Source organism: Stegodyphus dumicola, chromosome 6 (assembly GCF_044657685.1).
Source record: "Stegodyphus dumicola isolate Sdum_Otavi_A_Nest chromosome 6, ASM4465768v1".
NCBI classification, from domain to species: domain Eukaryota; kingdom Metazoa; phylum Arthropoda; class Arachnida; order Araneae; family Eresidae; genus Stegodyphus; species Stegodyphus dumicola.
This window is the reverse complement of record NC_140773.1, coordinates 40,439,224-40,511,312: the sequence shown is the minus strand read 5'-3', so window position 1 is coordinate 40,511,312 and position 72,089 is coordinate 40,439,224. Positions and strand designations below refer to the sequence as shown.

General features: G+C 33.3%; 1 protein-coding gene and 1 long non-coding RNA gene across 2 annotated transcripts; one reads left to right on the top strand and one right to left on the bottom strand.

Moving 5' to 3' along the window:
- Window positions 1–14,656: 14,656 nt before the first annotated feature.
- On the bottom strand, window positions 14,657–45,109 carry LOC118189944 (RNA-binding protein MEX3B-like). Its single transcript, XM_035360668.2, has 2 exons — window positions 44,624–45,109; window positions 14,657–22,385 (listed from the first exon to the last, which is right to left on the bottom strand). Exons 1-2 carry the CDS (start codon window positions 44,856–44,858, stop codon window positions 21,052–21,054), a joined length of 1,569 nt encoding a protein of 522 aa, XP_035216559.1. The 5' UTR covers window positions 44,859–45,109; the 3' UTR covers window positions 14,657–21,051.
- A 643-nt stretch (window positions 45,110–45,752) lies between these two features.
- On the top strand, window positions 45,753–69,666 carry LOC118189942 (uncharacterized). Its single transcript, XR_004758341.2, has 3 exons — window positions 45,753–45,917; window positions 49,099–49,139; window positions 69,286–69,666. It is a non-coding gene; the product is annotated as an uncharacterized LOC118189942 (long non-coding RNA).
- The last annotated feature ends 2,423 nt before the right edge of the window (window positions 69,667–72,089 follow it).

Genomic DNA, 72,089 nt, shown 5'->3' with positions numbered 1-72,089 from the left:
CGTTCGCGAATAAAAACAAGAAAATAAATTCGTTTTTTATATCATTCATCAGATCAAAGAGTGGGGCGGCTGGGATGAATGTGGGATTTTAATGTCCGATGACGAATTTTTTAGTTCCTTAATAGTCATGTTCTTTCCCTAAGCGAGCACTAATTCGGATTAAATAAAGAATAATAACAAGGAAATTACAGAGGAAAAACTAAATTTTTTATTGCTTACAGACTATTTGTGATGTTAAGAATTTGGTTTCGTGGCAGAATTGAGTGTAAGAACAGTTAAACTTGTATTTGAAGTCTCGAGTTGTGTTGTATTAACCGAAAGTTAATGTTCTGGTCACTTTTTAAATATAAAGTTAAGCATTTAATTGCTGATATTTTTCATTTTTTAAGAACATTCAATTTATTGAATTTTAGCACATTCTCTTACAACTATACCATTTGCTGGCAAGTTTTCGTATTCAGAGTTCAATTATTATTATTATTATAGTCACCGAAGTAATATCAGAAATTCATATAATTTCTGTCTAAATTAATTTCATTTTCACTATACCTGTTTCTGAAATAATATTACTAATATATGTAAGCACTTACATTAGCTTTGCCCTTTTAACTGTTGTTCATTTCTCGAAAATGAATATTTAACTTGTACATTCAGGAATAGAGACGAAAGTTTTCGAACCCAAATGATCCTTCCTTAACGTCAAGTGTAACAAGGCTTCAAAATTTCTATGAAACTCATAATCAGGTCAGGAGATATAAAATAAAAATAATCTACGATAGCGATATAAAAAATAAGATGACAGCCTTCAGTGACTGTGACTATCAAAAGGCAAATTAAGAACTGCAATTTAATATTCCCCACTGAGTTTATCTGGCGATTTATTCTCCGTGGAGCCTACTGATAACTTCGTTTGCTATGGCGAAGAACAAAGACATAATATGTATTTTGACCTTCAATTCGTAATACGCAGCAGCTATTTTTGAGATATCCATTAAGTAAGTTACACACCATCTTTCTCTTTCTCATATTCCAATACATAAGCTGATTTCAGTAGTATCAATATTTTTTTCCATTTTTCGGTTGTAGATATTTTTTTAATTATCATCCGGATTTCTTTCTTTCTTCTTTTCATGCAGCTGAATTTTAGCATTAAATAAAAGGATTCTTAGTAATGAATGCGAAAATATAACAAATTTTATTTATATTTCAAAAATGAGTTAATTAATGAATCGAAGTATATTTGTTTGCAAAAGTAAAAGAATTATGAAAAAAAAGCCGTTTTAGACTTTTAAATAACAAAATAGACACATTAAGTTTTCTTCCAATATAGATAACAAAATAATATGTTTAACTTTGGATTCTTTAATTTTTTTTTTTTTTTTATTTTTAATGACTGACGAAAAATTTATATAAAATTAAGTGAGAAAATAAAAACATTTTTTTTTCTAATATGAGATATGTTCATCACCATATGTATATACTTGGTATCCCTTTCCAAGCTGTCAATTAGACTGCCAAGCATTTTAATTGGGGGGGGGGGGTAAAAGTCATATACATTTCAAATTCTGCCTCAACTCATTGGAAGGGAAAGCGACCCCTGTTTGGTACCACGCAATTCGATAAGATTCCAATGACTGAAGTCCGATTAGTGAGTCCGGTGGCTGAGATGACGTCTTTAGCGCGTGGAATATTATAATTAGCAAGGCATAAGCTGAGTAGGAATCATCGTCTGTTAAAAGTTAAGAATTAACTCTTCTCAAGGGTCTGATACACTGATCAGGATTCTCTTAGATACTTTTTAGCGTTCAGAGATTAATCAATAAACATTATGAAGGCAAATGTAACGGCCTAAAAAGATTCTTGCCTTTCGTAAGTTACCCTTTCGTGAATGTTGGACTAGTTAAAACGTATTCTTTACGCTCAGCAAATTATGAGCTCGCATAGACTCATCTTTGAGTAATGCTGAGCTTTTCTGTTGCCCAAATTAATTGAGTTCGATTCTTAAAACGATGAATGGAACTGAATACCTCACACTTCTGGTCAAACGCTTTTGCATAAGAAAAATCTCTTCAACAGAAGAACTTTGTTTTCCATCATCCGCAAAATGCTCGGCAAGAAGTTGAGGTACAGTTATATTTCTTTTTTTTCTAACCGGAGGTATGAAAATGGTCTACATATGTCTACCTTTAAACGAATTAGAAGTCTCAGAAGTTGGAGATTTTCTCAAATGTTGATTCCAAAACCTACGCTTAAACTGTTACAAATATTTAGAGATTCTTTGCCTTGGTTTGGTCCGTTTATATCTAATCAAACAGGGAATCAGAGAATCAGTTTCTCTAAGGTATCATTCAGAGTATTTAAAGAACAAGGTTTCTGGTAAGGATCTTCAGAAATTGCTTATTTACGCAACTGGAAATTATCAGGGTAATTGGATATTTTAAAGTTAGATAAAAGTCATCATTAGGCTTGGCTGATAGAAAACTATCAATTTCGAAAAAGGCTAAGGAGTAAAGTATCTCTTTTTCAAGAAGCAAAACTATTCAGCTGAACATTCAAATAAATAAGAGAAATGAATTGAACAAATGTATGTCAATTAATTAATGTCGTAATTAATTTATGTCATTATCTAAATTAAACAGATTTTTGTGAAGGAGGAAGTCGTCAAGGAAATCTAGATCACAAAGAGAAGAAACATTCTGAATTATTTTAGCTGAACTAAAGTCAAAAACATGATTCACGGGCAAAGCAAAAGCACATACCTTGGAAGCTCAAATAAAATAAGTGTTACGTAATGTACGCCTCCACCAACTTGTCTATATATACCCTCTAGCGACAAGAATGAGTCTGCATCTGCTCAAGGCAGAAAGCTCTAGCAACAAGTGAAATTTATTAAGTAAACAAAATTCCTCGCTGTTAACTTTAATTTTCAATTATAGTCCACTGTGCGCATTTCTTAATAATCATACACTACTCTACAGTTAGTCTTAGTGACCCAGAGACTTACTAGTACATTTAATTAAACAGTTTCAATCTTGAGAACAATGACTACAAAATCCGTCATTGCATCGCATAACCGCAAACGTGGCAACATAAAGGGACAATTGAAGAATATTACTATATGTGAGGATAACAAGAATATCGCCGAACTGCATGTTCGGATGAATGTGATTTCGAAACTTCAAGAAAAATTCGAAGTTCTGAAGGAAAACTATTACAGAGTTGTTAGGAAAAACGATTTTGAAGAAACTGAAAAAAATTATCGCAGTTAGATGAAAAGTTGCAAAATTCAGAGGTAACGTTAATTAATAAGCGCATCTTGCGATACTACCGGTCAACCTAAGTTGAGAATACTGGGTATAATAGAAAGTATATCCATGCGCCGTAGAATATAGTTCTACCATTTTCGGGTTGCCATATAGAAAAATTATGCTCTGAAATATGAATATTGTTGAAGAAAGAGAACGGAATGAAAAATTATGTGAAACGAAAGATTACGTTGCATCCATTTTTTTATTTAAAAATTTGCTTATATCATGTCTTGGCATTATCGGCGAAACTGTAGACTCCAGCAACCACAACTTCTTCCCCCTTTCGATGCGAAAAGCAATTAAAGCATTCATTCATTAGCTTACCGGAAGAAGAAGAAAGCAATTGTTATGGCAACATATGTGTACAATTTCAAAACTTAATAAAGCTTTAAAACCACTACGCATTTCCATTAAGATTACCGTAATGAACGCTTTTTGTTAAATTTCGAGGCCTTTTTCCTAATAAATCCGGTAAGAAAATTGTTACTTTTTGCTGCTGATTTAATTGGCGTTTCTGTGGCAAGCATAAATCGCATGAAATCCGACCTGATACTTTGATACTTTTAATATGGTTTCAGCAGGAATTATATCCCGCTATTACAGGCACCTCAAATAACCCCGGTTAGAGGAGACATAACATACAGTGCTTCGCAGGAATACCTTGATAAGGGACTGCAGGAAGATTGTGTAGATGTGGCCCAAGCCAGTGTAAATGAAGAAGTTATACTTTGAAACTTCAAAATTGGCTGGCAGAAGTTAAGAGTATTCATGGGGGATTCCGATAGATGTGGGTTGCATAGGGCCTTAAATTGATGTCAATTTCTAGGAGCTCGTACTTAAAATTGTCAGAATAATTTACCTCCGCGTTTGGTGATGGCTTTCTTGAAAAAATTATTATTTAATTTATTGATGAATAACGCCAGATTTCAGAGTTTAAGGTCTCTGTGTAGCTGTTCATTGCGAACGAACCAGGGGGCTCCTGTGATTTTTCGTAAGTAGTTGTTTTGGAAAACCTGCAATTTATTTAGTACGGAAGGGGGAACAGAGCACCATGCAGGGTAGGCATATGTAAGGATGGGTCTTAATACTGATGTGTAAATGTGCTTCTTGCGAGCAAGATCCAGTGGTGAGGAGGCGTCAAGAAAGTTTCGGAGCTTCCTAGAGACTCCTATGGCTTTCCCGATGGTCATGGAAATGTGAGGACCCCATGTAAGCGAGCCGTTAAAACGAACTCCCAAGTATATAGCCTCTCTGACTTTGGGCACCGTTTCATTAAAGAGGGTCAGATCTGCATCAGTGTTTTTTCTTCTATGCCGTCCTATCAGTAATAATTTAGATTTTGTGGCATTAATGGACGTCCTCCATTTGCGACGCCATTCCTCTATCTCGTGTGTGTGGTTTTGTATTCTGATCATGGCATATCGTGGATTAAGTGAACTAGAAAGAATGGCGGTGTCGTTCGCGTAGCAGGCGGTGATGCAGTTTGTATTTTCAATCATAGGGAAGTCCTTAACATATATAGGATAGAGAATAGGCCCAAGGATGCTTCCCTGGGTGACGCCGGCTTTAATTAATGTGTTTTCAGAATAAACATCACCCTGCCTGACATAGAAGGATCGATTACTTAGAAAGGAGTGAAGAATCAAAATCGTTTCCCTGGGGAGATCAAGGGAAGTAAGCTTGTAGATAAGTCCGTTATGCCAGACGCGGTCAAAGGCTTTTGCCACGTCCAGCATAAGGAAAGCAGTTGTCTGGTGCTTATGAATAGCTGCGCTTAAAAATTCAACGATTCTGCCAAGCTGCATTGTAGTAGATAACCCTTTACGGAAACCAAACTGCTGGTTTGGAAGCGCGTTTAGGGCTGGCTGTAGTCTTCTGCAGATAATCCTCTCTAGGATCTTTCCCAGTGTAGGAAGCAAGCTGATTGGGCGAAACCCATCCACTCTTGTATTATATTTTCCGGATTTGGGAATTAAGATGACCTCAGCTGGGAAATACCATAGGTACAGGCAGGCGTTGTAAATGCTACAGAGTTACCAGGCAGGCAGATGCTTAATCATTGAATTAGAGATTTTGTCCTTCCCAGGTGCTTTTCTATTATGAAGTTTAGCTATAATAGAGCTAACTTCTGTGGGAGAGGTAAAAACAGGGAGATTTTTGACACTGGGCTGGTTAATCCAATTATCGACAAACATGTTAATGTGATTAATGAAATTTCGGTCTGAAGGGGTTTCATTTGGAGTGAACTGCTTGGCGAAGTGGGTGGCAAAGGCTTTAGCTTTGTCTTCGTTGCTGTATTTGAATCCAGTGTCGTCCTGTAGAGGTTTGTTGCTTGTTTTTGTCGACTTCATTAAACGGAGGGACTTCCAGAATTCTCCGTCTTCCGCATTTAATTTTTCAATTTTGTTATTCCAAAGTTTAGTCTGGTGGGAGTCAACCTTTTAATATTGCGATTAAGTTTATTAATTTGCGATTTAATCGCTGAGTCACGTGAGTGGGCGAAGATCTTGCGGAGTCTATTTCGTGTTTAGCTAATTAATTTAATTTCTTGCGGAAGTTTGAAGTGATGTTTTTTATTAATAATTTCTGTAGTAGAATTTTGCAATGCCGTATCAATGCAGGTGGTGATGCTTGTGATAACCTGGTCGATATCATGCGTATTTTTAAGTTGCTCTGTTTTGTGGAAGTGATTGTTAATTTCAGATTTGAATTTGTTCCAATCAGTAATTTTGTAAGTGGTGTTGGCCTTCAGGCCTGCCAATATCAAGGTGTGCCAGAACTGGCACGTGATCTGAAGAAAGATCATTGATCACTTCCGTAGTGATCGGTAAGTTATCAGATGTGAGGAAAAGATCCAGTATGTCTGGATACTGTCTTGGGTGAGTAGGCCGGAAAGTAAAATCTTCTGGAGGGTAAATGTAGTATGGGTAATTGAACAGGAAGTTTTGAAGGATACCACCGTTTTTATTTGTTTTGCGGCACCCCCAGCTAACATGTTTAGCATTAAGATCACCTCCGATTACGGTGGGAAAGGGGTTATTTAGCAAATTCTGTAAACGTTGATCTTGCAGCCTGAGATCTAGAGTGTTATAAAGGGCGCAGACAAGCATATTTCCCAAATTAGGGATCCGAACGACTACTCTAACTTCTTCAAACCCGTGAGAATTGTCAGAAGTGTAGAAGCAGGAATCCAAACTCCGCTTAACATAGATTACGGCACCTCCGCCTCTATGTCTGATCCTATCGCAGCGATAACTGCGATAGTTAGCAATACTCAGGGAGTGCGCTGGCGTAGCGTGTGTCTCAGTGATTAGTGCAATGTCGATGTTGTAGTGTGTGAGAAAGTCCTGCAGTTCGCTAATTTTGGTGATAATGTTCTGCGCATTCCATGTCATGATCGTCACTGGGGTCATTTTTACTAAGGACCTACTATCCATAATTTATCTTAGCATCGGGCCTCACTGTAGTTTCCTTTTCTGCCGTGGCAGTTGTATTGTGTAGAAGCGCTATAAGATCAGCGAAGTTCTTCATGACCTGCTGAGCGTCCGCTACAGCTTTCTGAATTTTCCCCGCGAAAATATCAGATTGAACAGCCTGGGCGTAGGATTTATTGACAATGACCCTTTCATCAAACGTGGGGGCATTGGGTTTCTGCTTAAGGAAGGCCTCACTACCCCTCCAGTTGCTGGTATGCTCCCCGAGACAGTTACAGCATTTCGGCTCAGAATCTTTAGATTCCGGGCAATTCCGGCTTTCATGAGGGCCTGCACACTTACAGCAGCGAGGCGGGTGGTGACACACCGCCTGCGCGTGATGGTACCTTTGACATCGAAAGCATTGTGTCGGCACGCGCCGACCACGATATCTTTCGACTTTAATGTACAAGTACATTAGATATTTCACATGATATATCTCATTGTTCCTAGAGTTCTTAGAAAGAGTGACCAGAAATAGGGGCATTTTAGCCCTACCTTTTCCTCTGCCCTTCATCAGTTGTTCCACTTTGAGCGCAGTGAAATCTTTTTCACGGAGTTTCTCCTGAATGTCCGTGGGTTTAGCATCAATGGGAAGATTTCTTATCACAACTTTTGAAGTTCTTCTCCTCAGGGAGAAGGAACGAGTGATAAGTTCTGAGTTCTTTTTTGTCGAAAAGGGCAGTCATGCTTCGGAAGGTATCCGAATTTTTTGTGTGTATCTCATAGTTGCCTTCACCTTTCTTTTTCGCGGTGAAATCGGTCAGTTGTTCCTTTTCAAGCAGTTCAGTGAAAGATTTCCAGTTGTACTTGCATTCTCGAATGCAAATCGGTGGCATTTTCAGGTGCAGGAAAGTGAACTGACCCTCGATTCGGGTTGCTCCAGTCTGAGTTTCACGAGCATCACTATCCATTGGCCCAGCCGGGCACGTGACCTCATCCAAGATGTTGATTGGCCGAGCCAAAGACATACTCGAGTGAGCTGACTTTTCAGTAGCCTTAATAGATGGCGCCACATTATCATGACTACTGGCAGCAACCTCGTGTGCTCGAATGTTAGGGCCATCCACACTGATTCGTTGATGAAAGGCAGTGTCGATCACGGCAGACGAATCGCGTGGTTCTTCTTCCTGAGCGGCAGGATTCAGAAGTTTCTCTTCCTGAGGAACATGATTCACAGATTTTTCTTTACCTTTTGGGTTTATAGCCGGGGTACGGCGTTTCCCGTGCGTTCGCCTAGTTTTCCGGACAGATTTCTTAATTTCTGTGTAATTTCCATTATCCGAACTGTCCATGTCCAGTGGAGTTTCTTCTTCAGCAAAGGAAAATCTGTTAGCTACTGGAATATTGAATTCAATGGTGGGACTGAGCGGGCGTTTACTGCTAGTCCGAGTCTCATCCACTATCATAGATTCCGCAGCCAAGTTTCATAGATTGCCCAGGTTCCGGTTGGTTCCTAGCAGGTATATTTTCCTTAACGTCAGTGTTTTCAAATCCTTGGAGAGTCATTTTGTGGAGTGTGGCTCTGAGACCGCGAAGTACTCGTAGTTCCATACTCTCCTTATCAGTGAGTGGCTTGTCATCAGGTCTCACTTCGTACTCCGTGATTAGCTTTCCGAGAAAGTCAAAGAGCTTTTCAATCATTGTTCAATAGGTAAAGAGCAGAGGTCGTAGAAACAACAGACATGTGGCCGTGCTGTTAGGCCTTTTTACGGTGCTCGCAGGCGGGGCCAAAGCACCAACCTACTATTAACCCCTAACAGCAAAAGGAAGTACGCAAAATCAAGTGCAGGGAAAATCAGAGCGGGGAGCTGAAGCTCCTTAACGCTCCGAGTTGAACTCAGAATCACGCCCAAGGTCGTTCTTCCAGCAGTGAGGAGAAAAGCGTCCGTCTAACTCGAAAGTCAGGGGTGATGCAATCCGACCTGAGAAAAAATGATGGGTTCTGGATTCTGGGGAAAAACACCCGTGATATTCGGTATACGCAAAAGCGAAGCAAAAGACATGACGAGCTAACTTTAGCAACAACACGAAGAAACGTTCACGGTTTCCTTTTCCCGAATGAGCCGTGAAATGGTCCTTCTAGCCTTGCACGCATTCTCTTGGATTGGAACTTTGATGGTACAGTTGGCATATATCTAATTCTAGCTTTCAGCAGTAAATAATCCTGGAATTCTGCCGTAAGGTAATGATAACATGTAAAATAACGAGCTCTCCGCCAGTGAGGCAAGGAATGGACCTTGGATCTTGTATGGATCAAGTGGCATACAGCTAATTCTAAGCTTTCACCAATAATCTTGGGGTTTTATTGTTAAGGCCATGGTAACATGTAAAATAACGAGCTCTACGCGCTCCGCCGATGAGACAAGGAATACTGTGCTTGTATCTTCATCTGATAACATGAAACATAAGCTTTCTTCGGCATCATAGGAGAATAAGCTGTTTAATTGGCGGAGAATTTGAATGACACGGGAAACTGAGATGCAGTTTTCATGAAGTTATGGAGATGCAGTTTATCAACCAAAGTGGAATGCACTTTGCAATTATTGCAGATAACTGAAGATAAAATACAAGGTTGAAGATATAGGATAATGATGAACTATTTACAGTAAAAGATGACAAAGTCTATAAGTGCTGCTATGTCAAGCACTGTACAGGAAAGTCTGCATCGTGCTTTTCCAGGCATGTTAAACACAGAAAAATATAGTTTCGGATATACAAAGTCTCTTATTCTGCTTTGCCAGAAATAAGTAAAGTCAATACCTGCTTTACCAGGTGAACTGATAAAACTATGTAGATGAGTAACACATACAGAATAACACTAATAAGGTAAAACAGAGTACACAACTTGTTATTTTTTATTTTGCATATCTACCATTTTGGATCATGATGAATTAATCTGGATCTTTTTGCAGCATTTTCTAAAGTTGGACCGTAATCTACAAGTTTTCTTATTGCAAATACTCTGAATTTCGCATCTTTTTTAAATTGTGATTTGTTGTCAGGGTTTGGTCACGGGGCGTTGATAATCATTTGCAACAGTTTGTTTTGAAACACATAAAGTTTTGTACGTTAGGTTTTGCATACTGTTACCCAGGCTGTTAACGTATAAAGCAAAGCTGGCCGGATGAGGGTTAGACAGATCTTAGTTTTGATGTATAATTTTGAATTCTTGCTAAGTATCGGCATTAAGGCAATTTTTGCAGCATTTGCTTTTTGTAATGCATCGTCTGTTTATACTTTAAACAGCAGTTGTGGATCAAAATATATTCTGAGATATTTTAAACTTCAGGGAAAGGAATATCATTATCTTTATGTCGATGGAAACCGGAGTATTTTTTTTTTATGCCACTGAAACAGCATAATATCGCATTTACTTGGATTTAATTTAGTTCGCCTCGTTTTGAATCATAGGAAGATGCCATTTCCATATCTAAGTAGCATCCGGAAATGGTATTTTTCTTAGTGAAAGCTTCAGCCATGAATTCAGTAACATTAATTATCTGATGAACTGTACTTGACCTGGTCGGAATCCATATTGCTCACAGTTGAGTAACTTATGTTTTTCAGTATGGCTGACAAGACATTTTTGAAACACTATTTCGAAACCTTTTGCCCATGTAAGGTAGTAAGCTGATAGGGGTTGGTAGGATAAAACATCTTTAGGGTTTTTTCCATGATCCATCCATTTAGAAAAGTAATTATTGTTGGGATAGTAATTAAGTCTAAGAGAGTTAGTGACTAAAACAACATATCTCCAAGGTAGTTCTTTAATAAGCTTTATTTGAGATGTGATCAAAGCCTTGTGGTTTTTCTATATTCAGGTTTTTGATGATTTTTTGCACTTCTAATGTCCCCATCAAGTGGGTAGGTCGATTACACCATTAGGTGGGAGAAACATAATTAATCCCAATGCATTCCGAAAGCTGAGCAAGGAATTCTTCGACTTATTTTTCTCTGTCAGGATCGAAACTGGGGCTTGCTTGAAATGTGTTTTCTACTGTGCCATAACTTTTTCTGCATAGACAGTATCTGTAGAAGTATTTAATGGTTCTATACTGGGAAGATTTGGGTTCCAGAGGGATTTTGCAATTTTCTATGTAAGATGTGGAATGTATTCTATGCTATCCAATAAATGATCCCGCTTGTCGGATCATTTATTAGATAGCATGGAATACATTCCACATAAATTCCATTAATCTGTCAAAAGTTGATTAATTTCTCTGATTTTTCTTTTTAGAATTCTTTTATCAGAAGGGTTCTCCAAGTTTTTGCTGCTCTATCTTTTTCTTTAATTTTGTTAAATATATAAATTGGCAAAGTATTGCGGGAATCATATGACTTTAATATTGTGGCATTATTAATAGCATTTCTGATAATAGTATTCCTTTTGTCAACTTCACCTTCAATTTCTATTATTCAGAGAGCCGATGATAGGCGTCAAGTTTCTAAATTAATTTCAAATTTACCCCAATTAATAATTTTACTTGAATCCGTGTACTGTAAATTTTACAGGTAGGTGATCTAAATTAAGTTCATCTAAAACTTCAAGATATGGGATTTGAAGTACACTTTTTGTAATAACTATGTCCAGTACTTCTGAGTACGAAGAAAAGTTCACGGTTTCTTTTTACGCAATGAGCCGCGAAAAGGTCGTTGAGAATACCGTACAGCCTTGTACGGTATTCTCAGGTTAGATTGTCATGAAGTGTGGCACGATGGAGAAGGTAGCATTGCAAGAATATTCTGCGCTGGCGACTTTACTCTTACAGAAGGTCAAGTAAAAGCAAACCGTAGATCTACACATTTTTTGCTTTTTACGATATTTTTTGTTTAATTTGGTCGAATATCCTGGTTCAATTAGTTATGAAGCATTTACAATATTTCGCGGCACCCCTGTGAAGAGGCCGTGACGCACAGTTTGGGAACCACTGTCCTAGGGTATGTTTATTTTGTGTTCTAGTTTTTCAAAAATTGGCTGCTACACCTGCATTGTATAGCCTTTGTTTAGAACACAAAGAAAGGTAGGGGTCAAGAAAAAAGAACAGTAAAATAAAGGCATTTTTCGTTATCCTAATCTAGACATGGATAAATTTAACGCTTAGTAATTTTTTAATTCAAAATCGCAGAAATTCTGGATAAACATTTGCAAAACACGAAAACATTTCAGTAGAAGATATCTACACAGTTCGTTATATCCGATTTTTATACATCTGGAGGTTCGCTATGGCTGTATAAAATAACATTACACATATAGGAAATTGGACAGGACCAAAAAGTTTATTTGTTATAACTGGGTTTGACTATATATATTATATAAATGTTTCTTAGCTAAATACTGTTAGTCACTGAAACACAATTTTAATTCCCCTAAATATATTTTAAGTATATCTTCAAACAGTAAACTTCCACTCTCACAGAAATCGTTTTACAATAGTGAACGCTATTGATTCCCATCCAATTTTAAATAAAACTTTTAAAAATTCAGATCTAGTTTTTGATTTCTATTTGTTCATTTTGAATGATGGCCCTTTGGCAGTGCAGAATACTTTTGGTTCTTTATGAAAAAAAATCGTATCGCTGCACTCTTTCAAAACCAATACTTTTCTATAAAACCAGTCACAATTTAGAACTGTTAGATTTAACATTGGCATGTATCTACTGAATATGATTTCATTTTGTACTGCAACACTAAGTGTTCACACACACTTTCAAGAAAAACGGAACATCATTGGAAAGCATCCTAAAATAAAGAACGTGAAAGAGATCATGCAAACAATGACAGGGTAGTTACTCTGTCGCTTGAATTTGTAGATCATGTTTATTATATATATTTAAGGAAGGAAAACATATATGAAAAGAATAGGAAGTTTATTCCAACTATTCAACAAGCTGTGACTTGACATAACTTAGCTTTAGGTGAAGGTATTTAATAATGTAATTTATGCTAGAAAGCTAAAACAATTAGTACAAAGTCCGAGATCCGGACGCATCGGGACTTCGATCATCAGTTTAAGTCTAGTAAGATGGCATGTAGAAATTATAAAATTAAAAATATGAAATCGTGATTTATGAAATAATGAAACATTTATGATCGAAAGGGTATCAAAATTTACAAAAATAAAAAAGTGCTTAGTACTTATTTGTTTACTTTATTAAACATTTCTTTCAATGCAAATTATTTCATTTTTTGTGCTAATACTTTATTTTTAATTTTATAGACAGACATAATTTCTTGTTCAGTTGCAAAGTTCCATTGTTAGATTTCTGTAATTGGTGTGTCGAGAATTTAGACTAACTTACTTGTCAACCGAAATTTTTCCGTTTTCAATAACCTCCCTTCCATTTTCTTCACTATTGATAGCGGTATTTTCTGGATCTACAGATTTCACTATCCGTTGATTGATTGAAGGCTGGGGCATTATCAGTGCAATGAAAAACTTCTGTTACCTCATCTTCCTTTATTACCGCTTCTCTTCATTTCTTTATAAATCCATTATTTGGAACATTTCACCTTTGGTTTGCAATATCCGAAAACCTTCAAATTCGTGGCTATCATCTTCATCATGGCCATAAATTATGACAAGCATTTTTAAAGTACCTGGAGACACATCCTCCCACGAGCTTGCAATGCTCCACACAGCAGATTTTATGTTAAAATATTTTTTAAATTCTTCAATAGTTCTGGCATTATGCATAGCTGTATGAGTCATTACTCAAGTTCTCATGTGTTGATAAACATGCGGTGATGAAAGAAAAATATAATGCACAATAAGTAATTTGCCAGGTTGGCTTAAGAGATATAAAATATTAGTAGGCATAAAATCAACGATGTTTCTATGCAGAGTGTTTCAGTTTGAGATGTATGCAACTAGATACGCAATCAAATTATTGATCACACAAATTTATGCTAAAACGGTTGTTTCTTCAATAATGAGGTATTTTATTATTTATTTAAAGCGTGGGAAAAAAAAAAAAAAAAAAATTTGGTGGCTTTAAAGTCCGGATTTTAGATCATTACTGATTATAGATGTCCAGATCTCGGACTTTGTACTGTATTTCTCAAAATGGAAAAAACTGTCCTCTGGATTAGATTAAAAGTAGCAACATTAATTATTATAGAATAAACAAAATTATAGCTAATTCATCTATTTCGCCCACCAGCGGCCGAGCGGTTGATTATTATACAGGTCGCTGAACACTGGTAGTTCGGTCCGAGGTTCGAATCCCGCGAACGGGCTGGCTGCATGGGCGTTTTTGTGGTTTTCCCCATGTGTAACGTGTATAGGAGCCACTTTCCCTTAGAAAGTCCTCCACGAAGGCATCCTTCTCCTTAGGCAGATAGCCCTAGTGTGCTTTGCCATAATTAACTACACCAACACCAACTAACAATTTCACGTTACTATATACAGGAAAAAATTGCATTTTGGACTTTCTTCTCTCAAATATCATATCTAGTAGTAAGAGATTGTAGCGTTAAATGGGTGGGGGGAGTTACAAATTGTTAAAGTATACAGTAATTATGATTTCGTTAATTTTTCATCCTAACATTAATGAGCCATTAAAGTTTTACTGCATAAATTATTTCCATTAATTAATACATCATTGTTGCTATTGTAATACAATAAACTCTAAAGTGATCTTTACAACTGGTCTCCTTTTTGTCTGTGCACATATAATTATGGTTTCTGCAGTTGTCAGTACACATGGAGCATCAGGTCACCTTATCCGTGACTGTAATGTTAATATACAATACCCATTGAATATGAAGACTGAATTATCTATTTATTTATTATTTACATAAATTTGCCATTAATTAGCATGTTAGCTGATACTTCTAAATATGTGCTGCTATTGAGAAAAAGAAAGAGACAATTTGAAGTGTGAAAAAGTAACATTTTATTTAAGTACACAAGTTTCACACCAAGATGTATAATTTATTTGAACTTCAAAATACATTTGTTCAGGGATATTTAAAATTTGAATAATAAAATATATGGGTATAGTTTAGCATGGAACTCTGCACTCACTTTGGGAAAACTTCTGACATAGGGAAAACCAATCATACAGTTCCTATCTTACGCAACAAATTTGAGCTTGTATATACATTTTACTACGTGTTTAGAATATCTGCTGTACATTCGATAACTTTCCATAACATTTTATATTGTTACATTTACATATTATGGCATTGAGACTGAACTCGAAGTATAATTGAAAACAATTGGCCACATAGATATCATTCCTGTTAAGGCAACAGTATATAAGCATCTTCATAAAATTATTCTTAACAGCACATCTACAACTTCCACACAATACTGTGAGCAAATTAAAACTGTGCCCTGCTAAACCGCATCAAAACTGAAAGGCCTAAAATTACTACATTTTATTTATTTAATCTTGCTATGAAAATAATTATTATAATCCTTTCAGAATGTGCATTTGCAGTGCATGCTCACATTTACTTATGTCATTATATGACAATGCATACGATAAGAATGAAGGCATGAGGTGCATAGAATGAAGTTATTGCAATATTTTTAATGATTTGAACCAAATAAAATTCCAGATTTAGGGTAAAACATTGCATTGCATTTAAGTTATACTAGGAGAGGAAATTACTTTCAGAAAAGCGTTCATCCATATTTTTATGTAGATTTATTAAACATGCCTAATTAGAAATTCTTAGCAAAAATGATAATAAATATGAATTCCATTAATATGAATCAATTCACCTCTAGCAATTAAATCACAAATGAAAGCATGATAAGGGCCTTTTCTGGTACATTATAAAAAAACTAAGATATTTTACTTAAAGTGCAGCATTGCAAGTGTCACATTCAATTTATATTTTAAGTAAAAGATTTTTAAGAATTTGCATTAACAATGACTGTTTCCACATGAATAAATTATACTACTACTGTGGCCAATAATTCATAAAAAATAGTAACATATGACAGCAGATTGTGAGTGCACTGCAAAATATAGTTATCCTAGAAGAAATAATCAGTCAAAAAATAAAAGATATAAATATTAAATAATATAGCTTAGTAACAGAAATTAAACATTTAAAATAGATTTTAAAAGAATACATGCCCAATAACTTATGGCTTTTAGCCCTATAGCAATAATATATAATACTAATACTACAAAATAATAATGCAAAGTAAATACTTGAAAGCACAGTATTTCCTTGATGTATTGTAAAAGAGCTAAGATAACATTTAAGATAAACTATTACAGTTTTGAAAGACTTAGTGGAAATATATAAAAAGGCCTATAAAAAATAAAAACTTTAAAATTAAGCAAAATTGAATATTCCACATTTTTCACCAATCCTTGTGTAACAGAAAAGGTGCACAATGCTCTTTTACAAAACCTCAAAGCTGGTTATATTTTTACCTAAAAACAACTTTACAGAATCACCTTTAAGGATAAAATAAATAAAAAATATAAATAAAAACTCAAATTTCAGTTAACAAAACAAACAAATATTAAAACAAGCTGCATAACTCACACTGTCAACAAATAAGGTCTTTTATAAAGAAAAAAGAAAAGACATTAAAAAACTGAAGAAAAATAAATTAAGGTCTATACCTTATTTTATGCCATAAGAGGAAATAACAATTAAAAAATCATACAATAAAGTATCAATAAAGGCAGTGCCAACCCATTACTTTATAAAGAATATATCTATCTCTATTTACACTTAAATTAAGAGAAATACTTTAAAAATTCTTATCTCATATAATGCATAGCCAGATACGATAACATATTCAATTAATGATATATATATATATATATCTGTTTTCTATTATTTATAATTGCAAATACTGATTGAATAGATATCATTGAATATGCTTCACTAATACATTTTGTATTAACATGAGATTCATATTAGAAAAAGTTATGGATCCGGTCGATGCACCTGAACCACACATTTCATTTTCTATGCAAGGAAGATAAACAAATGCTGGAAAATAATTCATGAATAAATTTTGATATGCTTAGTTAAATTTTTTATATTTGTTTAAATATCTTGAAAAACAAAACCAAATTACTTAATCTAATGACTCAAGGTCTACAAATCAAAGTAAATTAAAGCTACACTTCTTAAAATACATTTTACTTTTGTGTTTATTTCATATAAAAATGTTCCACCTCTAATATATGTTAAACTTTTTGTTAACAAAAATTATATGTAACAAGTGGTTACTTTAGATGCATCATAAAAGGAAGGATGTACACTAAAATTACAACATTTCACCTGTGATATGCAAAATTTATGTACTATAGAAGCATAAAAATTGATATCTGCTGCATGTGACTGTTTACAAATATCAACAGAAAATTTTATTTTATGCAAAATGCAAGCTTTAATAAATCAATTACTTCACAGTTGCATATGACAATTACACATATCATTTATCTAGCTAATCCAAATCTATTTAGTAGAAATAAAGGCAAGAGGAAAATTGTAACACAAAATTTAAATCATAAGTATTTCTCATTACAGAGGTGGAATATTTTACACATTTTGCAATTTTAAAAAATCCCATCAACTCTTAAAAAACATAATAGACATGTGTTGTTCATTCTCAGATTATATATTATCTGATACAAAAATAATAATATGAAAACACCACAAAATACTCTACCATTAAAATATCAAATGACTATATGCAGTTGCCAGCAATCTTTTCATACTTTTCTTTTTCAATTCTGAGTAATTAACTTTTAAATGCAAAAAGATTATAATACAAGCTTTTTAAAATTATTCAACTTATTACAACAGACTTGGATTAGCACACAGATGTACACTTCTCAAGCAATTTCAATGGCAAGTTATAACTAAGTGATCTTACAGAAACAACAGTTTCATCAGGACAAGTAACAATAACTATATTTTCATACTATTACAGAAGAACATGAAATACTGAACTTACATAAAACATCAGAATAACACTAAAACTGTTCAGTTATATAAAACATTGCCATAACAACATTAATGTTATGATTTAGTTCAAGTAAACAAATAATATATATATATGTATATATATATTTGCTGTCTTTGTTACATAAATAATTTTAAAGATTTTAAAAGCAGTAACATATGCTGATTTCTACAAGTACAGGAGACAACAGATATCAAATCTGGAGTACGGTTATATATTTCAAGGGTGGTGCTTCACCATTTGGTGTTGTAAAAATATAAGTAAACCAAAATATAAGTTCATGCAATTATTATTTATATGAAAACATTACCAATGTGAGCTTAAAATCTACCTTGTGAAAAGTGACAAGCAAAAAATATACGTGAAGGATGCCATTAATTTTGTATTACGATACGAGAGGTTAATGTTTTAGGAAGAGTATTTTAAAAATAGGCTCTGTTAAACATCAGATGTTCGCTCGTTGTAATGAAGTCGTATTATAAGAATAAAAATATCAAGAATATCAGATAGCATAGAAACATTAGAAATTACTTTGAAAGAAAGTTTACAAGTGTTTATATTGTGAGCCTAAAAAGTGAAAAATCCACTGAAACGTTTACTTTGACAATCTGGCCAGCAATAAATGATAATCTTATTTTTTAAGGGCAGTGATGTCAAAAAGAATAGCTCTCATTAAATTAAATGAATTTCAAATTCAACAAAGAAATATGCACTTAAATTTACTTGGAACTCCCCCCCCCCAATTACAAACATATTAATTTAAGCGCGAAGGAATAAATTACTTACTTCTTAGAAACTATTATGTTAAGTTATTACAATACATATGAATTAAACTGTTTAAAACTAATCACAGTAAGAATTTAAGCTGATCTTTTCCAATGCACTTTGTCAAGCATAATCCAACTACAGATCACAAATTAATAATTGCACTATTTCTTGTATTCTGTAACCATAATGAAAGAAAACATTACATTTTTTTTTGTCATGATATCGGTATGATATGCAAAGAATATAATAATATATATATATATATAATATAATTTAATATTATTTTAGAATATAATTTTACAGATTTATCAAAAATTAATATTAATTCAGATATATTGCAGTTTGCATGATATAAATGTAATACAGTTTAGTAGTAGAAAATTCTAAAGCATTGAAAATTACTCTCAGAAGAGAAAATTTTATATATGATGTAGTTAATTTGAAAATATGTTTTAATTTTATTTTTGACATCACTGACCATATAAATTAATTATCATCGATTACAACAGGACTACAAGGCCAGAGTTAACGAAATCAGCTTCAATATATTTTATATGAGTAAACCAAGAAGTATTTCTGCAAGTCACAAAAGCCTTTAACTGTGTATGTCTAAAGCAATTGGGCAGTGTATATATGCTACTGCTCACAGTTCAAGCCAAACATGAGCTCCTATACAGTCTCTAACAAATGTTTAAGTCATAACAACTACTGTAAAATTTCTTCAAGCAGTCACTGAGCATCATAGTTCATACATCAATCTAGCATCCAGACAGCACGTGGATGGGAGAATTGCATATAGTTACTAATAATAGTCCACCACATGTAATGGCAAGCTACTTATTGCAAACATTTAAGGGACACACAATGTAGATGCAATGATGAATATGTAGATCATATACACCACAGAATGATTGCTTATGTTCAGGTATATAAATCACAATGAGAAAGTACCTTTGTCAACAGCTAACAAGCAAAAATCACAATATACAAATCAAGTAAGCAAAGCATGCTTTCTGATTTTGCCTCAGAGTATGATCAAAACTTTCACATGGAAGAACGGTTTAAATATTTGTGATGCTATACTCTCACACAATTTACAGTTCACATCTATAATCAAGTCTATAATCATGAATATTTTAATATAACAGAAAACCACTACTCTGTTGATGATGTACACTTAAACATTAGCTTTATAAATTTTAATAATTTGTTTCACAATAAAACGAAAAGTATTACATATTAAAAAAAGGGGGAGATAAATTTGAACTCAGAAAATATAAATGTTATAACTAATCTCATACATAAAATAAATTTTAAATGTTTTCAAGGAGTTGAAAATACAGTACAATTATTCTCTCTGTGTAAAGCTTCTAACTGCAAATTTTTATTACAGATATTTTTTTCTGATAATTACTTATTTTACACTTTTGTATTTTCCCCTTTAGCCATAAGGATATGTGATGAATTTTAAAAAAATGGTTTCATTTCAAAAATAGCTCACATGAAGTTATTGTGAAAGATATGATTATACTCATGCAGCTTTTGAAAGCACTTAAAATATATATCAGAGCATACTTTTTCTAGTAACAACATTTTATTAACGTTGCAATTTATTACTTTCTAGAATAATAAAATTCATAATACCACAGAGATCTGATGACGAAGCAAATAAAAAATGTAAGCTATAACAAAATATAAATTTAAGAAAAGCTCTTTGTGCAAACAAATGGAAGACTTAAACATAAAAATATATAGTTCACACAAATAACATTACATTTAAAACTATAATGCATAAAATAAATTGATAATATCTTTAGACCTAATATTTATCATTTCAGAATTAACCTATACTAACTAAAACTAAATCAATAAAATTTATGTTAGATACATTTCAAAACAGCAAAACATGAAAAATAGGAATAACTGTATGATGCCTAAAGAACAATCAGCATTTCATACAGATCACGAATTGAATATGCCATTAGAGAAAACACTATAAACGTCTAATATATATATATAATATATATGTATGTATATATATAGATGTTTCTAAAAAAACATTTTCAAGACTAAACACATATTCATATATTTATGGAACAAAGTGTGCGGTTTATTTAATCAAACTATAATAAATTCTGTACACTTTTTATGACAGGATAATGCATAGCCAGTTGGTAACATTTCCTTTGAAATTCTAAATACAAATTTTATGTCAAAGAATAAAATATGTATATTTTAATACTATTTCACACAATATATCAGGTGAGCAGAGATTCTACATATTTAAGTAGTGTGTTTTCCAGCCGCTCATTCTTGAAAGAAGCAAAAGAGAAATCGGTGGGCAAGGATGAGAAAGAAAAGTCTAGATAAAATTAAAAGTGCCAAGTGCTATCAGAATGTTTATGCTTTTTTTTTTTTTTTTCCCTCATTTCCTAACTTTATCGTAAACTAATTTGTACGTTGAACAGATCTTATATCAGCACTAGGCTCAGTCATTTCACATTAATTCCCCCACCCACGACTACACAAGCTCCAAAAGCTTTAATTTTAGGAGTAGATGCGAATTGCTTGGTGAGCCTGCTGCCTGCAGATGGGACACTCTGGCTCTGCCTTCTCGCATATGCGATTGGCACATTCTAAGCAAAACATATTATGCCCACATGGTACAAGTGCAGCTACAATTTCACTTTCAAAACAAACAGCACAGTCTCTTTTGGATTTCCTCAATGAAGAAGAAATAGAATCTGTCGGGCTTGTAGCTGAATTAGAAGTACCAGTACAAGATGTAGCGGTAAAGCAATTGGCAATAGTGGAAACTGTGCTAACGGCAGTAATAGGTGGAAAATTGGCCAAAGTGTCCACCAGAGGGTCACTTCGAATTCGCCTTGCAGGTGGATGATCTAAAAGAAGAGGATCGGAAATTCCTGAATCAGCACTTCCTAAGCTGTTGCTCCTTCGAGGTACAGCCGATGGTGCTGTAGAAGTTGTAGTCGTTCCAAAAAGAGGTGACATTGTGCTTTGAACAGGACCAAAATCAGACCATACATTACTTGTACTAGGAAAAACTGCTTGCTCAAATGTTGGAGAATCTCCTAGACCCTCATCAACATCATACAGCCCAAAACTAGTAGAGAAACCATTTGGAAAACCAGGAGTACAAGAATATATATCAGTCATTTTAGGGGAGCCACCATCAGCAGAAATGGCATGGGATGGAAAAGTAAATATGTCCTGTGTACGAGAAGTTAAAATATTATTGCTGTCACGGGATAATGATGCATTTGCATTGCCAAAATCAGACTTATACAGAGAATTAACATAATTTGTAGTTGCCACAGTAGCTGCAGTAAAAACTCTTTCTATACCATTAACATGGAAGTCATCATCTTCTGAAGCTGAATTATTTCCAGAACTACCACCATTTGTTGTTGATGAATCTGGTAATCCTCCAGTTCTCATTGCAATGTGAGCTTCAATTTCTTTTCGAGCAGTTTCCACATTATCAGGAAGACCCGTAACTTCAAACACTGGTTCTTTTTCTCTGCTCGGTGTAACAATGTAAGTGTTAGTTTGCTGCTGAATTCGTTTTATGGTGGCTCCTTTGGGTCCAACAACAAGGCCTACAACTCGATATGGTACCCTTACTTGAATAGTTGTCTGACCTGGAATGCTAGAATTTGGTCCGGGAGCTAAAGATCCATTCATGTTATTTTTACGTTGGGCCCTAATCTGACTAAAATGTTCAGCAGCAGATAAAATTTCCCTTTTCGCTGCGCTTACATCTTCTTTTCTTCCAGTCACAACGAACACCGGTTCTTCACCCCGAACAGGAGTTTTGATATAAGTATTAGTTTTAGCTCGTAAAGCCTTAATCTTGCATCCTAAAAGAAAAGAAAGAAAAAATTATTTAACTATAAAACATTAAATTAAAAATTTATGATGGGAGGGAAAAAAGGGGGGAAGGAAAAAAATTAAATTTGCTTTATTTTTTGTAATGTCTTACTGTTAAAAAAAAAAGTTCACTTTAATCTCAATTTTGAACACAGAAAACATAATTCCTTTTTTCTCTAGAACTTTGCCAGTAATTTCAATAGTTCATTTAACATACTAGTCACGAACAGATACAGAAATCCTACCATATTGTATTTTTTTGTGCATGAGTGTTGTTTTGTTGTTTTTTGTATGAGAGTGCACATAGTTCTGTGTTTTTATAATTGTAATTTTAAATATATCGTAGCATATAAAGTGTTTCAGAATATCAACTAAATGAGATTTACTAAGACATCTATCAAATGAAAACAAAAAGATTTTATCAAGAGCAATGAAAACGTAAATAACAGAAAAATTACAGGAATGACCCTGAAATATTTTTATGTGATGACAACCTTCATAATGGTGACAGGATAACTGCTGCATGAGAACATTCGATCTTCTAAAGTCGGAGGAGGAAAGGCTATAAAAAACTAAACAGAATCTAAACCAAGTACAATGCATTTCTGATAGAAGTCAAATCTTTCTGAAAATAACTTACAGTCATATGATTAATGAAGCTGCAAAATATGCTAATAAATATGCCACACATTCATTAAGATTAAAGCTACTGCTTACTTATGCAAAACATGTATTAAATTAATGTTAATTAAATTTCATAAAATTCAACTTAAATTCAGATGTTATTTTTATTAAAAAAATGTATCAAAAGTAATTTTAGTCCTTTTGCAACAGAATACAATTTTACACAAAAAGGACTATTACAAAATTAATTACTTACATTTAAAAATGAACAATAAATTTGACTAAAATGTCTTACATGATGAATACACACTTTTGTATATATTATGAAAGATATAAACATTAGTATTCATGCAACAAAACTAACTTAATTCACAGCACACTAAATTTATTCATGACTAATATGAATTATTATTCTTAACAAAATAGGTTTTATATCATAGCTTTCCAATGTGAGCACTGAGAAAATTTAGACGGCATCCAGAAAATATAAATGAACAATAAATATATGCTTGAAAAATCTGGCCTTCTCTCAATGTATTTAAAATCCACTTAGTAACACAAGTCAGTCTAAAATCATGACCACAAATCCACATTTGCAATGATATCTGGTACACAGAAGTAACATTTTCTTTCAATATTAATTAAGCATATTGGGTCTGAAATTTGTAGGAGTTATGTCAGTTCATTGCTATAAATACACTGGTTCTCATTAAGGAAAAATTACAAAAATGACGGTTACTCAAAAAATTAGATGTAGAATTTAATGAAACTGAACCACAATATACAACACATAGTAACATATAAAGTAACATAAACAGAAATTACCACATAATTACGATGTTACAGAAATTAACATATGCATAAAATGAACAAATTGGATGTATCAAGTCTGGTACAGGACAATTATCTTCAAAATGAAGTTTGATCCCCCCTAGAAGCACATAGAGCGATGTTAATTATGTGATCTATCAGTTCCGTATGAAGTGAGAGCAGCTATATACCTTCCTAAAGATGCTCAACAGGATTCAAGTTTGGTGATCGAGTTGGCCACTCCATGCATGGAATTGTTTGCTGCTGAAGGTAATCAATCATGCACTAACTTTGTGTGGCCTAGCACTGTTGTCCTGTAGCAGAAAATCACCACCTATTGCCCTGGCATAAAGGTGTTAAGGTTGTCATCTGTATAGGCCTGATTCATGGTTGTATGTGGAAAGACATGGAGATGCTAACACATTCCATGTTCTCTCCAAATCAAATAACACCTACTACTGTTTTGGAGGCTAACATCGACTCATTCATAAAGAAAACAGCCCCCCCTCTGATCAGCCCTCCATTGGATCTGTTGACATGCTCACCTCAAATGTTCTGTTCTGTGGCCATGACGTGAGTGGCACACAAATGGTTGGTTGCATCACGTACAGACCTCCTTTGTGAAGCCACGTATGCACAGATGGCATTGACACTAACCTTCTGGTGGCTGCAGCAAGGGAGGATCTGAGCTGAGATGCAGTTCTATTCCTTTGTGTGCATAACAAAGATCAATCGTCAGTGCTTAACATAGCAGTTAGTCAACCTTGGCTGAACCTCTTCTTTGCCAAGTCTGTGGTTAGATATTGTTGTTGAAGTTCTATAAATCACAAGAGGGCACACAATTAGCCATCTGTCCACTCTGTCCACACCTAGTCTCCCAATAGCTAGCTCTCCATCGCAGTTCTTTGGGCATATGATGCCTGGAGATCATTGTTACAAATTGGCTATCCCAGATTTCTTACCTCAGTTTCACAATGAAATTTACAGTTTTTCTCTCAAACATGCAATTTTATGCTTCTTGCAGATGATGCATTCCGACTGCAACACTGCTACTTTGCATACTGCAGTTTTACTCAGCAACTTTTATTTAACATATTCATATTTCATATGGACTGGCTTATTTTTGGATAGGTTATTGCTATTTTTGTGATTTTCCCTTAATTTTTGGAAACCAATGTATTTTAAGAAGTAATTTAATCATTACTGTTTATTTCTACATTATATCATGAATTTCAATATGACATGCAAATGCAACAAATATTAAAAAATTAATATGTTTTCCACCAGTGATACAAATCACATTCAAAAAGCATATAATAAAGAATTGCTGTCACAATAGCACAGGCACTCAGCAGGAAAACGAAAAAGTGAGGTAGCGAGCAAAAGAAGCTGGGAAACAATTGTGCTATGTGAAAGAAATAAAACAATACATTATTAGTCAAATATTCTATAAGCAAGTAAGTTAAACCAGTACTAATTACATTGCTTAGTAAAAATCATAATGTTATGATTATTAAAGTTTTATATTTTGAGCTTTACAATAATATTATTTCTTAACTTGTTACTCATATGTATAATCTCTAACCCTCAATAAATTACATCAAAACCGGAGTAATATGGCCAAAAACTGCACTGATAATAGCCTAACACATATGCCCCAGGTGAATTTACGATGGAGTAATAAATCATTGCTGTGAAGACTACAAAGTTTAAAATTAAAATAATAATACAATGTATGGCAGTGCTTGACTGATTATATATTTTTAATAAAAGACATGCCATTTCAGTTGTCATCACAAGACAGGGTTCATACATATTTCTGCACATAAAAATTCAGTACTTTTAAGAACCAACAACAACAACAACAAAAAAAAAAAAAAAAAATAATAATAATAAAAACCTATCAGCAAATAGAAAAATGAATTAATCAAAGCAATTATCAATGCTCAAATTTCACTTGTGCAATATTATGTAATCAATATCTTCCTTAATAAATTTTCTTTCCTTTTTCATATTTTCAAATTTAATTATAGATTTCTGTTAATCTAAAGAACTGCATGTATTTAGAATGCATAGAAGAGACAGCACTATGAAATGATATATGTCAGGGCCAGTGCCAGCATTGTAGAATTTTCAGAATTTAGAGAAACACCAAGCAAAAAAAATTTTAGGGATGGTAACATTTTTAGAACTTGGGGCACACAGAGATTGCACAAAGTGGTAAAAAGTCTACTGCTAGATCTGTGTATACTGCAGCGGTCCTCAATCTTTTGACTAACGCGTACCATCTAAACAAAAATTCAAAAGCTTCATTACCACCACTACAAAGTATTACTACCACCACAACTCTTGAACAAAACTCAGATCGCAAAAATTTACAATCTGAGTGTTAGAGAAAAACCTCACTCAAGACGCTGGGGTTTTTGAATTTAATAGTTAAAAATACTTTGCTTCTTTGTGTACCACCTATTTTTTTCCTGCATACCACCAGTTGAGAATCCCTGGTATACTGAAACATATAAGATGAATCTTTTAAACTGCCAATTCTCAATTTCTGTATTAATAGAAAAATTCCTTTCTACAGATAGGTACATGTGGCAAGATTAGAAACATTTTAAGAGACAACTTCCAGGATCAAAAGCAGAAAATGCAAATAATTTTGTTTTCACTGTTCTAAAAATTCTCAAAAAGAATAAAAAATTCAACAGAAACTTCCTGTAAAACATAACCACATGTTAGTACCATAAAGACATTTTGCATTTAGAATTTTTTAGATTGTAAATCATGCCTTCAGATTTAAACTTTCAGAGAGCCAAGGAATACGATTTGAAAGGAATATTATCTCTACCAACTCCATAAAAACAAAAAGCCAGAAGACTTTTGAAGAAAAATTCAGTGTGAGTGTAAAGTGACTTTTACGGCACAGACCAATACACATTTGAATATTTTGATATAATTACACATTAAAAAAAGCTCTTCATCATGAAAAAATATAAAGAAAACAAATCAAATTCTTTTTTAAATAATCAAAGTAGCTTTTTTGCTTTCACTAAGAAAAGAATATACATTTAAAAAAAAAAAAAAAAACACTAAATCATGAAAAAATATAACAGACAAATCAAATTAATTTTTAAATAATTACAGTAGCTTTTTTGCTTTCACAAAGAAAAGAAAGAAGAGTTTCGGAAACTGTGCTTTACAGCATTTATTATCTTGTTTATTTTTCAGAATCAAATTATTCCTCAGCTGGCAAAATTGAAAGTAATTAACCCTTTGCACTATAGCTTAGTGACTTAGTACACCAGCAACTCCAGCAATAATTAGTAATAAGTGTACACTGCAAAAAAAAAGAGGGGGAGAGGGGCAGTTCTGTATCTCCCGTTCTACTGGGCCAATTGACGAAATTCAAATTGTGTTTTCCATGTCATGCAAGTGCAACTTAGGATATATATTAGATTTATATATAGCTTTGTTCTAACATAGGTATTTTGACACAAAATCAGACTTTTTCTGAAATGACATAACATTTTCCCCCATATTTCAATTCTACGATTCAAATTATGCCTAGATATTAAATTCTGTAATTTTTGGTGAGAAATTTAAAAATTTATCTGCAAATTTTTTCAGTTTGTGCCAAGAATAATTCACTTTGCAAACTTTTTAATTTATAGTAACCTATTTTGCTCTCCTTTTTCTTCATTGTCCATGAACAGAAAAAAAGTTATCGTTCATACTTTCAAATAATTTTAACAAAGTGGGTAAACACATTTTCATTATTATCACTTATAATAAACACACCAAATTTCAAAAGGCACCCAAATGTAAATTCATGTATATCTTAGGAAATTTTGAATAAAAAACTCTTTAATACATCTACTTTGATGGCAAAACTTTATAGGTTATAATTCAAAATGTTTTTTGAAAATTTATAAAAATTATTAAAAAATACAAATTATGAAAAATAAATCATAAATTGACAAATTTTAATTGGAATGAAAATAAATTTTGAAATATGAAAGGAAGAATCAAATAAGTTTAATAAAAAAAAGAGCTATTAATAAATACAGTACAAAGTCCGTAATCCGGACTCGTCGGATTCTGGATTATAGATCATCAATTTAAATCTGGTAAGATGGCATGCAGAAATTATACAATTAAAAATATGAAACTGTAATTTATGAAAAAAAGAGCAATTATGATTTAAAAAATATCAAAATTTACACACACACAAAAAAAAAAAACTTAACATTTATTTGTTTACTTTATTAAACTTTTCTTTCAATGCAAGTTGTTTAAGCTGCTTCGTTTTTTTGTGCTAATACTTTCTCTTTTAATTCTATATAAACAGACATAATTTCTTGTTCAGTTACAAAGTTCCAATGTTCAAGTCCTGTAATTGCTGAATAATAATTGCTTGAGAATACCAACTAACTTGTCAATTGGAATTCTTTCGTTTTTCAATAACCTCTCTGTCACATTCTTCAGATCGGAAGCGTGCATGTTAAACGCTTTACTGGCTTTACACGCATGCATAGCGGACGCGCACATCAAACGCACACGCACAACACTTTTTGTGCATGCATAAGTTTGTGGCTTTGAGGTTCGGATTACAGACTTTGTACTGTATATATCAAATTCAATTAACATTAAGGAGCTAAAATTTTGATAGTTAATTTTTTAAAAACTACTTGTGCGATTTTTACAAAACTTGACAGTTTGGCATAATCTGAGTCATAGAATTGAAATATGGAAAAAATTGGCATGTCATTTCAGAAAAAGTCTAATTTTGTGTCAAAATACTTATATTAGAACAATGCTATATGTAAATCTAATACATATCCTAAGTGGTACTTTGGAAACATGAAAAACTTGAATTTTGTCAATCAGCCCAGTAGAATGGGAGATATATAACTGTTCCCCCCTTTTTGTGCATAGTGTGCACATGTATTATAAAATAATCCAGTTACTTGCAATAAAACAAATATTTAGTCCTTAGATACATTACATAAAACAAGTTAAAATTATGAATCTTCAACAAAATTAAATCTTATGTTTTGTAATTTATTACTTTTATGTCTTGCACAATGTAACAATCAGCTGTACGCATGCAGGTTTTCTGGGACAACTGTCGCAAAAATTCACACCTTTTTCTTTTTTCCTGTCTGTTAAAGCATACAACAAAGCACTCAAGTAAGTAAAATAAGCATGTTGCCGCATCGACAGTGAATATAAAGTTCATATTTTAAATGCTGTATTATTTATTGGCGACAAAGGACTGCAAAGGGTTAAAATATGACAGGTAATAAAAATGTTTTACTTTAATATTATTTCTTAAGTATAATAAATATTATGAATTTTGCATGATGTAACATGAAAAGTCTGAAGAGTGAAGTTCTACTGTAAAAATAAGATTACAAGGGAAAGTCTATTTAATATTGAGGTAAATGGCTATCTCATTAAATTGACGAGATATCGAAAAGCTGGCAATAGTTCTGATTAATTTTTATCACTGAATTTGATAAAAAATCGCCAAACTTGGTGTGCATCTGGCCTGGTCCTTCTATAACTATAATTTATCCCAATAGGTACCCAGCTCTTACATGTAACTTTAATTGTATATTCCTTTCAAGTAATTTCAAGAAATGCAAGGTATTACTCAGTTAAGAGAAAATTACATAGACTAAGAGCATCAGCTTTCAGTTTTTTCCATTTCAGAGTAGACCTTTGGAGTACTGAGAGATCTCTACTCTTTACCATGCTAAGAAGAGGTGTACAAGTGCTTTGGTGGAAAGTTCCAGAAGTGCTTCTTTCAGAAAAATAAATCTCATCAAGCTGTCATTGATTCTGTGTGCATTTAATCCATTACATACCCATATGCACTTAACAATAATTTTAAAATATTATCATTATTTTAATATTTTTCAAAGTTATGGTTAACAAAAAAGGCAAAAAATTCACTCAAATAAAAAAATTAACATAAAAACTGGTCTTAAAAATCACCAAATTTAGTGCCACATAACTAGAGAGTTCATTTTCAAAAAAAGAAAAGTTATTTTTGATGAATATTTTATGAACTTTTCATTCATTGAAAAGAAATAATTTCAAAATATTTATGCAGGACTCAAGTATCGCATCTTCTATATTAGAAGTAGGGACAAATTTGAATGAGAACTCAAATATTTACATGTCATTGAATCCTCAAAAAATACTTCTCTCAAATGTTAGTTCACGTTTAGTGGCTGCAAAAAATATGAGATGAGTAAAATTAAGGACGTTTGGCCAATTTGGCTGAAATTAAAGACCTTTGATAATGACCACACAAATCCTGTATCATAATGAGGAATAAATATGTTAGTAATAACCCTGCATCATAATGAGGCCTCATTTCTTTAAAGGGGGGTTACAATGACGTTTTACAATGTAGCTCAGGCTCAACAGCCTCTCTAGCAGTATCCAACCCATGTAGCAGCTCAAAAACTGATTTTGATCCAACACAGGTACCCTAAAATATAGTTAAACCAAATTATTTGCTTCTTGATTATACAGTGCTCTACCTTTTATCTCATCACTGCACCTCATATTACACACGAAAAGTTTTTCTGATATCTTGTGCTTGCATGTTAACACTACTTAATATTGTTTTCAGGACCAGGCTCCAAACATACAGAACACAGGCAGTTGCCTAAGGGGCCAACCTTTTGGAAAGCACCCTCACAAGTGGTACCTAAATATATTCTGCTTTGAATTATCAGTAAGTTTAATTCATATGGGACACCAGTTGCTGACTGCAGAGGCCACAGTGCTAGCTGGAGCCAGGCCTGACTGTTTATGGACAACAATATATATTTATCTGAATTTTGCATTCACTTCAATAGGAATGTATGATCATATCTACTTTCATGTTCTTTCATTAATACAATAAATATTAAAAAATAAAGAATTTGCACAAAAATATTTCTCAAATTCATACCTGCAGGTTGTCAAAATTCAATTGGCAATCCTAATAACTGCAAATTCCATAAACTCTCAATTTCTTAAAAACATGCCTTGGCTTTGTTTAGAGCAGTAGCAAATATTAAGAACAAGAGAGGCAATTAACAAATTTCAAATTACTGAAAATTATGCTGCAGTTTGGGAATAGAAATTGTTGCAATATCTATGCAGTGTGAAACGTGTTAAATAAGTAAATATTACTTGCTCAGAGACAGCAATGAATTTTATTATGGTGGCACCTAAAAGGTAGCCATCGTTACCTCCTATGGAAGGCACAGACTACAATGCCTTCTCTGTGATTTAAACTTGGGTCCGTCAGTACAGCAGATGGAATCACTAACACGTTGGTTGTTCAATCAAAATTGTGAAATTTCTTTAAACTTCATTAGACATATAAAAATATATATATCTGGTCAGATCAGATCTTTTGGATGGGAACAGACTGGCCACCCACAGTACATAGATGATGAGGTCAAAGAAGCAGTTCAAGATTGGCCGCAGATATCTAGTAGAATGTTATGACAAATGTTTAAACAAATATAAAAACAATGTAGAAAAATACAGAAACATGTAAGGAATTAAATACAAAAAGCTTTTAGAAAAAAAAAAATCTGTGATGGTTTATGTTTTATAAGAAATTAGACCTTATTTCTTGAAATAACCTACGTAACCATAAAGATAATGAAATGAACAAATATGAGTTCAAATCCTTAAAACTTTCAGAAGAGACAGAGCACATCTAGCCAATGGGAAACCACACAAAATGCACAGTCGGAAATGCTTTCTTAGCACGGTAGTGACAACTCAAAAATCAAGAAAGAAAGGACATGTACAGGGTAAGAAAACATGTTTATTATTTGGAGTAAAAGGAAAAAAAAAAATAAAAATAAATAAATAATAAACAACATGATGAGACAGCAATCATCATCAAAGAAGGTGTTCAAAATTACAGCCGGACTGTGATGCAGAAACCATGCCTCATGCATCTTCCATTCGTGATGCAGATCTTCCATGCACAAGAGAGGTGAGGGTGCATCACAGTCCAGAGTCATAATTTTGAACACCTTCTTTAATGACAATCATTGTTTGCTTTCGTTCTTATTTGCAAGTTTCTGCTGTACTCAACATAATAAAGCATATTTTGTATCACTGTTTGTGTCCTTCCTTTTTTGCGTGTTATGTCGTCACTATCGCACCAGGAAAGCATTTCTGACCATGCATTGTTATATGATTTCCGACCGTCTAGGTGTACTCGATCTCCTGAAAGTTTGTTACCGCTGTACTGATACACCCTGTATACAGTACAAAGTCTGACATCCAGACTCGCCGGGACTTTGCCAATTCCAGATTTTCAAGGATATTCGATCATCAGTATAAATCTAGTAAGATGGCATGTATAAATTAAAAATATGAAATCGTGATTTATGAAATAATGAAGCATTTATGATCAAAAGGGTATCAAAATTTAACAAAAAAAATTTATTTACTTAATAAACATTTCTTTCAATGTAAGTTAAGTTGCTTCATTTTTTGTGCTAATATTTTATCTTTAATTCTACAGACAGACATAATTTCTTGTTCAGCTGCAAGGTTCTGTTGTTCAATTCCTGTAATTGGTGTGTCAAGAATTTAGACTAACTTGTCAATCGAATTTTTTTCATTTTTAATAACCTCTCTCCCATTTTCTTCACTATTGATAGCGGTATTTTCTGGATCTAGAACCACACTACATATTTCGCTGTTCGTTAATTGATTGATGATAGAAGCATTGCCATCGCAATGAAAATCTTCTGTTATATCATCTTCATTTATTACCGCTTCTCCTCATTTTTTTACAAAATCCAACCTTTGAATTAACAGTTATCATCTTCATCATACTCACCATGAAATATGGTAGCTGGCAATAAATTATGCCAAGAATTTTTTGAAGTATCTGGAGACACATCCTCTCACAATTATGTGATGCTCCACACAGCAGATTTTATGTTAAAATATTTCAAAAATTCTTGAATAGTCTTATCGTTATTTAAGACATTGAACACGGATTTTAAAAATGCTACTTTATATTTGCATTTCGGCGTGTGCACTATACCGATATCCATACGCTGAATTATGGACCTACAATCTGGAGAAAATCTTTCACTAAAACTTTAAATGAAGTATAAGCTGACCAGGTGTCTACAAGAAGGACAATTTCTGTATCATCAGGTAAACCAAACGAATTCAAATTTAAATTTGACCGAGCCTCAAGTATGAAATGATTTTCAAATAAATTATTCATTAACATGTTGACATCCATGCTTTTTTATTTTGTGGGAAAATCTTTATTCATTTTAATGCTCAAGGTCGTGTATTTTTTCCAATTATGAAAAATTTTCACTTGTGCGCTCCTGCAGTATTTGGCCATGAAAAAATTCGTTTTGGAATCTTTGACAACATTTGGAGCTTTTTCTGTAGAGGTTGCCAAGGTATTCCGTGGTGCATCTTGCCCAGTTTCATCAGCGTTGTAAATTTGTTCTGGAGATAACTTTTCACTATTAATGAGTTTAATGAATTCATCTTCAAATTTTCACAGGACTAGTTTCGATGGTTTTACCGAACCATCATCTTCAGCTGCAAAACCGCAAATGAACAAGATAGGAAATAATGTTTAGATAAGATAAGAAAGCCTGGACAAGAATAAGCAAATGGCGCCATCTGTTGGCGAAACCAGAACTAAAACATAATTTCTCTAAAAGCCGAAGGCAAATTTGGATTGGAATTAGGATCGTTAACTAGAACAGAAAGATTTTTATGAATGTGAAATGCCTCTAGAAAATCCAGTTCTCCAATGGAAGATGTTTTTTGAATAATTTTGGCAGCAGAAAAATTGAAAGTGTGATTTTCGGACCAACAATGTTGAGCAACAGAAGACTTCTGTGTTTCCTTTTTTCTAACATATGCCTCATGTTCTTTGACGCGAAATTTTAACGCTCTCTTAGTTTGGCCAATGTAAATTAAACCGCACTGGCAAGGAATCCTATAAATACCCCAGGAATTCATATCCGGAATGGGGTCCTTGAGTATAGAAGTTGGAATTTTATTGATGGGAGAGTAAACAACCCGAAAGTTAAATTTCTGCAAAATATGTGCAACTTTATAGCTAATTGATGGAAAGAAGGGAATGACAACGGAATTTTTATAATCTCCTAAAATAAGAGTGTGGCTTTTAGTGTGTTGAGATGAGAATTTTTTAACTGCTTGATTAATAATGTTGGGTGAAAAGCCCCTGTCAATAGCTATTGCTTTTAAATAATTTAGTTCTTCATCAAGGGCTAGTTTGGAGGAGCAAACTTGAAGAGCACGGAAAACATAGGAATAAAATGAAGCTAACTTTTGTTTAGTCGGATGACATGATTTAAAGTGTGGTGGAAGGCAAACCGATGAAGGTTTACGGTAAACTGTAGTACTGAAGTTGGATGTGTTACGTGTGACCAGAATGTCGAGAAACGGAAGAGAATTGCAAGTCTCAAGTTCAAAAGTGAACTGAATAGCAGGATCAATAGAATTCATTGTTGAAAGAACTCTATTTAAATCATCTTTATTACCTTCAAACAGGGTAAAAGTATCGTCTACGTAGCGGAACCATGCCGGGAAGTTTAAAGTTTCAAACAATTTTGATTCATAATAATGCATGTAGATATCAGCCAGGATGGGACTGAGGGGGCTTCCCATGGCTAATCCCTCAGTTTGCTTGTAATATTTATTTTGGAAAACAAAATGTGTTTGTTTCAAACAGAGTTGAGTGAGAGAAATTAGCTCATCAATTTCGATGCAAGAGAAATGAAATTCGCGAAGTCTGGTTTTTAGACATCTTAATGCACCCTCCACTGGGACATTGGTGAATAATGATTTTACATCAAAAGAAACCATGAGTAAATTACGAGGAGAAATGTTTTTAACCTTTTTTACAAACTCTATTCAATTTTTTATGGTGTAAATGTTATTGTCTAATAGAGTGGAAAATCTAGAAACTAAATATTTAGCTAGCATTAGAAATTGATGAGCTAATTTCTCTCACTCAACTCTGTTTGAAACAAACACATTTTGTTTTCCAAAATAAATATTACAAGCAAACTGAGGGATTAGCCATGGGAAGCCCCCTCAGTCCCATCCTGGCTGATATCTACATGCATTATTATGAATCAAAATTGTTTGAAACTTTAAACTTCCCGGCATGGTTCCGCTACGTAGACGATACTTTTACCCTGTTTGAAGGTCATAAAGATGATTTAAATAGAGTTCTTTCAACAATGAATTCTATTGATCCTGCTATTCAGTTCACTTTTGAACTTGAGACTTGCAATTCTCTTCCGTTTCTCGACATTCTGGTCACACGTAACACATCCAACTTCAGTACTACAGTTTACCGTAAACCTTCATCGGTTTGCCTTCCACCACACTTTAAATCATGTCATCCGACTAAACAAAAGTTAGCTTCATTTTATTCCTATGTTTTCCGTGCTCTTCAAGTTTGCTCCTCCAAGCTAGCCCTTGATGAAGAACTAAATTATTTAAAAGCAATAGCTATTGACAGGGGCTTTTCACCCAACATTATTAATCAAGCAGTTAAAAAATTCTCATCTCAACACACTAAAAGCCACACTCTTATTTTAGGAGATTATAAAAATTCCGTTGTCATTCCCTTCTTTCCATCAATTAGCTATAAAGTTGCACATATTTTGCAGAAATTTAACTTTCGGGTTGTTTACTCTCCCATCAATAAAATTCCAACTTCTATACTCAAGGACCCCATTCCGGATATGAATTCCTGGGGTATTTATAGGATTCCTTGCCAGTGCGGTTTAATTTACATTGGCCAAACTAAGAGAGCCTTAAAATTTCGCGTCAAAGAACATGAGGCATATGTTAGAAAAAAGGAAACAGAGAAGTCTTCTGTTGTTCAACATTGTTGGTCCGAAAATCACACTTTCAATTTTTCTGCTGCCAAAATTATTCAAAAAACATCTTCCATTGGAGAACTGGATTTTCTAGAGGCATTTCACATTCATAAAAATCTTTCTGTTCTAGTTAACGATCCTAATTCCAATCCAAATTTGCCTTCGGTTTTTAGAGAAATTATGTTTTAGTTCTGGTTTCGCCAACAGATGGCGCCACTTGCTTATTCTTGTCCAGGCTTTCTTATCTTATCTAAACATTATTTCCTATCTTGTTCATTTGCGGTTTTGCAGCTGAAGATGATGGTTCGGTAAAACCATCGAAACTAGTCCTGTGAAAATTTTGTGAATTAACGCTGATTTTTGTTGTTTGACTTCTGAATCAACTTTACTATCAGTTAAAGTTTTTCACTTGAAATTTTTAATTGCCTTATACCATGGTGATTTTTACATTTGGTTAACCTTCCTGTCGAATATGTGCATTTAGTTTTTAAGTTCCTTTCTTCATGAAATATTTTGGCTTGAACCATTAGCATTGGACCTGTCAATGGACCACACACTCACTGTGATGCTTTCTGATCCATTCAATTATCACTTTGTTTTTATCGTCACTTTAAGCATAACGAATAACTTTTCTGTTACTCACTGTGAGTGGGGTGTTTGAATCCACAAAAAATTCAAAATGTTTCTTTTCCTATGTCATACATACCTGACTTTACAATGCCATACATCCTCGCATAATTTGAGACATTTATATCTTTATTCACTTTTTGCAGTAATTCCACGTTTTGTTTAACGGACATCAAAACATGCTTTCACTTTGTAGATCCTGTTGCAGCTCCAGAATTAGACTCTTTTTGACATAACAGGGAAAATTCAAACTTTAATTTTCATAAAATAGCTATAATAATAACAGCCTGCAAAAAAATAATAAACTGGATCAAATCAGAAAATTATGGAAGAGCGCAATCTGCTATATTAACTAAAATTATTAAGCCTAGCTTAATAGCGTTTGGTATATATTATTAGCCACGAAAGACAAGTTGTTCCACTAAACTTTGTCTTGCTTCTCTCCCGCACTGATACAATTAAGCCTGAATAGAATTAGTTTAGTTATTTATTATACTTATGTCTATTTCTTGCACATGCTTAAGCCTTATTCTGGGTCTTAAATAATAAATTCCAACATATACTTAAGGCTTATCGAGGGCCGGCGCTAGATATCTTATCACCTGATGAGTCTCTAAATTCTGCTATTAAGCCCCTCCCTAAGTTCCAAATTTTTGCCATCCCTAAATTTTGAATGCCAGCACTTTTTTAAATTCTAAAAATTTTGTCATCACTTAATCTTGTTCCTCAGTGCTTCTCTAAATTCCATAAATTCTGCCACCTGGTGCGACCATATGAGCTCTGGTGCTGGTTCTGTGTTTTTATGAACAACAAATCATTCTTCTTAATTCGATTAGCATTAAATGTAATCTTTTGGCCTGTGAATAATTAAGAAAATTAATTTTTAGCATACAGAAAGAAATTTTTGTTAAATTTTTTCTCGTCAATATTTCTTAATGCATTTAACTTAAACCTATAATCATCGCCAAGCATAAGGACAACATACCATGTTACCATACCCTTTGTTATTCAATCACTAACACAAAAAAGTTGTTTTGGCATCGCTGCATGAGTCATTACTCAAGTTCTCATGTGTTGATACATGAGTGAAAAATGTGTTGAAAATCATGTGGTGATGAAAGAAAAATATAATAAATAATGATTCGCCAGGTTGGCTTCAGACATATAAATATGAGTAGGTGTAAAATCAATGATGTTTCTATGTAGAATGTTTCAGTTTGAGATGTATGCCAAGCAGGTACGCAATCAAATTATTGATCACATAAATTTATGCTAAAATGGTTGTTTCTTCAATAATGAGATATTTTATTTAGTGCCGAAGTAAAATTAAGAATCAGGACTCTCCACATGTGTTTATTATTGGATGAAAAAAAAAAAAAGAATATATATATATATATATCAGGCACGCTTTGCTCTGTTAAATGATATTTTTTTCAAATTTGGAAATACAAATACATGATTAAAACCAAGAAAGTACACAAAACTGCCCTCTTAAAACCTATTATTCCATTGGGTTATAATCATATACAAAGTAAGAAGTTTTTTCTAAATTTTTGGTCTTTGTGAAAAATTAGTTCTAAATTTCTTACTTTGTCTTTAATGATAATTTTCAGCAGCTTAAAGCGTGAAAATACTAGCCATATTTATATTTTTTAATTGTTTTGTTATTATATATAAAGTTTTCTAATCATATATATATATGTAATAATTTCAAGAGCAGGAAAGGCAATGGCAGATTAAATCTCCAGTTTTATTTTCAGCTATACACAAATCGACACTTTAAATGTGACTGTTCCAAAAAGCTTACATAAGAAAGCAGCAGCAGACAGATAGCAATGTAGCTGGGCCAAAGCGTGGAAAGCAAGTGTGTTTGTTATTTGCAGGGTGAAATCTTATTCAGACTGAGTTAGTTTTGGTTCTCAAAGCATTTTGATTGGATAGTTAATATTGCTGTAAAATTATTATTGGCTGCTCGAGTTTTAGTTCAATTTACATCACCAGAATTACGTAAGAGTCATATGACATAGAGTTTTCTCGAAATGACATGACGCAGTGCAAATAGATGTTGCTATTTTTAGAATAGAGAAGGGAAATTAATTTACGCTGCTAATTTAATCTTTAACATATTCTTTATTTTTCTTACATATATATTTAAAAAAAGGTTTCTTTCTAATATTTATTTAAACTTCAGATTTGGGTAGAAACACTCTCATTTATGTACTGCAACAACCATTTATTTTTCACAAAAATATCTCCCATTAAAAAAGGGGAAAAAAAAAAGAAGCATTACTCACAACTTTTAATTAGCATAAAAACTAAATCAATACTTTGTGATTTTTCACAACACGACTGAAAAAAAGTAAGTCTTGAAAAAGCACCACAGTAAAGTAAAGCTATGCACCACCATGTTGCCAAAAAGCACTTCCGTGGCAACCAAGGTATGTGTGTAGCATTATCCTCAGATAACTTTCAACTTTTTCAGATATTTGGCCTGTGTGACAGTATACTATAATACCTTCTATGAAAATTTCACAATTTCAACATAGCGGTGGATGCTGAAATCCTAAGAATGGCATCAATTTTGAGAGTTCTTGTTGCTTACCTAAATTTACCAGGGAGATTTGTAACTAAATGAATCAGTTTAATTACTAATGGCAAATATCACATCCATCCTTTTCCCTTGTATTTATTTATTAATATGTCAAAAAATAGAAAACAACTATTTATTAATGTATATAGTCCATTAAAAAATAATAACTCAGTTTGTCATTAATTTGTTTTTCAATTTACTTTAATTTCATTTCAAATTCAAACTGTCTAACAAAAACTGGAGTTAACCTGTTTTAGCGACTCCCAGCTCCTAACTCCTTTTACCCCAAAATCTGCTTAACTCCGATTCAGACTCCACAGCCCTGCATGATTGCACAACTGATATATAGGTGGAAGGATGAGAATTTTACATTGCAAAAAATTGCTGAAGAACTGGTAAGAGAAGAAAGTCAACTTTGCCAGGTACAAACGGATATAGAAGACAGCAAGGTAAGCGTATTTAATACTATTAGCACGAATGCCAGGAAAAATAGTCAAGTTGAAAGTAAAACTAAATCTAGGAAAAAAATTGGGAATAAGAAGATAAGACCTTATTATATGTGTTGTAAGAGTGGACACTTAATCGCTCAGTGTAAAGAAAATTAAGTAAAAATCAGAAGTTTAAAATAGATGATAAAAATGGGCAGTTTAAAGATAAAGAGTTAATGTTAGTAGAAAATTATGCATTAACTACAGATAAAAGAGGTTAATGCAGATGAATTTCATTGGATCATAGATACAGTAATTACAACTCATTTCCTTAATAACAAAAATTTAATTATAAATGTTAAGGAAATAGATGATATACATACATTTCTAGTTGTTGGAAATTGTGAAAGTAAAGTACTTGGAAAAGATACCGTCAAATTTGCAGAAGTAGACAACCAAGATAAATTGGATTCAGTTAGAAAATGTAATCTTTAATCCAAAACAAAGAAATTTACAATCGGAAGCAAGGTTAAAAGAGGCAGGTGCTCATCTTACAAGCTCAAATAAAAAGATATGGATATATTTTAATAATTGAGATAGATTATGTTCCGCAAAACGACATAACAGACTCTATCACATGAAACTACTTAAGTATGCAATAGATAAAAAGGAAGCTGGTTATGGTACAGAAAATGGAAAGTTAAATAAAGTAGATGATGCGAAACTATAGCATCAAAGATTTTGCCACCATAAATTTTGATCATATACAGAATACTAGTAAAAACTAAAAAAGGTTTACCAAAAATCGAAAAACCAGTGAAAAAGTGTGAACCTTGTATTATTGCTAAATCTAGTAGAATAACTTTAAAACTGCTCCTAAGAGATCCAAAAAATGAATACTCCTGAAAAGTTAATTTTGCAGAAAAGAGGGATAGTTCTGTATCTGACAAGGCAAAGTCTGTAGAAATTATTATACCACAAAATTTCAAAGAAAACGGGAATCTGTAAATGCCAAAGAATAGTATAAAGCAAGGGAAGAAATTAACACAATGAAGAAAAGGAAGGTCTAGGAATTAGTTGAAAAGCCAGAAAAGAAACATATGGTGGGAAACAAATGGGTCTATATGCAAAAAAAAAAATTGAAAAGAATAAAGTAGCTAGATATAAAGCGCGTCTAGTCACACAGGGATTCAGGCAGAAAAGAGGTGAAGATTTTGATGACATTTACAGTCCTGTATAGTAAGTTTATCAGTCAGAATATTTTTTAGAATACTAGTATGTTTGTATGCATGTACTAACTGTCAGTTAGACATGAAAAATACATATTTATATGCTAAGCTCAATAAGAATATATATATATGACCCAGCCAGAAGGATTTACTGAAGAGAAAAATGAAGTGTGTTTATTACACAGGGCCAGACTGCATCAAAGCGGCTGTGAATGGTTTCGTGAATTTTAAAATACTGTTGTGTGTGTACGAGTTTATAATAAATTAAATGCACAAGTCTGATGAAAAGTGAATAAAATTTATTCTTATCACAACAAATAAAAATAAAATGCTTAAATTCCCTTAGAGATATTCTACTGGAGATATCGTAATATCTCCCAGTAGTTATCCTTTAAACTACTAAAAGGTTACTTAATTCAAAACAGAGAAAGCTAAACCAATTTCACCGCGAATTCGCTAAAATCATTAACAACAATACGTGAACAACTCACAAAACAACCAAACTGAGATGTTTTCCTCCGGCTTTTATGAGCTATTTAAACATGCATGAGAAACTTCTCGTATTTTCTCGTTTTTCTGGATATTAAAAGAGTACAATTATGAGATAACTATTATTAAAGTGTTAGATGTGTGTGCTCCTGTATTTAATTTTTCTGCTATAGCTTTCTCTTCAAATAAGTCTTTGCAAGAGAATATACACCAATTTTAATAACAATTCTATTAAAAAAATAGCTAAATCAATACAAAAACCATAACACTGCCCCCTTCCCAAGGACTGCAACGTCCCAGGCAGTAAGACTTACAACCAAGGCATCAATGCAATAATAAACATAACATTACAATAACAAACAGCATAAACAATAACTGGTATTCAAAACTTTTGTAACTGGTATTCAAAACCCCACTCCTGACACCAAAAAGTGTTGCGTGTGTAGGGGTCCATAATAAATTAAATGCACAAGTACGATGAAAAGTGAATAAAATTTATTCTTATCACAAAAAATAAAACAAAATGCTTAGAGATATTCGTACAATATCCCAATATCTCACAGTAGTTATCCTTTAAACTACTAAAACGTTCAACAGAACTTAATTCAAAACAGAGAAAGCTAATCCGATTTCACCACGAATTCGCTACAATCATTAACAACAATAAGTAAACAACTCATAAAACAATCAAACTGAGATGCTTTCATCCAGCTTTTTAAACATGCACGAGAAACTTCTTGTATTATCTTGATTTTTCTGGATATTAAAAAGAGTACATTACGAGATATCTATTATTAAAATGTTTGATGCGCAATTTAATTTTTCCATAGTAGCTTTATCTTCAAATAAGCCTTATGCTGCATTGCACGGGAATATAAAACAATTTTAATAACAATTCTATTAAAAAAGTATCTAAATCAATACAAAAACCGTAACAATACTTTAGAAAATCTAGATTTTAAGAACATACTATGGTTTAATTGCATTTATAAAAGCTCTAATGTAATCCTCTTATTATATGTAAATAGTATTGTAATTTTTAGTAAAGATCAACAGCGTATAGATAAAGTAATCTCACAATTGAGGAAGTTTTTTTAATCTATTAAGGTATTAGGCAGAACTAGAAAGTTACCTGGAATCGAATTTTTAAAAAACGATAAGGGGCTTTCATAAATCAGCAAAAATACAACAAAGAAATTTTTGAAAAATTATTTTCAAATACCAGTAACTTCACTTCCCATAGTTAAAGGCACTATTCTTACAAAGTTAGATAGTCTGTATATAAGTGCAGAAATTCGATATCACTTCATTAGAAGTTAATAATGGGATGTTTGGCCTTTAATTCATCTCCACCCAATTAAATACTGTGGACTTATTTATGAAAGCTGTAACAGCTATTACCTTGAAAAGTTTTGTTTAACTGTTTATAGTATTTTAAGAACAGCAAGTATTGTGTCGACATTATAGAACCAAAGTATGAATTTTTTAAATTACATGCAAGTTTTCATTTTTTGGCTTGCATGAGGAAAAATAAGCTACTGTTGACTTGATGTTCTGTTGTTTTCTTCATGCAAATTAGATCAGAGGTCAATCGGCTATAAACTAACGTGGTTATTGCTGACTGGTCAATGTGTTGCATACGCGAAAGTGGTGAACGCGAGGGAATTCGCCGATTTTCTTTTCTCTTTTGTTGTTTTTAATGAGATTACTGTTACAGCCTAGATTATTTTATTTCTGTTTAGTAAATAAAAATTGGAAACATTTGCTCCACAGTGCTACAATATTTCAAGTACAATGCAAGTATGATGAATGCCTTTTCTTTTAATGATAGAATTCAGTAAAATCCTAGTATACAGTGCGGCCTTGGTGCGACTGAAAATTGTCACCAACACCAAAATGACTCATTTACAGCTCATCATAAACACCACATTTACTGATCATCCTAATGCTGGCAAATGCTGCGTGTACCATACACTAGGATTAAACCAAAAATTCAAACTATGATAGACTAGTTTGTTTTTTTAAAAAAAAGCTCTGTTTTCTCAGAATCTAATGTAGGTCCTCCCTCCAAAAAAGTAAAACACTCATATTTCCCCCCTGAAAAACAGGCACCCATGTTTGACTTCCAAAAATATTTTAATGTATTTTTGTTACTTGAAGAAAAGAGATCTGTATCATACTTTCCTTAAAATTTCTAACTTTTGACAACTTCACTTAACTTTATTCAAATTTTGATTTTCTTCACTTCTACTTGTTACACACCCATTGCAAAACATTCTAAAAATTAAACAGAAATTTTTGGGTGTACTCTTCTGTTACCGGGACCAGATTCAGAAATATATGTACGAAAAGCACAAATGTACATATGTATGTGTGTATGTGCATACACACATATGTACATATAATACATGCAAACATGAACACATACATACATACATTTCTCAGTCTGGTCCTGATAAAAGAACGGTACCACTATTACCAAACAAATAAATGCTAACCCTTAGATTCCAGTAATAAAGTAAAAGAGATTGTGAACGTCAGTGAAAGATCAAAAGAAATTAAAGTATGAACTTTTTCTTTTTCTGAAACACTATGAATCGAATTTCTAAGTGAATAATGCATATAAATTTCAGAATACCCTCCTTCCCATTTTCTTATTCTTGATATTGCAGAAGATAATTACCATACATAATCACTAAAATATACACAATTTGTATGGTATAACCTAAAGATCTACATAAAAATTTAGATATTTGTTAAAAGTTGTCATGAAATTAAATGCTTTTTTGAAATCAAAATTATGCGAGAATATCCGAGTAATTTTAAAACTTTAAATTTTTAAAACTAAACTAACACACATTTGTTTTTAAAATACTACACTGATAAGCAACAATCATTAAATTTCAAACAATAAATATTGTTTTCTTTATGCTTTGCGGTAAAAGAATCATTTGAATTACCATAAAGAAGCAAGCAAGCATTTAGATATGAATCTTTAGAAATTAAATGAAAGTTAATATGAAAATACATGAAACTAACAGCGAAAATCATTTACTTTGCATTAACAGACAAACAATTTATTAAGTTATTTAGGTTAGATAAACAGTGATGTTATGAATTTATAGGTAAACTATCTTAAAAGTTTACATTTTGCACTTTTTAGACTATATTGTGTGGAAAATGTGATGAAATTTGTTTACCGGTACGAAAAAGTAACAATAACAAACCATCATACAGCATGACGCAAGGTTAATCGGCAAAACTGTTTACATTTAAATTCTGATATAACAGCAATCAATAATACGAAATATGATCCACAGATTTTATTAAAATAATCTTCGAAATACGGATAAAAAGGAAAATTTTAAAAAGTAATAAAAGGTAAATACGTATATGACAGAACGTTAAGGTTTAATACTTGTAAGAGAATCATGGAGATCCCTGGGAGAAGGCATAGAAAATATCATTAAAAGCCATTTTTTTCTCACTGTCACTTACCTTGACGTCCAACAATTTCAGCAACATGCTCCGAACTCGGTACTGGAACACATTCTGTAGTATTTTGGCTCTTCTTACTTCTGGATTCGGATTCATAACCTCCAGAACTATAACCCGATTCGCTTTCGTTTCCCAAAGTGAACATCGAGAGTTCCATGGCTAATTGAAGTGCTCTCTGATCTTCCAGAATACTGATACTGCTGCGTTCCATTTCAGTAAAGAGACTAGCTGGCATTGTATTTTCTAAGCACAGATTAAGAATGGTGATTAAGTATTTGTATAAAAATAAGCTAAGGATGCCAGGAGCAAGCCTTACATCCAAATAGCAGCTTTAACACAAAGAACATATTCGATGCTCTGTCCAAATAGCCGACGGTCGTGCCTACTTCTCTGGGACAAGATCCTGACGTCACTGAAGGGTTTGGCGCCACTGCAGAGATAGACGGAGAGAAGGGCGGGGAAATAAATTTAAATCTGATTGGTTGTAATGCCGCGCGTAAGGCGGAGTTTACTTTTGATTGACTTTCCATCCTAGAGTTCCTTTGTGCTGAGAGTCGTCTGAGCAACATCCGCGTCTGCGCGAGCTTGACGATAGCATCCCTTGAAATTTTCTCTTTCTTTTTGGTTTTGATCTTGAAATGCGCTGCGCAAAGTGACCTTGAATTCTAGTATGAAAGGAGCAGAGGAGTGAATGCTCTCTCTCATCTTTCTTTTTTCTTACAATCCGTTTTTCTTTATTCTTTTTCTTTCTTAAAGTAATTACGTTTATCGAAATGCAGTTTGGTCACTTTGGAGCATACGTCTATTAGATGAATATTTTTGTTATTTTAATGATAAGCGTACTTAAAATAATTCCGCCAATTTTTTAAATCATAATTTAGAAAATGAAAATAATAGTGATTTAATAAATAACAGCTATTTTGGAAAGCAATTCAGATGCACAGGAATATTTTTAGCAATGGAAATAAATAATATATATTTTTAAATCTCACCAGCTAACAGATTTTTTTTTATTATTTAATTATATTTATTTTATACAGACTGAATAATTGTAAATGTTTTTATGGTGTTCAATGGCAATGAAGTTAAGAATTAATTCCATTGTTGTTACATGCAATAATTTGTTGGCAACAGTTTTAGCAGAATTCATTGAATGTAAATTAAACAGAAGACATTTTTGTTTTCTGTCATTTTATGTTACTAGAAGATTACAAAATCAAAACATTTATCAGTTAGTGAGCAGAAATAGTATAAGCTCCATTGAAAAAAATTAAAAAAGGAAAAAATATCACAGGTAGGAAAACTTAAAACTATAAATTGTTATAACAAAAATATCTATAAATATAACGCTAGAATTTTTATGTGAGATTTTATGCCATTAATTCTTTAAGATACAGTGGCTCACAAAAATGATCGGACGCTTTGAATTTTTGTATTCTTTAATGAACATGAAAACTAAGATAAATTTAAACAAAGAGAAAGGCTTTTATTTTGATTATATATAAATTCAACATTTTGTTTATAGTAAATGCATTTTCAAAAAGATAAAAATTAAATTCAAAATTCATTATCGTTTGTTTAATGAAAAAAAAAAATTCTTACAATAATAATCGGATACGTTTAGAAGCAGCCAAAAAATTGCATTGATTTTGCTTCTTAATATCTCGTGGGATTGATTACCTCTACATTTGATCACTTCACTTAATATTTCGGTCATTGACTCCACAAGTTTTGTAGCCCAAAGGACGTTAGCCCAGAGGGGCTATTAATTTCGTTTCGGCATTTTGCTTTGAATCACTATAAATGTCGATTCACTTTTCAAACTGTTGCCGCCAAATATTAGAACCCTGTATTGTATTTAAAGAAATTAAATAATGAAGAATTTGCATAAATGTAGGTATGTTTCTCGCATTGTGATAAAACAACGGTACCTAGAGCCATCAAAATTTGAATATGGTACGTTTTTTATATATTGCAGACGATTATAATTAGAAGTTACGAAAATGTGTGATTAACTTTGTGATATCTTTTTTCCCCCATATCAACCTAAAATGTTATTTTTTAAATTTACATTTAATTTTTTCAAATTTATTTAGTACAACGACAGAACTAACAAAATAGTACGTATTCAAAGATAAAATATTCTTTATTATTTTATTTCAAAATTTGGTGTTACTTTGGTAGACGGTTGCACGGGGGGGGGGGAGAGAAAGATTTTGGCTTTTTTTTTTTTTTTTTTTTTCAGTCCAAAGGGATTTGAATCCCGAAGGACTATTAGTTTCGTTTTGGCATTTTGCGTCGGACGGATAAATGTCGGTTCACTTTTCAAACTGTTGCCATAAAATGTTAGAGTCCTGCATTATATTTGAAGAAATTAAATAATGAAAATCTGCGTAAATGTATGTATATTTCTCACATTGTCATAAAATAACGGTACATAGAGTCATCGAATTTTGAATAACGTAATCCTCCAACGAATATGAGCATGTGGAAGACCAAATTTGAAATTTGAAATTTGTTTTATGATCGATTTCCTATTTTTTAAAACTTTGACGAATTTTTGATTAACAAACTCAAGGATTTCAAAGCGAGAAATGGCAACGTTGTGCAGAAAAAACATTTTTATCTCCAGCGCGTGAGTCTCTGTATCGGAAATTCTAAAGATATGCTCGTTTTAAAACTATTTTGCGATATTGCTGTTGCACTGGATCTTATGGTTTAAGTGCGAGGAACATGATATTTAATAAAGAAAGGTAACACACAAAATGTTAAAAAACGCCCCTTTGGACGTAATTTAAAATCTGAAACATTTCAAATTTTTTAATTATTTAATTTTTTTTTTTTTTTTTTTTTTTTTTTTTTTCTAGCGATACGACTTATGGTAAACCGATTGCTGGACAAGTTATTTATGGCAACCGATACTTTGTTGTCATTTTATTTTTTAAATAATGTGTTTTATTATGCATAAATTCCGTGTTTAAAATAGTATTTATGACTTCTAAATATTAAAATGAATTTAATTTTGCATTTTTATTTGAAATAAAAATTTTATTGTTTATGATATTTTGTATAATTTATGTTGTGAATGATGTAATCAATGACATCGCTTTGCTTTATAATTGGTTTTAATATCTATAAATTTAACCTAATGTCTTAAACATTATTTATGGCTGTTAAATATTAAAATACAATTTAATTTTGCATTTTTTTGAAAATTTTTTTTATTATGTATGCTTATTTAAATAATTTTAATTCTAGGCGTGATGTAATCAGCTCCCTGATTAGTTACTGAATATTTGAGCATTACCGCGCCATTTTAAAATTTTATTATTCATCTCTTCGAATTCCTTAGATTTCATGGGAAACGGATATGCCCCTTTCAAAGATTAATGTTATTATTGATAAGTACCAAGAATTATTGGTATCAGAATAAAAAAATTGTCCTTTGAGACCTTATTTTGGCCAACCTGGCTTTCCTAATCAAAGATTTATTTATAAATTGCTACAAGGCTCAGAGGAAATTTATTTTAAATTTCTGGATTAAACCTCGCTAATTGCTTCTTCAGTGGAGTGGGAGAAATGTGGATCACAGATGAAGATCGTTAAAAGAGCCGAAAGGTCGGCCGTATATGGTATTGTAGTCACGTGAAGGAAATAACCGCTGTAACAGTAAAAAAAGTATTAGACATGCCTCCTCTTTTACGAGCAGTAAACTTCTAATTGCTGTCATTTTAGCTCTAGTGTACGAAGCGTTCTTATTTATTTATTTTAAAGTATTTGAATTTAAGAAATATTTTAATTCTTTTAAACGTTGGTATGATTGTTTTTAATTCGATATTCAATTTACGTAATATTTTAATTCAATTAAACGTTGACGCAATGTTTTTATAGCTGTGTTTTTATTCTATTTCTTTGCTACATGAAAGTAATAATGTAACCTTACTTTAGGTTTTTATACGCGTAGTAAATGTATTTATTTAAAATAACGCCTGTCATCTGAAAAAACAACGTTTTCAACAGAAAATAAATCCATTGTTTTTAACGATATTTATTTTTTTAAAGTTTCCAATACTTTACTATGCGCAAAATACGTAAAAACAGGGTTCTTCAAAATTGCTGACGATTGTAAAAAGCGCGCCAACTATTGTGCCAAATTAAATCGCCAAAAATCCATGCAACCGTCTACCAAAATTAGCACCCAAAGTTTCTCTCCTATTACCTGAAAAAAAAAAAAAAAAAAAAATAGAGTGGCCGATCATTTTTTTGACACATTGTAGCTAACTTAAGCAGCTTCTTCAAAAAGGTATAACATCTCTCAAAATGTTTCACAGCTTGCCTGTTTGCTTTGATCAAAAAGTCATTTCATATAACCGTATACTGTGCAGATGTCACTATACATGTTTTTATTTACTCCGATTTGTTTCAGATTGTTTTGTTTACATTATTGTTGATGTTTTTGTTTATATTTTCATTAGCATCCCAAGACTTTTGTGGCATGACTTTTTTCCCTTTAAAGGTAAGATACCCTTTTTGGTACTTTTCCGTTTTACCAGCGCAGGCGATAAAGTCGCTAATTATGGTACAACTGATGCCAAATGGAATATCTTCGCTGGTAACCTTTTACACCTCATTTTCAAAACAAGTCGCAGCGATTTCTTACCAGATTGATTGTTCCTTACAAATACATAGAATATTTACAAAGATAATTAAATTTTATGCCCTAAGACCATTCGCGGTAATTAAGTTAATTAGGATGAAATCACCCGAAGGCGAAAATATAGAAAAGGCAAAATCAAGGGTTAAATTCATCAATTCTAATGAGAATGCACTAACGAAGTAAAGCACTGCGATTTTACATAATTTCTGAGTAAGCTATTCGTACGAATTGAAATAATTTTTGCGTTTAGATTTGTATTCCAAATTAAGATTTAACTTGAAATTAATTTAGATAATTACTGAGCGAATTATATTTTTGTAGCGTAGTTTACGTGAGATGAGATCACTTGGGGTAACGTGATACGAACCGGCGAATCAGGATGTTGAACCATTATAGCATAGTAAATTCTTAAATTAATGTCTTTTTACAATTTTATTGCCTTTATTTAGTGGCTTTTTACAAAAATTTAAACCATATTAAAATGTTTATGCCTTCAAAATAAAAAATTCTTAGAACTAACATTTGTTAACATTTTTTATGTGTATACTATATGTTGTCGCCAACAAAGTTTGCTTGGAGAGATTTGCGACGGCGAAACGGAAAAGTACCGAATAACAGATTTCAAAATTAAAATTTTTATCTGCTTGAACGCTTTCAATTTTGATAAGATGAAAAGCTATTAAGATCGTGTTATTGTTGTTGTTACTTATCTAAGCCCACGAATTATTATCGTCGCAAAGAGTACAAAAAAATCAAAACCTTGAGCACTATTCAGGTGACATGCTTAGTCCGCTCAATCATTATTCTTAGTTCCGCCTCAATATTAAAAGACAGAATCCCGGGAGAGGCGAATCTAAGGGTGTCCTAGCCCTCTTCACCTGCCACCAACCTAGCAATCCCAATCTGCACAGACACTATTCATTTATAAGCATCCGTGCCTTCTCCGGCATTCGAACACGAGCCCTTCGGTACGGCAATCAGTGTTGCTAATCACTTTCCCGTTATTTTCCCTAGCCACTCCACTTACGGTGTCAGCTGCTAAAGCGCGCATATGTGAGTCAACAATGAGAAGGACGCTAGTTGCCAAGCTGAAGACCTTACAACAGATTGCGAATTTTCAATCCTTCGCTTTCAGAATGTATTGCAATAAATCTTTGTTTTAAGATATTATATCTTTCAGTAGCAGGAGGCTTTAAAATGATATCGCTAATAGAATGTTGTGATTTATCTGACTTGTCTGTTCACGAAATTCATCGTGGCAAAGAGTGCAAACCTGCGTCGGTCGTTGGCAAGAGCCTTGAGCACCATTCAGGTGACAGTACGACTTTGCTCAGTTCTGCCCTCAATTTTGATGGAGAGTACTTCGTAACGCCACCTAAGAGGCTTCCGACATAAGGCAAAAATCAAACGGAATAATGCCTGGTCGGTGTAAAATCTACTAACCAACATCTTCCACCACCAAGAAGGGCAGAGATGACAGATGAATGTACTTAATCAGTGGCTATTTGTTGCAGAGTTAGAGAGAGAAACTAAGACATTTTCATGCAATTCATCGACTAACTCATTTTAGAAGTTGTAATTAAATTTAAAAGAGTTAAATCAAAGTAAAAGGGTGAAAGGTAATCATTGATGACAATTTGCAATCAGAATTGAATAGGACAGAGTGAAAACAATATTAGTTAATATGATGCCAGTAAGTTCTAATCCAGAGTTTATAAGTCTCTACGATTCTTGTCACTACGATAGACGTTTTACTAATTTTGCAGTTCACTTACAAGCATTATTTATTTACTTACTAAACAATCCCCCATGCCTCCCCCAGTCATTATCAGATTCTTTTTTGCATTCAGTTATTTATCAAATTAAATTAATTTCATTGGGCTTTCAGAATTTTAATATGAATCCAATCAATTTTTGTCCTGACGTTTCTAGTTATTGCATACAGTATACAATAAATACAATACACTACAATAGAATACTATATACCACATATATACACGTACAGCTGCAATGTTTGTTCAATATGAGCTTCTGACCAACAATATACAATTAAAATACATAACACATACAACATACTAATTACTTGCAATTCGCAAACGTGCATTATACGCATACAATATACACATACCATATACAGTTAAATACAAATACTTATTGGTAGATAAAACCTAATTGTTACGCTGTATAGAATGACGTGCACACAATATACAATATTCAATACGGTTCAGTAGAATACAGTACATCTACTATATCTTTATATATATAAGCGGCTAAAGTGTGTGTCGCCGATAGTTTATTGGTTGCTTGCGTAACTGTACTAGCCAATGGGGTGAAGTTGCCACGGCACAGGGTTGCCGTTTCAATTGAGACGTAGACACTTTCCTGTAAAACTTGCCTTTGCTATTACCATCCATAAGTCTCAGGCCAAACGCTTAAGCGCGTTGGCATTGTTTTTACCTGAGCCTGGATTTGAACACGGTCAACTTTATGTTGCCTGTTCAAGAGTTCGTGAAAGAACGGACGTAAAATTAAAAATAATGGATGGTCCTCTGCAAGGCGAGCTTAAAAATGATGAAAAGATCTACACAAGAAATGTTGTGTACAAAGAGATCTTTGACATGTGAATTGACATTTTATTAGTTAAATCACGTTTATTTATTGAGCTAGCAGTGGCTCTTAAGAAATCTACCGCCAGTGGTTTCCTTCATTGCACTCTGCTTTAAGCAATTAAGCAAGTAGAAAGGGGAAACCCGTGGGGCAGTAAGCAAAGGGGCGTCCTCGCCGCCTGCCCTGGGTAATTCAGTTTGAATTAGCAGACACTTTTGCACAAATCATTTTAATTACAATTTATAATATCTAGAACAGCGGTCTTTTCGTATGACCGCCGGGCGTTCTAGTATAGTATATGCATGTATAGTTGCAATGTACTTTCAATACACACTTCTAGTTAACAATATGCAATTAAAATACAAAACACATATAATTTACTAAATACTTGCAATTCGCGATGTATGTGAAATATACACAAAACATATACAGTTAAATACTTATTCACACATAAAATCTAATCATTACACTGTATATACAATACTACATACCATATAAAATAGGCAGATTAGGAAAGAGATAAATAGCGCTGTACTACTTGTATTAGTATACCATACATGTACGTCCCTCAGGGGCTCCGTTTCTGTGAGTACGGGTATGGCAATTCCGAGGTACCCTTAGTCTTTCAGGGGGTCATCTTCTTGGTGGAACGGGTGCTATGACCCTGGAGCACCAGTGATCTATCCTCTTTTCCGTCTCCTCTTCTCGAGAAAGTCGACTGTGGGAATTCAGTTTGCGCATAAATCTGGCTAGCCGTAACACAGGATTCTGTATTCCTTTGTTGAGCTCCGTGGTGGGCGTGGCAGTTCGACCCGAATCTTTTATCTTTCCAATATGGTTTCACAATTTTTTATGATAAAAATGTCTGATTCTAAGGAAACCCATTCTGATACTGCAATTAGTGACAGAACTATTGTCAAGAAAATACGTACCAAAGCAAATGAAAAAAAAAAAATCTAATTGTCCATGCTTCCTTGTTGTTTCCAGTCTTTCTGGGGAATTGCAAAAGATGTCTCCTTTCCTGGTAAGCAAATACATCCATTCATGCGTAGGTGAGCCACGGAACATAAAGCGTCTTCGTTCTGTAGACTTGCTTATTGATACCGTTTCGGCTATCCACTTTTTCAAACCAAACTTGGACAAGTATCTATCTTTATATACTTAATCAGTGTCAGCGCACAAAATACTGAACTACCGTAGAGGTGTAATCTCGAAAATTGACCTCCTGCTTGTTTCAGAAGAAGAGTTCGTTTCCGAGTTAGGTTACCAAAAGGTTTGTGCTGCTAAGCGGATTGTAGTGTCGCTTCAGTTCCGTTAAGTTTCTAATGAAATTTAGTTAAAGCGGAATGGCAACACCTTCTAGTCTCCGCGAAGAACGAAGTAAACAAACTTCGAGTTTTTGTCACGCGATGCTACGTGCATGTAAAATGTAAATAAATCTTATGAATAAGAATCTATAACATCGTAAGGAATAAAATATTGGTTCCATAGGAGTCAGAGAAGTGTTATTTTTCTATATTTGCACACCAGACACTTCACTGGTGTATCCCGGCGTGATCGAATTCTACAATGGCTGACGAAGACGAAACCGAAATTAAAGCAACAACTGCATCTGTCGCCAAGGTAAGCGTTAAAGTTCCTCCTTTTTGGAAGCAAGATCCTAAAATATGGTTTATTCAACTAGAAGCACAATTTAGAAATGTAAAAATTAGTGCAGATCAAACAAAATATGATTATGTTATAAGTTCCATTGAACCCGATATTTTGTCACAGGTATCTGATATTTTGCTAAGTCCACCACAAGATAATAAATATGCGGCAATTAAAAATAGACTAATTTCATTATATGCTGATTTAGAGACTCAAAAAACCCAAAAATTACTGAGTGAGTTAGAACTGGGTGACAAAAAGCCATCTCAATTACTGTGTGAGATGCGTAATTTGGCTGGCGATAAAGTAACAGATACTTTCCTAAAAACAATGTGGCTACAACGTTTACCCGTTAATATGCGTAGCATTATATCTGTTAGTAGTGAAGATTTGTCAAAAGTGGCTACAATGGCCGATAAGATTTGGGAATTAAACCCTGTTACTACCCAAATAGCTGCTGCATCATCCATAACGGTAAAAACGGAAGTGATTGAAAGTTTACAAAAACAGGTTAGTGAACTTAGCTTACAAGTTTCTGCTTTAAACAAGCAACGCCACAGTCGTCCCTATTGTCGTAACCGATCCAAATCAAGAGATAGGAGTTACAGTGGTAACAGATCTAGTGATATTTGTTACTATCATAAAAAATTCGGTGATAAGTCATTTAAGTGTAAACAACTCTGCAAGTACTCATCAACATCACAGACAAATAGTTCGGAAAACCAGCTCCCCGTCTCTCATTGACGACGGAGGGACAAGGGGTGCAGCTGAGTCGTCTTTTCATCAGCGACAAAGAATCGGCTACCCAATTTTTAATAGATACTGGGGCAGAAATTTCTGTCATTCCTCCCTTGCCTGCAAATAAAAAAAACATCTCAAAATTAGAACTCTTTGCTGCAAATGGTACGAAAATTAAAACATATGGCCAAAAATTACTCAAGCTTGATCTTGGACTCAGACGATCATTCACATGGCCTTTTGTAATTGCGGACGTAAACAAACCGATAATAGGCATGGATTTTCTTGCAAATTTTAACCTTTTGGTAGATTCTAAAAATCGCAAGTTGATTGATGGTACTACATTCTTAACAACCAATGGAACTCCTTGTTTTCAAAATAACAATAATAATATTCCGATTTTAAATGCCGTAAATGATCCATATAAACGTATCATTAACGATTTTCCGGATTTGTTAAAACTCAATGTAGTTAATAATAAAGTTAAAAATCATAACATCGAACATTATATCGAAACCAGAGGTCCACCAGTTTTCGCTAAAGCCAGGCTGAGAAACTTAAAGCGGCTAAAAAGGAGTTTGAATTTATGCTCCAAATGGGTTTATGCAGACCATCCAAAAGTAACTGGTCGAGCCCACTACACCTCGCTATGAAGAAATCAGGTGATTGGAGACCTTGTGTAGACTATCGAGCGTTAAACAACGTCACGATTCCGGATAGATACCCTCTCCCATTTTTAACAGATTGCAGTTCCATTTTAGCTGGAAAAAAAGTTTTCTCATCCATAGACCTCATTAGAGCGTACCAACAAATTCCAGTTCGCGAAGAAGATATACCGAAAACTGCCATTCTCACTCCTTTGGCTTATTCGAGTTCCCATTCATGACGTTCGGCCTACGAAATGCGTTCCAAACGTTCCAACGTTTCATGAACAGTGTGTTGAACGGACTAGAATTCGTGTTTTGCTATTTGGATGACATTCTAATAGCCTCTCCAGATGAAGAAACTCATCGAAAACATATACGAGCAGTCCTCGAGAGACTAAACGAATATGGCCTGTGTATTAATGCGGCAAAGTGTAAATTTGGTCAAACAAAACTTGCATTCCTGGGATACGAAGTGTCAGCTGAAGGACTTACACCTCTTTCAACGAAAGTTGATGCCATCAAAAATTTCCCAGAACCATTTCCAGAAGTCATTTACTAGTTTAAGACGATTTTTAGGTATGGTGAATTTTTATCACAGATTCATACCAAATTGTGCGAAATTGCAACACCCTTTAACAACATTGCTCAGTGGTATTAAAAAGAACTGCAGAAAAGAAATAACCTGGACGGCAGAAACAAGAAACGCCTTCCAGATCTTAAAAGATGCACTTATTCATGCCACAAACTTAACTCACCCATCCGAAAAGGCTGAAATATCGCTAACAACTGATGCTTCCGATACTGCCATTGCAGCCGTTTTACATCAGATTGTGAATAATGAAAAACAACCTTTAAGTTTCTTTTCCCGAAATTTGACATCAGCACAACAAAAATATAGTGCCTACGACAGAGAACTCTTAGCCATCTATACAGCAGTAAAACATTTCAAATACATCTTAGAAGGGCGAACTTTTGCAATATACACGGATCACAAACCACTAACATTTGCCTTCCAACAAAATTTGGAAAAAGCTTCGCCACGACAAGCTAGACAACTGTCATATATTGGCCAGTTCTCAACCGATATCCGATTCATACAAGGGCATGAAAATACCGTCGCTGACGCTCTCTCTCGCATAGACACCATTTCTGTACCATCTGCAATAGACTTACAAACTATAGTAGACTGTCAAGAAGATGACGACTTGGAGATACTAAAAAACAACCCAAACTTAAAAATCCTACAGATCCCTATACCGGACAGCGACAAGAAAATTTACTGTGATACTTCTACAAATTATAATCGACCATACATCCCTGCAAAGTTTCGGCAGAAAATATTTTCTTCAATCCATAATTTATCTCATCCTGGAATAAGATCCACGATAAAATTGATAACACGACGTTTCATATGGCACAATATGAATAAAGACTGCCAACTATGGACTAGAGCATGTCTATCTTGCCAAAGATCTAAAGTTCACAGACTTACACATTCATCTTTGGGAGAATTCAAAGTACCTCCACACAGATTCCAGCATTTAAACATAGATCTGGTGGGTCCGCTACCTCCTTGCAAAGGATTCAAATACCTTCTAACCATCATCGATCGTTATACACGATGAATCGAAGCGGTACCGTTAGAAGATCAATCAGCAGAATCTATTGCTAAAGCTTTGATTTGTACTTGGTTTTCACGCTTTGGAATTCCGAATCGCATAACATCTGACCAAGGTCGGCAATTTGATAGCCAACTTTTTCAAGCTTTAGGAAAATATCTTAGTTTTCATACAAACACTACAACTGCGTACCATCCACAGGCAAATGGCTTGATCGAAAGACAACACCGAACTTTAAAAGCAAGTCTCAAATGTCATCTACTCGAATCAAAATCATGGCTGGAAGCATTGCCTTTCGTTCTTTTAGGCATAAGATCTGCCATCAAGCAAGACTTAGGTTGCTCATCCGCAGAACTTGTATACGGAACTCCTTTAGCATTACCCGGTGAATTCTTTTCAACAGTACCTCATATGAAACAGTCTGAATTTTCTCAAAACCTTCAGAAAATAATAAGAGCTATGAAGCCAAGTTCTACCACCACCCATGGAAATAGAACAGTCTTTGTTTCTAAACATCTTTCCAACTGTTCTCACGTATTCCTATACAACAACATTAATAATTCGTCGCTACAGCCTGTCTATCTTGGACCGTATCCTGTAAGAGCAACAAAGGATAAGTACTTCGATATTGAAATCCAAGGAAAAGTTAAAAGAGTTTCAATAGACAGACTAAAGCCATGTTTCCTAGTGCAAGATTCTGATATTCCTTTTCAAAACTCCCATTCCAAGAAAGCGAAACTTGGGGAAACACCTGCACTCAAGAACACTGAAGAAAATTCAGAAACTCATCATGAAACCAAGACTACTAGAACCGGCAGACATGTGAAGTTTCCTAGTCACTTTAAAGACTATCTTCCATAATCGCTGTCACTAAAAAGGGGGTGTGTGGCGTCGCTTCAGTTCCGTTAAGTTTCTAATGAAATTTAGTTAAAGCGGAATGGCAACACCTTCTAGTCTCCGCGAAGAACGAAGTAAACTAACTTCGAGCTTTTGTCACGCGATGCTACGTGCATGTAAAATGTAAATAAATCTTATGAATAAGAATCTATAACATCGTAAGGAATAAAATATTGGTTCCATAGGAGTCAGAGAAGTGTTATTTTTCTATATTTGCACACCAGACACTTCACAGATCAAGACGCGTAACGAAGGTCAGTTGATTGACACGAAACACGCGATCCTGCCCTCCAACTCGCCTGATCTACCGAAAAATATCAATACTGGCTATCTTAATTGCCCTTAAGACCTTATATTCCAAACCCTATGAGATGCTTCCAACGCCAGTGTTTCGGCCATTCCAAGCTGTCCTGTCGTGGCAACATTACGTGCGCTCGATGCTCGCTGGTTGTTCTCGATAGCGATAATTGCACAGCTGAGGCATTGTGCATAAATTGCAAGAGTAACTATCCAGCATTTTCTTGTTCCTGTCCAAAATGGAAATCAGAAAAAGAAGTACAGACGGCAAAAGTTACCAGGAACATTTCCTATGCTGAAGCCAAAAGGCTGGTTCAAAACACCACAGCTTCAACCAAATATATCATATGCCAGTGCCCTTAAATCAACAGGTACCGTTGCCACCCAAACTTCAATAAGTACACAGAATCAACCAAATAAAAACCCAGTAGATTGCAAGCAAGAAAAAGGAAAATCCAATCCATGTCATAGAAACAAAAAGAAATTGTAATCCAAAGCAAACCCAAAAATGTCCCTCCAAACAAAGCAGAAGCCTTAATAAAAGCAGAAGCCTTAGCAACAGCTCTTTTGATGGCATGTTATCTGAATCTAAAGATACTTTCTGATTAAAAATCAGGTCGACTGAAGATAGATATGCTGAATCTATTGAAGATAGATTCAGATACTATCTGATTCCCTACTACCTGAATCTTTAGATTCATATAATATGGAAATAGAGGAGTGTCTAGAAGTTTCCAAGCTATTTCCACAAAAAACTATGAAACAGCTCAGAAAGAGCAAACTTCAATCATACTGGTCACTCTCGTCTCATGGAACTGTCGCGACTTCCACCGAAATTTGCTGGACATCAAAAGTATGCTGGTCAATGCTTATCATCCTGTGTGCTTGGCAATGCAGGAAACGGTTTTCGTTTGTCAGGAAAAATAACTTTGCATGTGAACGTGCCAGTGGAGGTGTAGATTTCCTTACCTCACTTGAATATTCATCAGACACACTTCTTCTGACGACATCCCTTCAAGTTGTCGCTATACGGGTAAATTTTCCTACTGTGGTTTCATTCTCCTCTCTTTATTTGCCTCAATGAGCATGTTGATCAACAGCATTTAAATGCCCTCATAGAGCAGCTGTCCGAGCTCTTTATAATAATAGGGGATTTTAACGGCCATAGTCTGCTTTAGGGCAGAAAAGACACTAATTCTCGAAGAGGACAAACTGAGCAGATGATCCAACATCATTACCTTTGCGTCCTGAATAATGGGCAGGACTATATTATAGTATCTCTCTCTCTCTATATATATATATATGCATAGATTTGAATTTAAATATATGTAATGTTAAGTTCTATGGTTTTTAATTGTCATTTTGGCACTACGTAATGTTTTATTCTTTTTTCCAAGTGTTTCAAAATTGCACAGGGAAAGTTCTGGTACACTTCTGATTTGAGTTTTCGGTTTCATATGAATTTTTAAAGTCTTTAATAAAAATTTGATGATATCTCTTTACGGGTTTTGATCTGAAATGGACCAGGGAAACGAAACATATTTACGTAACATATTAATCGACCTTTATGAAGCTTTAATTCATTTTCCCCTGGTGAGTTCTGAATTGGAGTTTTAATAAGAGGAGATTAATTTTCATTAGTATAATTTTGCATGTTTTCTCTTTCGCATTTTTATTTTTCGAGATTGTTCTACTATGAATTCTTTCTTAATTGAATTAGTTTTGATATTGTGTTAAACTTCTTTTACACGGTTGCAATTATTATAATGTAGAGGAACTGCCTTGGTTTTATTCGAATTTACTAATTAAAATAATATACAAAATACGATTGCTTTACTCTACGCGAACAGGCAACCTCTAATTAACTTTCCGCAATTTCAGGATCTTTCCCTAGACCAGTACTTTCAAGAACATTCGAGCATATTACGTAACTGCTCCTATAAATGAAGAATTCGCGCCATTTTGCGTCAGAGACTGCTTTCTCCTCCTGCTGCGATGAGATCTTTGCTGCCTCTCCTCCCATCTGTCTCCTTTGTTCGAATAGTATGACGCAGCAAATTTAAAGTTAATCCTATTTAGTTAAAATTACTATCGTATACGTAATCTCTGAATGATTTGCCATTTACATTGAATAAAGAGATGGAACTAAAAAGTTAAATTCTTCTGTGTCTTCAAGTCTGATGTCTTCCACTTTTGCCACGACCACACCTGGACTTTGAAGTGAACAGATTACTAAGCTTCATCATTTCCATTGCCTGACTGCCAAAATATTATATATATATACATATAAATCATAAGAATAAATTGAATTTAATTAAAAAAATTAAATTTAAATACATATTTAATTAAATATTCTTTGCGCCGTTGCTGCAAGGAATGAAATTTAAATTTAAACAAAGTTAAATTCTTAATAAATACGTATAAAAGTAAAAAAGCAAATTTAAATTCTAAAAAAAGGAAAAAAGCCAAAATAATTTAAAATAATTTTAAAAAATAATGTGCAAACATGTAAAAGATTTAATTCTCGAACTAATCTACAATATCATTTAAATTCAGAAGCATAAGCAAATCAAGTGCAAAATCTATCCAAGAAAATAAATTTACTAATTTAATAAATTAAAATTAAATTAAACAATTTTTCTTTTTTTTAAAATGCATATGTGAATGACCGTAGAGTAGGCAGGAGACAGACTTATCAAGGGGAAGTTGCCTTCATACCTAACTCTCCAATCATTCAATTCGTGTTTCGTCATTCATGCAGGCAAGGGTAAAAGTCAAAACCAAAAGTAATTCCAATAAAGTGGTACCCTTAGAAATTAACATTTAAGTATTAACATTTAAGAATTAAAGTTCAAAAAGGAAAATACTAATGAAGTCTTTTGAGTAACAAGCAAGTAAAGTCAAGAATTAAACTTTTTCTTAAAAAATTAAATTTTTTAAAATTTATTTTTTATAAAATAATAAAAAAAAATCTAGAAACCAATGTATTTTAGAAATCATTGTCTACAGAAACTTCCCCTACACGAATATGCATATCAATAAAAAGAAACTATAAAAGAACTATACATAATCCATATAAACCAATAAGAAACAAAAAGAACTAATTCACAATTTTTTAAAAAACAAATATATTTAAAAATATAATTTCATATTTAGAAAATACTTAGATACTACATAAAAATTTTTTTAAAAAAATACTTAAAGAAAGTAAATAGTAAGTTTTAATTTAACTTACCTACTATATGAGTGTTGGGGGTCTGCAAAAGTGTTGTGAAAGAGAAGTAAATGTGTTCTTCAAATTATATAGATGGCGCTTATGTAGGTAAAGTTGAGTGTCAAGTTGCTATCTTTGTTATAGTAAAAAGAATTTTTGTAAACATTAGTATTAAAAATTAAATTAAATTAAATTAAAAATCCTAAAGGTAGTAATATCAATTATTTAGGGAGTTAAGTAACTGAGCCAATCAAGAGATGTAAGTTTGCTTGAAGGAAATTAAAGTGAAGTGGTATATGAAAAAAATGTAAACTGTTTGTAATTTGAAATGTGTGTTCTGTTGAAAAATTGTGAAAATGTTAAAAAAATTAAGTGAAAGATATTTTGTGTGAAAATTGCAAAAAATTAAAGTACAGAACACACATTTCAAATTACAAACAATTTTCAAATTTCAAATTACAAACAGTTTACATTTTTTTCACATACCACTTCACTTTAATTTCCTTCAAGCAAACTTACATCTCTTGATTGGCTCAGTTACTTAACTCCCTAAATAATTGATATTACTACCTTTAGGATTTTTAATTTAATTTAATTTAATTTTTAATATTGTTACGAATTTGGTATTTAAAAAGCTAATGTTAGTTCAATTATAAATTAAATGGTTTTATTTCTCGCGCAGTGCAGCGCGTGACGAATATTAAAAGAAAGCTAAGCCGGAAAATTTAAAAATACAAGAGCGCGTGCATTAAATAAATAAATATCTCTTTTTGATTTCGAGAAAGTGCTGGAAAATTCTAGCGCGTGATTTTAAAATCTTATAAAAGGAGGAAAACATCTCAGTTTGTAGTAGTTGCTTAGTTTGTTGTTGTTTAGAAAACTACTGTTGTTGATTGTAGCGAATTCGCGGATTAGCGTTCTTTAGCTGTTTTGAATTACGTTCTATTGGACATTTGAGTAGTTAAAAGATAACTACTGTGAGATATTGTAATACTGCATGATAATTTGAGAAAATTTAAGCATTTTTGTTGTGATAATAATAAATTTTTGTTCATTTTTCATCGGACTTGTGCATTCATTTCGTAACGAACCCGTACGCACGCAACAATTTTTGGTGTCAGGAGTGGGGTTTGAATGCCAATAACAAGAGCGATGGAAGAACAATTCAGGCAAATGATGACTGCATTTGCTGCTTTCCAAGAAAAGATGGAAGGAGCCGTCAACTCCGTTAAGGAAGATATAAAAGCTGTACAAGAGAAAATGGATGCTGGTCAAATATCCGTTAAGGAAGAAATGAAATTGGGCCAGGAATGCGTTAAGGAAGAGATGAAATCCCTTAAAGACGAGATGAAAGCAGGTCAGGACGAAATGAAAAGAGAAATTACCTGCGTAATAGAAAATAAATTTGAGGCTATGGAAGGCAGAATAGACGCGGTTGAAACTAAAGTTGGACAAATAGAAGAAAGAGTTTCTTCGGTAAAAGAACAAGTAGAAGAAAGAATTTCTTCTGTAAAAGAACATATAGAAGAGAGAGTTTCTGCCGTCGAACAACAAATTAATGATAGGGTTTCTGCTGCCGTCGCCAAAGAAGTTGACAGCCTAAAGAAGTGCATAGCGACGGTAGGAAACAATTCTGAAGGTTTTAAATTTTTATCGATGCCTGCTCATTCCGTTCTGAAACTATCTACATATGATGGGAAGACCTCCTGGCAGGTGTATAGGACACAATTTTCTATCGTTGCGGATGCGAATGGATGGGATTCCCAAGCTAAGGCCTGTCATCTCGCCGCTTCTCTGAGAGCAGACGCAGCGGATATCCTGCAGACGCTTCCCGAAAATCAAAGGCTAGATTTCGAAGCTCTATCCGGCGCTTTGGAGCTGCGCTTCGGCGAGAAATGTTTAAAAGACTACAGCAGGCTCCAATTAAAATCTCGTCAACAGAAGCTCACCGAAACGCTTCAGGAGCTCGCCACGGATGTTGAAAGGCTGTCACATCACGCCTTTTCGGAGTGCCCGACAGAAACAAGGGAAATCCTGTCCCTGCAATATTTCATCGATGGCATCCGGGACCCTGAAATACAGAAAGCACTGCGAATGGCGGATGTTAAAGATCTGAAAAGCGCTTTAGTGTATGCCCTGAAATTTGAGGCAGCCTAGCAAGTCACCCGTCGAGACCGCCATCCAGTTAGAGCTGTGCGAGTCCATGAGCCAGTGGATCAACTGATGGCTCGTTTAGATGATTTAGCCAGACAAGTCGAAGATTTGATACGGAGTAGGAGCGAGAAGAAAGTGGCTCTAAGGTGTTGGAGATGTGGTAGTGAAGGTCACCTAAGACGGAATTGCAGAACACCCCAGGGTACGGAATATAAAGCAGATGATTTTACCAGGCAAGTCAGTGGCTTGAGACGGAACAGAAGTGAAAAGAAACTAATTCTAAAGTGCTGGAACTGCGGAGTTGAAGGCCACATACGAAGAAACTGCAGAACACCCCGAGGTACGGAAAATAAGACCATTTCCCAGCAACAACGCAGTAAACAAATTAGTGACCATATCGAGGAACGGAGGTTGCCAGATAGTGAAAAACCTTGTTTTAAAGCTCTTAAAATTTATACAGTGAGTGGCAACAATAACGGACTGTCCATCAATGGGAATATCGATGGAGTTCCTTGCAGTATGATCATTGACACAGGAGCTAATGTTACCATCATTAGGAAAGATTTAGCTGAACAGTTTAAAGATAAACTTATTTGGACGCCATCCTGTGTTACCCTTCAGACTGCGTCTGGTGACAAGATCGACATAACTGGGAAGTTAAACGTAAACATCACGTTTGGAAGTGCCGCTTACCATCACACGGCATATGTGGCGGATATTACAGATCCATGCATACTCGGATTGGACTTTTTAAGGAAATACAATTTTTCCTTAGACTTGAAAAACAACAAACTGCTTTCAGGATCTAAAGACATGACTATCCATCCTAAGAAGGGATCCTCACCTGGAAATGCTGACGCTTTGTCCGAAAGAACCAGCTCGAGAAACAGCCGAAATCATGCTAGGGTCGAAAAGAAACACCAGACTACCAGCTATTCTCCATCTCAGATGCTCTTCGGTCGAGACCTTCGTCTGCCTTGTGACCGCCTGTTTCATCGCCGTACGGATGCGCCTTCATCGCCTGAGGAACACATCCAAGATGTCAAGGCCCGTTTTGAAGTGATGCACCGTTCCGCACGAAAGCGAGTCAACTTGGCGACGGAGAAAGTGAAGACCAGATACAACACGAGAGCTGCTGGACATAGATCCAACTAAGGAGACAGGGTGTGGTTGTGGAACCCGATTCGACGAAAAGGAGTCAGGCCTGATTTACAGTCACCTTGGGATGGTTCGCACACAATCCTAAACAGGCTAAATGACGTCATGGTTCGGATCCGTGAGTCTTCGAACTCTTACGACAGGTTAGCTCATTACTATGGCCATAGTACGTAATGTAAATAATTGTAAATAGTATCAGACCATGGTCCTTTTTGTTTATAAATTTGTATTTAGTATTTGATTTGTATTTAGTATTTGTTTTGTATTTAGAATTTGATAGCATTTGATTTGTTTAAGTTAGTTATTGCATTTATTGTTTATATTGTTTGATATTGTAATGTAATGTTTATGTCTCAGTTGCATTTATGCCACAGTTGTAAGTTTAGCTTCCTGTCCAGGGATTGTACTGCCCGGGACGTGCAGTCCTTGGGAAGGGGGCAGTGTTACGAATTTGGTATTTAAAAAGCTAATGTTAGTTCAATTATAAATTAAATGGTTTTATTTCTCGCGCAGTGCAGCGCGTGACGAATATTAAAAGAAAGCTAAGCCGGAAAAATTAAAAATACAAGAGCGCGTGCATTAAATAAATAAATATCTCTTTTTGATTTCGAGAAAGTGCTGGAAAATTCTAGCGCGTGATTTTAAAATCTTATAAAAGGAGGAAAACATCTCAGTTTGTAGTAGTTGCTTAGTTTGTTGTTGTTTAGAAAACTACTGTTGTTGATTGTAGCGAATTCGCGGATTAGCGTTCTTTAGCTGTTTTGAATTACGTTCTATTGGACATTTGAGTAGTTAAAAGATAACTACTGTGAGATATTGTAATACTGCATGATAATTTGAGAAAATTTAAGCATTTTTGTTGTGATAATAATAAATTTTTGTTCATTTTTCATCGGACTTGTGCATTCATTTCGTAACGAACCCGTACGCACGCAACAATATTAATGTTTACAAAAAAATCTTTTTACTATAACAAAGATAGCAGCTTGACACTCAACTTTACCTACATAAGCGCCATCTATATAATTTGAAGAACACACTTACTTCTTTTTCACAACACTTTTGCAGACCCCAACACTCATATAGTAGGTAAGTTAAATTAAAACTTACTATTTACTTGCTTTAAGTATTTTTTTAAAAAAATTTTTATGTAGTATCTAAGTATTTTCTAAATATGAAATTATATTTTTAAATATATTTGTTTTTTAAAAAATTGTGAATTAGTTCTTTTTGTTTCTTATTGGTTTATATGGATTATGTACAGTTCTTTTATAGTTTCTTTTTATTGATATGCATATTCGTGTAGGGGAAGTTTCTGTAGACAAGGATTTCTAAAATACATTGGTTTCTAGATTTTTTTATTATTATTTTGTAAAAAATAAATTTTAAAAAATTTAATTTTTTAAGAAAAAGTTTAATTCTTGACTTTACTTGCTTGTTACTCAAAAGACTTCATTAGTATTTTCCTTTTTGAACTTTAATTCTTAAATGTTAATACTTAAATGTTAATTTCTAAGGGTACCACTTTATTGGAATTACTTTTGGTTTTGACTTTTACCCTTGCCTGCATGAATGACGAAACACGAATTGAATGATTGGAGAGTTAGGTATGAAGGCAACTTCCCCTTGATAAGTCTGTCTCCTGCCTACTCTACGGTCATTCACATATGCATTTAAAAAAAAAAATTGTTTAATTTAATTTTAATTTATTAAATTAGTAGATTTATTTTCATGGATAGATTTTGCACTTGATTTGCTTATGCTTCTGAATTTAAATGATATTGTAGATTAGTTCGAGAATTAAATCTTTTACATGTTTGCACATTATTTTTAAAAATTATTTTAAATTATTTTGGCTTTTCTCCTTTTTTTAGAATTTAAATTTGCTTTTTTACTTTTATACGTATTTATTAAGAATTTAAATTTGTTTAAATATACATATAAATCAGATATATATATATATAATTACAAAACAATCTTTTTAAAAACTATAATATAATCATGCTTAGTATTTTCGCGCATTAAACAAATACAATATTATCTTATTAAAATTATCAAGCAAATTAAAATTTTAAATTATGTAAATTCAATTGCAGCAAAATAAAATGATTAATTATTACTGCGAGCTAATTTGCAATGATATATATATAAAATTATATATACATCATTTGAGAAATATAAGTCAAAAAGTTTTTCTATTTTATTTTTGACCAAAATAATTTTTTAAGTAATTTCAAAGTATGATAATTTTTTAAGAGTCTTAATAAAATACAGTAATTCAATCGAATTAGAAAAAATCTTTGCTTCGGGAAATTCCACATAATCATAATTCTTCAGGGAAGGCTTTTTAAAATTTTTTATCTCTTCGCAGAATATCACAAATATAAAATTTTTGACTAAGCGCAACAAATCTCAAAATTTTATAACATATTAATTTTTATATTTATAAAATACATATTTGTAAGATACATTAATACATAAAATATGTTTTAACATTTTTATAACACATATTTTAACAATTTTTAAAATTTTCTTACATAAATATAGTAATATTCTTATTAAAATTATGATTTAATTGTTGTTATATTTCATTCATAATTCCTTCTTATACGAAACTGAATGGAACCGTAGTACTTCAAATTTAAATGTATCCATGTAAAATTGGGCATATCCATATTAAATGACTGATGTGCTTATTCGACAGTAGTTAAAAGAATGGTGGGCAGCTGTGGCGTAGCTAGGGGGGCCAAGAGGACACATCTGTCCCCAAGCACAGCATCCATGAGGCTACAAATTAATGTTACGAAATTTTAGAATGAAATATTTTCCATTCTTGGCAGTTACAGGGGGGTACGAAACCTTCTATTGTGCCCGGACGCTGAAAATCCTAGCTACGATTCTGCAGGGTAGTTACTTATAAAGGCCTCCGTTCCTTACATAAGGTAACTGGCCTTTGAAAACTGCACTAAAACATTTCATTATAAAAGATCATTCTTTCACATATAAAAAAATATACTCAATCATAAAATGTGAGACTTTTCCTTGTACGAGGAGAGTAAAAGTAACAGTTATACAGTGATAACAACAGGCTTGTGTTTCTGAAACAGTACTTCCTCAACATACACTGCTTTTACAATCTTTAAAATTTTATACTCATTGTAACAATATACAGTATAGTAATATTTAATAGTTTCAATATATTATAACTCAAAACTCAATTGTATATTATTTCCTATACTAACATTCAAAATTATATTCGTATTTCGTATTCATCTCATTTTCACAATAATAAGAAAATTCTTAAAATTCGAATTTAAAAAAAAAATTTCTTCTTGAAATAATCCCGAAATTCTTAATATTAATTTTAACAATAATTCAAAAATATAACTATATACGTAATGGAAATTTTAATAACCTTCCCTAAATAAAATGATTTTAAAATTTATTGCTTAATTTATTAAACATAATTATTAAATATTAAATTTCTGATACCTAAAATTTTTATTTTTTATTTTTATAATACATACATAATCAGTATAGACAAAATGTAAGGAATTTAGGACCAATTCCACAATGACCCAAAAGAAGTGAAAATTCAGCACCGGTAAATTTTAAAATTTCCTATAAATATGTAAAATAAACCTAAGTTAGAAGAATTAAAGAAGTACAAAAACCACAAAAATAAATGCATAAGAAGAGGAATGCAATCAAATCTGATATAACGTTATCAAGAGGACGTACATCAAACTCATCTGAACCCCTTCCCCTCCCTCCAAAAAACCACTGCGTTTCTGTTATCCAAAATTAGCTGATTAACTATTCTAAATTATATAACTATAATAGTTCACCGAAAATTTTGAATTCCTCCCCGATGCACTGTTAATTTTTATAGAAAACAACAAACACAAATCCACAATAAAAATTCCAGAGTCAAACAAAGCAAAAGAAATAAGACACTTTTTACAAAATTTAAAATTGAAATTAATGTAATAATACAAAATACTAATAAAATAACAAAGAACATGAATTTAAAACAAACTCATTGGATGCAGAGGCAGTCCGTTAAAGATGTACATTAATCATGGCCACGTGAAAAAATCATAATGTTAAAAAATTAAGTACGCTTTTACAATGGAGTTTAAGATTAAAATTAAAAGTGAAAAAAAAATTGAAATGAAAATATAAAAAACACATAAAATACTAGAAATTAACCGAGAACAAATCAAATTACTAATTTCAAAACAAATTTAGATTATACCTGCTCTAGAATATGCACATTTGATATCTCTGAGAAAGAAGGAGCAACGCAGTAGTAGTTTAGAAGGCCTGAGAAACAGAAACGAAATGTGCTGTGTTGAGAAAAAAAAAAAAAAAAAAAAAAAAATCTTAACTCAGAATGCTTCAATTTCGATTCGGTTAGTTTCTATTTCGATGTTACTTTAATTGGATGATTAACAAAGCTCTAAAATTATTATTGTCTGAAAGCTTATGTACGAGTAAGTTATTTTCGTCATAGCGTTATATATATGTCATATGACACTGATTAATCTAGAAATGAATTATTATTCCAAAGAAATAAAAGTAATTACTAGTTTTAGAACAGAAGGGGGAAATAATCAAATTAAAATGAAGAATTAAGGAGCTATTGCAAATTGAAGCTAGAATTTTTATTTAACATATTTTTATCTTACGTTTGAAGGCGGGATCTTTAAAAGAGACAAAAGGCTGGCGACAGGGAAATCTTTTTAAGAAATAAAACATTCATTGTCAAATGAAGAAAAAGCAAGTTGAAAAAAATATATGCTTGTGTGTGTTTGTAATTACATCACACGATAATGTATTGTACAGAATGGAATACTTAACATTTCGTTGAGCCAGATGCTTTTCAGCTTCTTCAGCTATTATCCATTCAAGACTAATAACATAAACAGTAATAATTGTGAAGTACATTATTTTTACTAATAGTTATATTAACTTGTTAGCCTTTCCTATCCTTTCTGATTTCTGTCGCGTTTCCTCGCCAGGATGTAAACTGGAGTCAACGAGAGAAGCTGAAGTCCTAAAAAGGTTAGTCAGTGCCTTCGTGGTGTAGTGGTTCGGCACCCTGGGCCGGTGTTTTTTCCAGAAAGCGGTCCAATGCATTCACATAGAAAAATTAAAGGTGTTCGACTACATCTTACTACTGGAAGACAAAAGAACTACGGCCGCTTGCGGCACATCTTGTTCGAGACGGGAACTTCCCTGCTTAATGTAGGATAATACTGTCAATAATTGTAAATAGTGTTCATAAACTCCGTATTTATCCTTCTTATATCATTATTTAGTATTTATCTTATATGTATCCTGTATTCAATTATAATATTGTATTTATGTATAAATAAAATGTGTCTTTTGAGATCTTGCAGGTTTTCCCGCAATTTCGTTTTGTCAAGTCTTTAATGACTGTACAACAGTACAAATTCATGATTCAACTACCCAGCACTGCTTCGTCTTGTCGCGCGTTTTATTGTCTTGCCTTTCTTAGGCTTGCGGCCTCTTATTGTCACTCTTCTTCATCACCTCAATGCTTCAGTTTACCACGTCAGAATATTTAAAGTCATGTGCCTATTGGCAACTCTTCACGATCTGCAAACAGCGCGCTTCGTGCGCTATCTCAGCAATAAATTGTTTGTTTGATTGATTGAGGTTAGTCAGAGCGTGGTTTCGCTATTGTGAGCGGACGTTTTTAAATTCTACCAGCGGTTGAACTGTGAATCTCGGCTTCGCATTCTTGTTGCCGAATTAGCATCCCGCCGTATAGGTTTCTGAGTCAACCTATTAGGTTAAATTGAATTGTGTACGCTTGCACTACTATTCACCTTTGAATTTAGTTGTTCCAATACCCTTTTAAGATCCTCAGCACAAGTGGTTGTAACTGTTAAGCACATAAGTCCGTGCCCTCTGTAAACTATTTGTGTCCAATAAAAGGGTCTTTTACGCCCTTTCTTTGTTGTATTCATCTTCAAGTCTTTGTGAGAAATCGCAACATATACTTTTAAGTAGATCTAGTTATGTTAGTGAAGAAGACTAGATCCTACATTCTGATTACTTTCGTAGGATTACGCGTTGACAGTTTCAGACAAGATTAAAAACATATCCGTCTCGACTCTACCCAATGGATTTTTGAATCCTTAAAATAGATCGCCGGATGGAGAATAATAGTCAAATATAGAATAATTTCAAAAAGTAATAACCCTGCCGAATTTATTCGTCGGAATAGGTGTCAGTTTGTTGTGGAAGGACACAAGCGAAGATGAATGTGAGCTCCTCCCTATATCAGCTATTTCTAGCAATTGCGAAAGCATTGGCGGTAATTAAGAAAGAATAGACTAATTAAAAATCCACGTGTTTTAGTAATTTAAACAACATATAAATGGCGATGGCAGTTGTTAATAGTTTTAACATCAAATAATGCAACAAAAATCTCAAAACAGTAACAATAATTAAAGTACTCTATATAATCTATGGTTCTTTTTTGGATTCAGAGGACTAGGTAATTCTTTCGAAGGAATACAGTACATGGTTGTAATAAAGTTATATAAAGTATGGAGTTTCGGAGCTAAATAAAATATGTATCGCTCCCAAAAACGCTGATATTTCTGAAAAACATTACTGACATGGATAAACTAGATAAAAAAAAATAATAAACTTCTTTAGTGTAATTTTTCCGAGAAAACATGCGCTGGCGTTCATTCGAATCATGCGTGGAAAAGGACCAGTGAAGGCGAAACCGGTAAGTGTTCCAGAACCTTGCTCGGATTGATGATGAGAAAGAAGTCACACTTGACCTTGAAAGTGAAGGTGAATGTCAAGAGAAGGCAGCAGGTGGGAAGGAAGGGGATTGGATTCCACGGGTGCAATGGTAAATGGAGGTCAGCAGACCAAACGTGCTGCTAGAATGCCTGATTGCTGTGACCTAAAAAAGTATTGTTATGTATTTATTTGTTCACAGGCAGAACTGATTGCACAACAGCGTTGATAAATTCTTAAAATCTCAGAACGTTTTGAAACGTTCATATTTGTCGAAATATAACATGTAAATAGAAAATTTCGCTAAATAAAGATTAATAAGCACTTAATAGCGTAACTGCGAATTTCAATGCTTTTCTTCGATTGCATTCCATTAAGATATTATAACTATCGGTTTTCAAATGAAACTAATTTTCATTTAAAAAAAGAGTATGCAAGTAATGTTTAAAACCTGAGTTAAAATTATATTCCGAATAATTCTTATTGGATGAGTTAAATCAGCAAGAATCAGTATAATATTTATAAATGACTAGTTTCGATGGTTTAAATCAAGAACCTTCTTTTTCAGCTGCAGAAGCTTAACTCTGTAACAGAACTCCGCCAATAACGTTTACTTGCTTGCCTTCACCGCCAATAACATTTACTTACTTGCTTTAACTCCGCCAATAACGTTTAAAAGTTCTGAAATCTATAGTGTTAAACGTTATGAGGCTTTCAATGAATTACGTTGAGTATAATTTTAAAAAGGCTTACTTTACTGCTCTGTCAGCTTTAAACCTGAAGCAATAAATCTATTGTAGTTATTAAATTCTGCCTTAAGTATAAATTTCACATGACTATAGTTTTCAAATTTCTTTTAATAGGGCTATGATAAGTAAAAATGTGCCAATAAATACAGGATTTATTTGATGTTAAAAAAATCATTTTAACATTAGGAAAAAAGGACGATCAAACATTAATGAAAATTTTCTATTTGCATGCTGATTCTTTGTTTAGGTGAAGCTTTCTCTAACACTTTCAGTACTGATCTCTTTTTTTC

Excerpts from the sequence above, each read along its gene's own strand:
- LOC118189944 (XM_035360668.2), bottom strand. The coding sequence starts at position 44,858 with ATGCCAGCTAGTCTCTTTACTGAAATGGAACGCAGCAGTATCAGTATT. Across the intron at positions 22,386-44,623 it reads TGAAATTGTTGGACGTCAAG|GATGCAAGATTAAGGCTTTA; the intron begins GTAAGTGACAGT and ends CTTTTCTTTTAG.